Source organism: Dasypus novemcinctus, chromosome 10 (genome assembly GCF_030445035.2).
Source record: "Dasypus novemcinctus isolate mDasNov1 chromosome 10, mDasNov1.1.hap2, whole genome shotgun sequence".
In the NCBI taxonomy this organism is placed as follows: Eukaryota; Metazoa; Chordata; class Mammalia; order Cingulata; family Dasypodidae; genus Dasypus; species Dasypus novemcinctus.
This window is the reverse complement of record NC_080682.1, coordinates 61,778,740-61,850,828: the sequence shown is the minus strand read 5'-3', so window position 1 is coordinate 61,850,828 and position 72,089 is coordinate 61,778,740. Positions and strand designations below refer to the sequence as shown.

The 72,089-nt window shown below is 37.3% G+C and overlaps 1 protein-coding gene across 1 annotated transcript; it reads left to right on the top strand.

Moving 5' to 3' along the window:
* The first annotated feature begins 35,154 nt into the window (after positions 1 to 35,154).
* On the top strand, positions 35,155 to 53,538 carry ARL14EP (ARF like GTPase 14 effector protein). Its single transcript, XM_004446901.4, has 4 exons — positions 35,155 to 35,327; positions 46,734 to 47,228; positions 48,773 to 48,900; positions 50,013 to 53,538. The coding sequence occupies exons 2-4, from the start codon at positions 46,746 to 46,748 to the stop codon at positions 50,239 to 50,241; spliced, it is 840 nt and encodes a 279-aa protein (XP_004446958.1). The 5' UTR covers positions 35,155 to 35,327; positions 46,734 to 46,745; the 3' UTR covers positions 50,242 to 53,538.
* The last annotated feature ends 18,551 nt before the right edge of the window (positions 53,539 to 72,089 follow it).

Genomic DNA, 72,089 nt, shown 5'->3' with positions numbered 1-72,089 from the left:
CCTTCACTTCATTAAGTTGATTCATATTTGTTTGGACATCCTTGATTAGTTGTTCCACATTCTGCATTTCCTCATTTTTTAGTTTGTTCATTAGACTGAGCCGTGTCTTCCTGTTTCTTAGTATGGCTTGTAAATTTTTGTTGGTGTTTGGGTATCTGTTTATCTTGATGGGCTTATTTGGTTGGTTAGCTTCTCTTTCTACTCTAGGGTTTTATTTTGTTGTTTCTTTGTGTGTGGTAAGGTTAATTTTTTTTTTTTTTTTTAAAGACAGTTACACAAATGTCACATGAAAAGTATAGGGGATTCCCATATGCCCCACTCCCCATACCTCCCATATTTTCCCACATTAACAACATCCTTCATTTGTGAGGTACATTCATTGCAATTGATGAACACATTTTGGAGCACTGCCACTATGTGGATTCAAGTTTACATTGCAGTTTACACACTCCCACCTAATTCCGTAGGTTACAGCAAGATTTATAATGTCCTGTATCTGTTGCTGTAATGTCATTCAGGACAATTCCCAAGTCCTAATAAGGTTAATTTTTCATACTTGGTTCCCTTATTCTAAATCCTTACAGTTGTCTGTGTTCCGGTTTTCCCTTTATCTTTTTGTCCAGCTCCCTTAAGATAGATGCCTTAAAGCCTCCAGCTCTGTGGATTCCCAAAACAGCTCACTTGTGTAATATCTTGCCCCTTCTCAGTCATTTTTTGCTAAGGACCTGGGTAGTGCCTACCTACAATGATGCCACTTTCCTGGAGCCCCACTGATGACTTCTTAAGCCTCATCTTCTTTCCTTTGCTCATTTCAGTTATATTATTCTCCATTTCATTCCTCAAACACGCCAAGGTCTTTCCTACAACAGTACTTGGCAAATGCTGTCATCCTTCCCCATTTTGTCTCCATAGCTGGCTTCTTCTTTATCATTTGTTACTTGGCTCAAATGTCATCTTCTTAGAGAGGTTTGTCTGACCACTATCTAATTAGTGCATGCACACCCACACTGCCCATATTATCTATAACTGCATCTTCTACCTGTTCTTTATTGCACTTATCACAATTTATCAAGTTGTTTATTTTTAACATGTATGCAGTCTGTCTTCCCAACTAGACTTCATATTAGCCAAGGCAGGAGACATGTCTTTTTAATTTTCCATACTTGTACCTATTCACGCTTAACCTACTTCCTGTTGCAGAGTGCATGATTAATAAACATTTCTTGAATAGGTACACAAATGTGTTGAATCCCTATAGTTGTACAGATATTTATGTATTTTTTAATATAAAAAAAGAGAAATACTCCTTAAAGTCTTCACCATTAGTCCTACCAGTCTATTCTCTTAGTAATTTTGGAATGTAAGGTGTTCTGTCTTCTTCATCTCATTACTATCCACTCTCATTTCTCATACACAGAGGAACTTCTCCCACAAAAATGGAACTATGTTAATTCTCTAAGACTGCTTTATGATCTAAAAGAAATATTTGTCTTACACTTGTTCCATTTTAGAAAACAAGGATTAAGCATTCCTATCAAAGGATATAGCCTAGAATAGATTTCAGGGGAAACAGGATAGACTAGAATCCCAGAAAAGCATGATGAGAGGGAGGAAAGAGAGGCAATAAAAGGAAAAAGGGGACAGGACCAATAGGGAAGGTATTTCTTAGTGGCCACCTTGTGATTACTCTATTTGGACTGAAAGGTAACCCAATGGCAACAGGAAATAAATGTTTTGAATCATCCTCTGAACTTTGAATATATTTGCAACAATCTGTTATTAAGATTAGATTGTTTCTTGTCATAGGCTATATCTGAACTCACATATTGCCAAATGTTCCTAGACAGAGATACAGTCTAAAACAAATCCTCTGTTTCTCAGTGAATCATAATCATCCATTATCTCTCTTAGGAAATGACAGAGTATCCATAGTTATAGCTTAATTTCCAATGATTCTCCTATTTAAGATTAGAATAAAACATCACAAAGACTAGGATAAATGCACAGGGCACTGCAAAAGGGGAAAACGGCATAAGAAGTCACAAAGGATGGGTCTTCAGAATCTACATTTAAGCAAAGCGTTGAGGAGAGCAGTTTTCAGGAATTGTTTGCTTTTCTGTCCTGGGGTCCTGGAACTTTCTGATAAGGCATCAAAGGAAAAAAATAGATTCTTCCCAGTGTCTTCTTCATTTTCCAACTTCGCTCTGTGTGGTAGGCTATGCTTAAAATAGCTACTATTGATAAAGAAAGTCATTAAATTACTAATTTATTTTAATCAAAAGAGGTGTAATCTGTGATTTTTCCTATCTATTTTTAATTAGCTAAACTTTGCCTGAAGCAAGGAACATTCTGGTGGTCACTAGACTATAACCAACAGTAGTTTGGGCTCATTAAAATAATTCTGAAGACTCTCAGTATAAAAAGCATGGCTTCTGATCAATACTTGTATTTTTGTTCTTTTGGGATTACACCTGGAAAGGTTGGATTGGATTATAGCAAGTGATTCTGGAGCTAAGTATATGGGGATGTAAAGAATAGAATCTTTGAAAAATTTTACTACATTCTCAAGAATAGGTAGGAAATGACTCTGAGAATTTTTAATGCAGTTTTGCATTTGCCAAGGGCAAACTGTTTAAACATTCTGAGCCCTAGCTTTCTTATCAGTAAGCTGGAACAATAATATATGTTGCAGAATTATTAATAATTAGATGAAAAATATATTTGATAGGTGGTTGAAAAATGATACCAGTTATTAAGCTCTCAGAAGTTTGCCCAAAAAGTTCATCATTAAATCATTCAAGTTTTTCCAACACATCGCCAATATTTCACTAGGGACTTACAAATACATTGATAGTCATAGTGACAACCACAAAAGTCATAATTATCCAAAAATAATGGTAATAAAGTAATTCTACTGTGAATATTAATATTGATAGAGTTTGGACTAGAATTAACCATGACTAAAAGTGAAGTGAAAGGGATTCCATTTCTAGTTATAATGCCAAAATTGTAGTATACCAATAAATATGCCCATCAAGAAACACTAGGGGAAAAAAAAGATTTTTTTAAAATCTCTGAAAGCAAAAATCTCTGAGAGCTGTTAAGGCAGCTAGGACTTAAAGAGTCAAAATCCTAAAGAGAAGTGAAGGACAGAGAGGTGAGGCAAGAAGTTTCCCCTTAGAACGTTTCCTAATTCTTGGCGCTGGGTAAGAGGTCAAGAACCTAGACAGAATGCAGTTATTAAGAGGAAAAGTAGCTGAAAGTGTTTCTGCCAATCTCACAGGACAGAAAAGACAAAAAGTGGAATCCTGAACTTCAAAAACAGCCAGGATAGAGGCAAAGGCAAGGCTGACACAGCACCTAAATTTTTAAGATACCCAAAGCAAAAGGCTAGGAGAATCTAAGTATCATGGCACTTAAGGGCAGAGTAGAAATTTCAATAGTCTGACAGTATTAGGAAGACAAGAGTTAGAGTACATGATCCAGCAAAAAGAAGGGACCATATTAAACACCCAGCCTCTCAGATGAGACTGCTGAAGGGCTACATACCCAAAGTGGGGGTAAACCAGATATTTATTAGTCTTAATAAAAACTGCAATATAGATGATTCATTTTAACTCAGTTATTGATTAAATTAGGGTGATCTAAGCTCAACTTAGCTTCCTGACAGAAATCAGGGTATACCTTTTTTGGGAAAGATAAAAGAATCTGGAACTTATGCAATTTTTTTCACACACAATATCCACCATTTAATGAAAAATGACAAGTCACACCAAGAAACAAGACAAAAAGAAAACCCAGGTAATATAAAGAGAACCTCAGATTATATAGATCAAAGCTGTCTAAAAGAACAAGGATGGATATAAGACATGTTAAATTACACCAAAAATACATAGGGGCTGATAGGTTAAAATGTAAATCATAATGTAAAACATAACTAAAATTTTAGAAAATTGTATAGTCTAAAATAGAAACCACAATGTAAACCCAAATGTTACCTTGTTTGAAAGCTATTGTCTCAATATCTGTACATCAGTTTCAGTAAATATAATATGAATATGTAAAAAGATTATTGCTGTGGAAGGGAAAAGGGCTTTATGCTGGATATGTGGGAGTACTGCATATTGTATATATGAATTACTGTAATCTAAAACTTTTGTGAAGATAAGCTTAATAATTGGGAAAAAGATTAAAAAAAGATAGGACATAGACACTGAGGAAAAGATGGAAGTAGTTGCCTTGCCAGTTTGCATACAGGGCAACACTTACTGCAGTGATGGAAGGCAAAATATCAAAAACAAAGCTTTTGCATTTTTAAATTTTTTGATACCCCAATTTATTTCTACCTTAATTTTTCTAAATTAATATGTATTCTATATCTAACCTTTAAACTCATCACTATATTCCATTTTACTATTAATGGAACCTGGCAATATATTGGGCTTCACTTTTGAAGAAGTTTTGGATCACAGAGAGGTTCAAGAATGGCAGGGGAGGAATACTGGTGTGGGATGTTATTGACAGGGGACACATGGTTGGCAGGGAGTTCTACAGGGCATATATCCAGGGTACATAAAAATGTTTGGGTATTTTCATAGTGGTTACAATTAAAAACAACAACTGAGGGAGTGCTGAGTTCCTAGCCAGGGGAGCTCTATCACAGTCCCTAAAGGAACAGCAACAATCCCCCAAGTGCAACGGCAATGACCAAAAAAGAATGAAGGTCCAACAATGAGCCCTTGATACTAATGACTATGCTTGTGAGACTGTGCACTTGAAATAAAAACAAGGCCTAGAGCTGCAGGGTGCCTAAGAGTTACCTCCTGAGAGCCTCCATGTTGCTAAAATGTGGCCAGTCTCGAAGCCAAACTCAGCATGTAAATCTGTTGCCTTCCCCCCAGCATGGGACATTACTTCCGGGAATGAGCCTCCCTGGCGCCAAGGGATTACTACCAAGTATCAGCTGATGATGTAAGTAGAAAATGACCTTGAATAAAAGGGTCAACTCAGACTAGCAGAATATCTCAGTCTACATATAATACCAAGAGTTAAAAATGCTTTTTGACCAAATAAAAGGGAGAATGGAAAGGACAAATGAGTTTATATGGCTATGAGTCTCCAAAAAGAGCCGGGAGGTTATCAGAGGGGCTGCCCTTATGCACACCTAAGCAGAGTCCCAGAGACAGATAAAGGAGATACAACCCCAGGTATTGGTTCTTCTGAGGGCTACAGAGACTCACAGGTTCTGTGGTTGTGGCAGATAGAGTTCAGTGCCATCTCAGTTGGCCCTACTTTGGAGTTTGTGTTTCTGTGTGATGGAGCTAGATTCAGATGTGCTCTTTGACCACAAGCCTCTCCTGTCACTTTTATCAGATCTGTAGTTGGCGCTGGGGTTTAGTTTATACCCAGGGGACCTAAATCTCTGGACCGACCATGTGATAGCCAGGCCCTGAGCCTCAACAGACTTGCAACTCCTACACTCTGGTTTATTGGACTTAACTCACTCACCTAACATGCAGGTGAAGAAGGTCAACCACCACACCAGGGAGCCAAGAGTGCCTACAACTGAAAGCAGGAGAATTGCATCCAGCATCCATGTGGAATCTAAGTCCGCTCTTGATATAGATGTGGAGTGGACACAATCATTCTCCACAGGATGGAGGAATAGAGTATGGATTAGAGTGGACTTACTGATATTCTGTTCATGAACTATTGTGATTAGTAATTGAAGAAAATGTGGCATGTGTGTGGATAAAGTGGTCATAGTGGCTGCTGGGGGTAGGGAGTGGGAGGAAGAGATGTGATGTGGGGGCGTTTTCGGGACTTGGAGTTGTCCTGGGTGGTGCTGCAGGGACAGTTACCGGGCATTGTATGTCCTCCCATGGCCCACTGGGTAGAATGTGGGAGAGTGTGGGCTATGATGTGGACCATTGACCATGAGGTGCAGCGGTGCTCAGAGACGTATTCACCAAATGCAATGAATGTCTCATGATGATTGAGGTGGTTGTTGTTATGGGGGGAGGAGTGGGGTGAGGAGGGTGGGGGGTATATGGGGACCTCATATTTTTTTTAATATAACATTTAAAAAATAAAGAAAAAAGTTTTTTAAAGTAAGGTACAAAAAAAAATACATTCTGTACTGATGGCAATGTTCTATGTGTGCTGTTCAATACATTAGCCACTGGATACATGTGACTATTAAATGTTTGACATGTTTTCAAAGTGAGTAATTGAATTTTTTATTTTAATTAATTTAAATTCAAATTTAAATTTAAATGGCCACATATGCCTAGTGGCTACTGTATTGGACAGCATAACTCTAACCACTAATAGAATGTATAGTTCTCATTAATAAAAAAATATTCAATTAATCTAACAAAGGAGGGAAAAAGGAACTTAGAACTGATGAGACAAAAAGAAAACAATACAATGATAAATATATACTCAAATGTTAATCACCAAAAGAATATGCATTCCAATAAAAAAACAGGTTTTCAGACTGGAAAAAAAAAAGGAAAGAAAACAACTATATGCTGCTTAAAATCATCACGCATTCAATTATGGAAATCTAATTATTGCCTCTCCTCTACTTTTTTCTTATCCTCTAGAATTCTCATTACATTAGACATATGCTCAACCTATTCAGTCTGTCCTCTACGTCTCAATCTCTTTTTACTATTTTCCATTTCTTTATTTATTTTTCCTTCATTTTAGGTAATTTTTCCCAACTCTGCCTTCTAACTCAGTAATTCCTCTTCACTATGTCTAATTATTCTCCTTCATGGTGATTATTTTCTTCTATGCTTTATACATCTTAATCACAAACTCTTCTTGGGAGTCCCTTATGCCCTGGATTATTAGAAATGTTTCAAAAAGGAGTTTTGCTTCTACTGGATATGCTTGGATTTCTCTGGTGAAAAAGATTTTTATTCTTGTTAAAAATATAGTTTGGGTATTCTGCTCCCTAGTAAGAACGTCAATTGAGACTTCACATCTGCAAATAGAGTTTGGAGCTTTGATTTCTCAGGGGATTTTTTTTTTCTTTCAAATCAAGCGTTTCTAATTCCCCTTCTGCTGAGGTCAGCACTTCTAAGGTGCTGGCTGTATGCAGGGAACTCAGTTCCAACTTCTGGCTTGTACAAATCAAAGCCTTGTCTTCTGTCCCAGGTGGCTTTAAAACTATAGCTCCTACCTCCTAGGGGCTATATCCAGTCAGCAGCTTCCCCTAGGCTACCACAGCATCAGGTGATGAATTTATTGCCCAGGCTTTAACTTTCCTTTCTCTCTTACCCATTGACAATTCTTTCTTATAGTAAACAAATTTTTATTATTTTTTTATCTGTAATTTCTGTGCGGTTGTAGGGAGATTAGTAGCCCATTTGTACTCGGCCAGCAGGCTGCTGGGATTACCCCCTGATTTCTACAGCATGCTTTCTCCTCTTTCTGCCTCAACTGTTGAATTTGTTCAGATCTGCTTGTTCCTGTTCCACCTCAGATCTAGAAACCTCATTACTTACACAAAATTTTCAATCACACCAATTACATCTATATTTTTATTGATTTTCTGAAGTTCTATGGCACCATAGAAGAGAATCTCATTGTGTGTGAACTGCCATGTTTCCTCCAACATCTTTCATCTTCCTTCCTCTCTGCCTTATGCTCTGACTTTTCCCAGAAGCTCATGCTCCTCACATGCCTACTTACATACCATGCACGGGGAGACTGATTCTCCTAGTTGAAAGCAGACCTTACCTCCCCAAAGTTGATCTGTGTTCTCTGATCCCATGGAAATTCTGGGTGGATAAGATTTTCTTTATGTCTTAAAACTTTCATAAATCCTACAGAGGAGGAAAGAGGCTAGAGTAATTCTTGCCAGAGACTTTTTTATTGAGAAACTGCAGGTAATCCATAAACAACAAAGAGAATAAGTATTGCCAGCTTTAAAGATTATTTTGACATTCTGTTTCTACATACACAAACTATAAAATGGGTTTATTCACTGAACAAATACTTAGTAAGCACTTCATAAGCAATGTGCATGCTTCTGGGGATATAATTAAAATTAACTATTTAAATGTCTCCATTCCCTGATAAACTACAAATCTTGGGAGGACAGTGACTGTTCTACTTGTTCAGTTATGGAACCCAAATCTTAGTCATGTTCTAGCACTTAATATTTATTGAATGAATAAATGACTGATTATATGAAAAAATGAGGCATGTTGCAAAGGTAAAAACCTGAAGGGAAATACAAAATTATCCCTTAATCCAGAATCTATAAACATTAATAAAATATGGGCAACTTCTCCTATTTACACACTCTTAATAATTTCTCTTCATTTATTTTCTCTTCTTTCTCCCACTCTGTCCTTTCTTGGCTTTGTTTCATTTCCTGCCCATCCTGAGCCTGTTGGCTACCTTTCTGAAAAACTCTTTCACAAATATATATTTTGGACAAGCATGATTCATTGGCAGTGATCAAAATCCAACATATTTTTGCCTCCTGTAGCCCCTTTAAAATTATTCAGGGGAGGAAGATCTTTCTCCGCCACTGAAAAGAAAACTTAACAGGCCATGTAACTATTTCTCCATTTAGGTAACACACAATCCTATGGTAATTTCAAATCACAAACCATAGCCTCAATTCAGAAAGTAAAACTGTGCAGTCCCAGCTATTAAACATCACTTCAAAACTTCATTTAAAAGTAAGGTTTCACCTCCCTTCTTGTGCTTACGCAATATGTAATGTAGGCCATGTGCGCTTGTGAAATAGGGTGAGTTAGCTTCTATTCTCTTTCCTCTTGTTTTCACACTCCATCTAGCTACTGGTGGTTTTGTGTTTTGTTCTGGGTTTTTCTGGTTTTTTTTTTTAAGTGTAATTTACATACATATAGAACATTTTCATCATGCCAAAATATTCCTCATTCTCCTTTGTAGTGAATCCTTCTGTCCCACCAATCACTGATCTATTTTCTGTCCCTACACTTTTGCCTTTTGTAGAATTTCATACACATGGAATCAAACAGTATTTGGTCTGCTCTATCTGTCTTCTTTCAGGTAGTATAATGTTTTGAGGCTCATATATGTTGTTGAGTGTCATAGTTTTCCAGATGATAAATATCACACAATGGTTTAGCTTAAACAAGGAATTTTATTGTCTTCCAGTTTCGAGGTGAGAAGGCTTGCTTCCTCCCATAACTGGTAGCATTCTGGTGCTGACTTGCTGCAATCCTTGTCTTTCAGTGGCTTGAATCTTTTCCCTCTGTAATACGGCAATAATCTCTCCTTTCTCTTCCAGTTTCCCTTGACTTCAGGCTTCCAGCTCCTCCCTGTGGCTTTCCATGACACTAGCTTCCAGGTTCTTTTTCTTTATAAAGCCTCCAGTAATCTCTAAACCACTATCCATGTGGTGCAGCAGTGCTCCAAAATGTATTCACCAAATGCAATGAATGGGCCATGATGATGAAAGAGGTTGTTGATATGGGAAGAGTGGGGTGAGAAGGGTGGGGGCTATATGGGGACCTCATTTTTTATAATGTAACATTAAAAAAAATAAAAACAAAAGACCCAACTTCATTCAATTAAGCCACACCCTAACTAAACATCTTTAAGAGATCCTATTTAAGATGGGTAGCAGTTTAATATTATTGATGAATTCCAAAAAAGAAATATTGGATTATGTTTGTGATCTGATCTGCACCTGGGCCTGATTGAGTTATGATTAGGACTTTAATTGGGCCACGTCATTAGGGCATTGAGTCCCCACCCCTTGGTGGGTGGGGATTCACTGATAAAAGATATGGCAAAGGACAGAGTTGCGGGTTTCTGATGTTGGAGTTTTAATGTTGGAGTTTGATACTGAAGTCTTAAGTTGAAGCCCTGGGGAAAGAGACAGAGCCGTTCACCTGGTAGTCTACAGCTGACCTTGTGGAGATAGGCAAAGCCTAGAGAGCCTCATAGTCTACAGCTGACCTTCTGGAGAAAACAGAGGAACTGAGCCCAGAGGAACCCAGAAAGCCTGAACCCTCACAGATGTTCAGCAGCCATCTTGCTCCAACATGGTAGAAATAGACTTTGGTAAGGGAAGTAACTTATGCTTTATGGCCTGGTAACTGTAAGCTCCTACCCCAAATAAATACCCTTTATATCACCCAGCAGATTTCTAGTATTTTGCATCAGCACCCCTTTGGCTGACTAATACAGATGGGTTCACTAAACCCACAGAAATGTAGGTTAAGAACATGTTTTATTTGGGGGTTCATGATTCACTCTACCACACTGGGTATATTAATAATTCAGTCCTTCTAGTTGCTGAGTACTATTCCATTATATGGCTTTAATAGCTTATCCATTCATCATTCAATGGACATTGGGTTCTTTCCAGTTTTAAGCTAGCATGAATAAAGCTGCTACAAGCATTCAAATATAAATTATTGTGTGGCTGTCTATTTTAACTTTTCCTAAATACCTGGTAATGTAACTGCTGCATCAGGTATTCAATTTGTAATTATTATAATAATTGTACAATAATTGGTAGTTATTTTACCAATTACAATGGTAATAACTGGTATTGCCAGGGGCTATAGCAATTGGCTTTTCCATGAGATGTAGGGAGTTCCATTTGTTCCACATCCTCTCAAATATTTGGTGTTGCCAGTCTTTTTATTTTTTAGCCATATAGTGGGAGTTCAGTAGTATTTCATTGTGATATTAATTGCATTTTGCTAAATAATAATAATATCGAACATCTTTATACATCACTGACATTGGTGTATTTTCTTTGACGAAGTGTCTCTTCAAATCTTTTCTAATTTTGTTTTAAATTGGGTTATCTGTGTTCTTATTGAATTGTAAGAGTTCTTGATATATTCTGGAAACAAGTTCTCTCTCAGATAGTTGTCTACAAATATTTCACTTAGTGTGTGTTGCTTATCGTCTCATTTTCCTTGGTACCTTTTGAAGGGCAAAAGTTTTAAATTTTGATAAAGCTCAATTTATCACTTTTATCTCTTATGATTTTTCTGTTCTACCTAAAAAATCTTTGTCAAACCCACGATCATAAAGAAAATTGCATGTATTTTCCTCTAGAAGTTCTATAATTTAGGGGGTATATTTAGATGTGATCTACTTTGAATTTATTTTTGTATGTAGTATAACCTAAGGGTCAAGGTTTACTCTTTTGCATCCGGATATTCAACAAATTCAGTACAACTTGTTGAAATATTACCCTTTCTCCATTAACTTGCCACCTTTCATAAAAATCATTTGGCTATTAGTGTGGGTCTATTTCCCAACTTTCTCTTCTGTTTCAGCAAGCTATATACCTATCCTTAAGCCAATAAGCAGATGGTCTTAATTACTGTAGACCTACAGTAAGTCTGGAAATCAGGTAGTGCACATCCTCCAATTTTGGTCATTTTTACAAATTTGTTTGGCTATTAAAAGTAATTTGTATGTCCCTGTAGATTTGATTCAGATTGTCAGTTTTTACAAAAATGAAAATCTGCTGACCTTTTAATTAGGATTGCAATGAATCTCTAGATTAATTTGGAGAAAACTGACATATTGACAATAACAATATTCTAATTCATAAACTCAGTATCTCTCCCCATTTATTTAGCACTTTTTTTTTATGAGAGTTTTATACTTTTCAGTACACAGATCTTACACATATTTTCTTTATCTTTTAGTATTAAATGTTTATGCTCTTGTAAATACTATCAGGGTTTTTTTTTAACTTTTTATTTTTAAATAATTCAAACCTACAGGAGAGTTGCAAAAATAATAACAAAGTCCAAACAGAACTCTAACAATCCTCCACCTCCCCACAGATACCACATCCACCAACTTTAATATTATGCCACCCCTCTACATCATTCATCTATCATCTGTGGTGGTTTGAAGCTGTACATACCCCAGAAAAAAACATGTAATTAAATTTGATCCATTCCTATGGATGTAAACCCATTGTAAGCAGGACCTTTTAATGAGGCTACTTCAGTTACGGTGTGTCCCACTACAATCAGGAATGGAGTCCCTTATAAATGGAATGAATTCAGACATGAGAGAGAGAAAGCCATGGAAGGAAGAAGCTGAAATCAATGAAACCTGGAAGAGAAGGTAGAGATCAGCAGATGCCACCACGTGCCTTGCCATTTGACAGAGGAGCCAAGGATTACTGACAACCAGTCTTCAGAAAGAAAGCATCACCTTGATGATGCCTTGATTTGGATGTTTTTCCTGTCTCAAAATCATGAGTAAATAAATACCCATTGTTTAAATCCAACCCATTTCATGGTACTGACTTTGAGAATCCTAGGAAACCATTATCTATCCATCTATCATCCATCCATCTATGCACCTGCTACACTCTGTAGAGCAGGCTGGATACATCATACTCCTCCATGCACATTTCCTATGAACGGATACCCACCCATGCAATCACCATAAATGTCGTTATCAGGGTCAAGAAATTATTCCTATAAAGCTCACATTTTTTCTAAAAAGCTTTCATTTTTTCTTATAGCCCAGTAATGTCCCTTTGATTCTTTTCTACTCCATTCTTAGATCCCATCCAGTATCGTGTATTACATCTAATTGTCATTATCTTTTTAGTTTATCTTTATTTATTGTGAAAACATACATAACAGAAATCTTCCCATCCCAACCCCTTCCAAGTATATCATTCAGTGGGATTCTCATATTCACAATGTCACAGTGCTCTCACCACCATCCATTATTATACTTTTCCTTTAACCCCAAACAGAAATCATACACTCATTTGACATTAATGCCCTATTGTCCCTTCCCCTCACCCCTGGTAACTTGTAATCTACCTTCTGTGTCTATGAGTTTGCATATATTCTGATATTTTCTTTGTGGTCCCATGGGGCTTAAATTTAACAACCTAAATCTGTAACAATCTTGTTTTCTTTGATACTAATGTAACTTTGATAGCATACATAAAAACTGTGTTCCTATACCCTCCACCCACTCACTTTTATGAATTTCTTGCCTAAAATTATGTATTTATACACAACTCCAAAAACACTGATTTATCCTTACATTTTGTGCATTTTCCTTTTTGAGCCTATAGAAAGTAAAAAGTAGAGTTGTAAATCAAAAATATAATTGTACTAGTATTTACATATATCCATGTTATTATCTTACTGGAGATCTTTATTTCTTCATATGGGGTTTCAGTCAATTGACTCACATCCTTTCTTTCAATCTACAGATAACATTTCTTGTAGGAGTGGTCTAGTGGAGACAAAGTCCCTCAGCTTTTGTTTATCAGGGAATGTCTTAATCTTACCTTCATTTTTGAAAGACAGTTTTGCCATAAACAGAATTCTTGATTGGCAATTTTTTGCTTTCAGCACTTTAAGTATGTCTTCCTTAATGCCTTCTTGCCTCCATGGTTTCTGGTGAGAAATAGGCACTTAATCTTACTGAGGGCCCCATGTTGCTTCTCTCTTGTGGTTTTCAGAACTATCTCTATCTTTGGCATTCGACAGTTTGATTATATTGTGGTACGGGTCTATTTGGTTCATTTTGTTCATTGAGTATTTTGGATGTGTATATTCCTGTCTTTCATTAAATTGTTTTTAATCTTTTTTTTTAATTTTTAAAAAATTTCTCTCCCCTTACACCATCCCCCCTGCCCCCCTCATTGTCTGCTCTCTGTGCCCATTTGCTGTGTGTTCTTCTGTGTCCACCTGCATTCTTGTCAGTGGCACTGGGAATCTGTCTCTTTTTGTTGCATCATCTTGATACATCAGCTCTCCGTGTGCGCGGCGCCACTCCTGGGCAGTCTGAGCTTTTCTCACATGGGGAGGCTCTCCTTGCAGGGCACATTCCTTGTGCATGGGGCTCCCCTATGCAGTGGACACCCCTGCATGACATGGCACTCCTTGCACGTATCAGCACTGTGTGTGGGCCAGCTCACCACATGGGTTAGGAGTCCAGAGTTTGAACCCTGAACCTCCCATACGGTAGGGGGATGCTCTATCAGTTGAGCCAAATCCACTTCCCATCTTTCATCCAATCTGGAAAGTTTTCAGCCATTAATTCTTTGACTATTCTGTCTGTTTCTCTTTCCTCTCCTGGGATTTCTACAATACATATATTGGTATACTTGATGGTGTCCCACAAGTGCCTGAAGTTCTGTTAACTCTTCTTTATTCTTTCCACTTTCTGTTCCTCAGACTGGATGATTTCACCTGTCTTATCTTCATGTGAACTGATTTTCTCCAATCTGCTATTGAACACCTCTAGGGAATTTTTAATTTCTCTTACTATGGTCTTTAGCTCTTTTTGGTTCCTTTTCCTAATTTCCATTTCTCTTTTGATATTTCCTTTGTGTTCATCCATTTTCCTGATTTCCTTTAGCTTTTTACCCATGTTTTCCTTCAGCTGTTTGAGCATATTTAGGACCATATTTTAAAAGTCTTTATCTGGTATGTCCCAGATCTTATCCTCCTAACTAATGGTTTCTAATGCTTTAATATTCTTAGCCTAGGCCATATCCTCCTGTTTCTTTGTATGTTTTGTATCATTTGTTGAAACCTGGATATTTTGATATTTAATATGCTATCACTGGAATTTAGACTCTGAGGTATCTGTTCCTTAAGCTTGTATCCAGCTAGTGTTATGACAAAGCTTTCCTTGAATACCAGGAACTAACAAAAAAAGGAGGAGGAAGAAGAAGAAGGGAAAGGGGAGGAGGGGAGAAGGTGGAAGGGAAAGGCCAGAGCAAGAGCAAGGGCAACAGAATAGATAAAAAGAAAGCGCTTTTCCCAGTTTTTGTATATTGGCCTGTACAAGTGCTCTCCTTCAGAGTTTAACCATACAATGAATTTGAAGAATGCTTAGTCATGGACGAAAATTTTGTGGCTCAAGAACAGTGTGTTAGCATACTGAATGGTACTCTTACCATATCCTTTGGGTGGGGGAAAGGCAACTCCGAAAAGCAATGGAAGGGGGACAGGGCAGATTAAAAGAATGCATCCAGTATATTCCTATTTTTCCTTTATGACTTTGCTCATGTGACTCTCCTCTAGAAGGCATTCCAGATCCCCCAGTTGCCTGTCTGCTATGCCCCTGTGTAGCTGCACACAAAGGTCTCACACTGAAGCTAAAATATTGAGGGATCTGTTTCTGTGTCAGCCTCTTATGAATTCTAAAGGCAAGTGTGGATAATATACATTGTAAACAAACAAATCAATAAGGAATGGGTAAATTTACCTAAGATTTAAAAAACATGAAGGTGATTCCTTTAAAAACTTGACACTGGAACTTTATTTCTAAAACTATAGCTAAAAATTTATCATTTCAAACTCTCTTTGGAGGCAGTATACTTACCCTAATATATAAGAAATTCATAGTGTCTAATGACATAATTCCAATCCTTTTTACAAAGCTAGTTTCTCTTAGAAGTAATTAGAGGTGAGAGGATCTATATAATTGATCTGATTGTTTGTAATATTTAACATCACTTAATTGACCCTATGTTATGAAGAAAAGCATGTGAAAGCAATATAAACAAACTCCTATTGTTTAAGAATTGTCTAAATCCAGCCTGTTTGATAGTATATTTACCAAGAAGTTAAATAAAATTCTAATTCAATGATAAAGGCATTGTCTGAGCGCCACAAAATATAGGAAAAGGTTTTACTTTTCCTACCCCTATCAAGGAATATATAAAATAGTGTGAAAAAATGAACAAAAGTTAAAATAGAATGAAGAGAAATTTGGTAAAATTGGTGAAACAATGCCCTGTTCTCCCTCTGCTGGCTCCTAGGGAGTATAGCTTTTCGAAGATCTGCCCAAAGTCTCAAATAATTGTTTTTACATGGAATTTCAAAAATATTTACAATTGTGACTCTAAATAAGCCCCCAAAGCTATCAATACATTCTCTCCCTATCATTAATAATGACTAATATAGACAAGACCAAACCGTAAACTCTAATGACTTGGTTGCAAATTTTCCTAGAGAACATTCAAAAGAAAAATTATATATATATATTTTTTCTTGTTTCCTGAGAATTTTATCCTTACTTATATATTGAGATGATGCCTGACATAATAGGTGTAACACTAAATTTTGGGTTGCAAAACCGGAGTCTTAGATTTCCCAATTACCTCTGGTTGTGTAATCTTTACCAATTGTGACTTACATATTGCTTGTGTAGCATTCCCCTTTCTAGAAATGAGTTTCATCAACCTCTAAATGAAGAAGCAATGCAAAAGAATTGTTGAATCCTTTTCTAGTTCTAATATTTTATGATTCCAAGTGTTGCTGAATTACAAAATTTTAATTATTTATTTCTGCTTTGTCTTTATGCCATTTGGGTCAGTCTCAGACATAAGCAAAATGGGTGAAACCACTTCTGTAAATCATCAGCTTCTTTTATTGATGCAGTGCCAAACAAGCTGTGGACACTCAAATGAATCTTAATTGATACAATAATGATTACAATGGCAATGAAGAGTCCTAGGATTTTCACTGAGCCCAATTCTCTTCTCACTATATGGCCATTATTTTATGCAACAGCTATGAACAGATCTGAACCTCCTTCCCAAGCACCTGACAGCAGTCTGAAATCTTTGCTTCGAATGAGAAAAACCAGAAAAGACTAAAAAATACAGTTGTCCTTCTGTCCAATCATGAGTTAAAAATCCCCAAATCAATTTCTTTAAGTGAATTGACCCTTAAATATTGTTGCAAGAAAGGAGGATATAAAGTGGGTGAGAGGAAAATCAGGAGATAAAAATTTAAATAGTAAATCCACTTTCCAGTTTAATACCATTTTTCAAGATTCAAGTACAGCATATCATGAATAAGAAAACATGTGTTATATATTATATTTATATAATTACATTAAATATTAGCAAGAACAATTAGAGCTACCAGTTATTGAGAGCTTACTATGTGTAGAGCATATGCTAAGCAACAGATAGATTAGAAAGATGATAGACAATCTCATGTATTCACCATAACAATCTTATAAAGTATGTATTATTATCTCTATCTTACAGAAGATAAGAGAAATAAAGTAACTTTATCCCACTAACTAGTGACAAAGTCAGTATTTGAATCCAGGCAGTCTGATCCCAGGGCCCACTTAATTAGCATTTTGTTTTATATCCCAAATGGGGCACTGAGGCAGGTTAACCTTTGAAACAATTACTTACATACCCACAGAAAACTAAAATGAAAACATACAAGGAAAACCTAATACCAAGTGTTAGCAAGCATGAGTATAAATCGCTGCTGGAAGGAGTATAGTTTGATAAAGCTATACTGGAAAAGTCTTTGGCAGTATCTACTCAAACTGAACATAAACATAGACTATGATCCAACAATTTCACCCACTGCTACATACCCAAACAAAAGTATGAATATATAATTACTGAAAAACAGAATATTCATAGCAACAATATGTGTAAAAGTTTCAAATGAAAACAACCAATGTCCATCAACAACGGAATGGACAAATAAAATTTTGTCACCGTCATAAAACAGAGATACAATTCAGCAACAACAAAGAACTACTGCTATGTACAACATGGGTGAACTTCACAGACAAAATGTTGAGCACAAGAAGCCAGACACAAAAAACATTTTAAGTTCAAAACAGGCAAAACTAATCTATTGCAAAAGAAGTGAGAGTGGTGGTCACCTTTGATGACAGATGCTAATAACTAGGAGGGATCACAAAGGAATCTCCTGGGACAAAAATTTCTTATCTGGGTGGTTATTATACAGAAGTAAAATTACATCAAGATACATACTTTGGACTCGTGTGCTTCTCAGTAACATGTTAAAATTCAGTATGAAAGCTCACAGAAAGAAAAAGAACAACTACTAAGAATCCTAAGAATCCATCCTCCTTCAGTTCCTAAATCCCTTTTCAGAGTGCTATGCCATTTCACCCCAAACTTTGGACCTGCTGTATGGTAATATTACCTCTTTTTCCTAATTCTCTGTTCCTTTTCACATCATCAAGTGTCTCTGATGAGGAGCCAACCCTTGTCCTCACAGGGAACTGCTCCACCAGCTGGCATCTTAAACTCCAGCTCTATGCTCTGACTACAACTCATTATTCTTTCAATTCTTTCAACCTCCTTAAAGGTAAAGTAAAAGTATTCTGATTTTGCGAGTTTCAGTTCTCTTCTAATTCTCACAGTCCATCAGTGTTCCCTGTTTCATTTGTTTATTTGAAGAGATTTATCACTTCAACCATTCCACTCACTCAACCATTAGTCCTAGGCTCTAGAAATATTATAGTATGCTAAACCAATATTGTATCTCCTCTCATGATTCTTACCATCCAGTGACATCCTTGACAAAACCCCACATTCCCTTGGCTGTTGCTTGTCTTTCTGATGCATCTGACTGACATTTCCTCTCTTGGATTAATCCAGTTGTCGTCTTTACTGCTCCTACCCAGAGACAGCTAAATATTAGCAGAGAATTTAAATCTTCACTTGTCACGGATTGCTGTCTCTACATATTCATGGTCTCTTCCTTCATCTAGATCCTAAATGCTGCTCTTATACTATGTCCCTAGTTAGCTCTCTGTTTTCCCTAACCTCTAATTGAAACAGTATTTCATTTACTTTAAAAGGCAGGCAACCAATTACAGTAGCATTAGCAAAGCTTATTAGTACCATTGCAGTTCTAAGACTAATAACTTGGTCATCAACAGAAATCACAAATATTTTTTGTCATATTACAGTTGTTATAGATATCTCAAAATATCATTTATATTCATTACTACTTTGAAATTATGGTAATTATTAAACCTGATACCAGACCATGCTATTTTATGCATTAATATAAGCACTGTAGTGTTTCAAAACATGTCCACAAATTTTTTCACATTCTTACCATCAAGAGGGGCAGCTATTTTCTCTCCCCTTGAATCTGGAATAAGCTTAGTGGCTCACTCATAACCAACAGAATGCAGCAGAAGTGATGCTATCTGACTTCATGGGCTAATAAAAGGCAAAGCAGCTTTCACTTTACATGCTGGAACAAAAACACTGGTAGCCCCAGTCACCATGTAAGAAATCCAAATACCCTGGGCTACCATGTTATGAGGAAGACCAAACTAGCCCAAGCAGAGAGACAACATGGAGAGGCCTGAGACAACAGGAAGGGAGAGAGAGATGCCTGGCCTGGCCATAGCTGTTCTTATGTCGATTGGTGGAGACTAACAAGTGCTCATTTCAAGGTCTCTGTACTCTGGCTGATGGGAACATGAACTATTCCCAGCTGTGTTTAAGTGACAGAAATTTTTAAGCCTACTACATTTTGAAGGTTTTTCCCCACCCTCCTGAGTTTCACCCTTCTTTACATAATAAGTACTCGGCCAAAAGTACAAGAGAACACTTCCGCAGATTTTCAAGACTGTCACTCTGTGCAGTTTCCTCCTTTCTGACACCCATGACCCCATCCGCCTTCCTGAATTCCCATTTCTGACTCCCATTTCTGACTCCAGTGAAACCACTGGTCTCTGTTTGGGCTCTCCCTCTTGGCTCTGTGCCTTGAACATTGCCTCTAAATAGTAAGCTTGGGTAATTGTAGAGTTTCCCTCGTTTGCTTACCTTCTCTCAAGGATCACAATCAGGCATTGCCTATTGTCCAACATCTCAAACCAGTTGTTTCACATACTATGCCCAATTTTTAGATGTTTTCAATGGGAGGACAATTCTGCAGAAGCACAAGTTCAAGTGTAATTGCTAAAAAACAAGATTAAAAACTGAATTGTGTTGTCTGATCTAAAAATTCATTCTCAAAAGTACAAAAAGAATTCCCTCATACTAAACAGATAAAGCTTCTTGAAAATGTTCTCTGTAGTGCTGTTTTGATCCCTGACATCCCACTCCTTAACTAAGTATATTCTAGCTTCTGTCCTCATCACGTCTCTGAAAGAGCTCTTATCTCACCATCTGTGACCACCTTATTACTATAGCAAATGAACACATTTTAGTTCTTTTCTTACATAAACTTCTGCAGCTGTGCTATCCAATATGGTAACCACTAGCCACATTTATCTACTGAACACCTGAAATGAGTGTAGTCCAAAATGAAAGGTGCTGGAGATACAAAATATACACAAGATTTTAAAGTTTCAGTATGAAAATAAGGATATAACCTATATCATTATTAATTTTTATATTAATTACAGGTTGCAATTATGTTTTAAATATATTGGGTTAAATAAAATATTTCTAAAGTTAATTTCTTTACTTTTTAATGACTACTAGAAATTTGACAATTATATATGTGATTTACATTGTAATTCTATTGGACAGTGCTGCTCTACAATATCTTCTGCTGAGAGAGCCCTGCTTTAAAATCTCTCACTTCTTGGTTTGTAGAAATCAGCTCTTCCCTAATTTTCCTGCTACCTCACTGCCTGTTCTTTTTCCGACTTCTCTTCCGTTGGAGACCTAAATCATCTGTTCCCAAATTTTAGTGTGCTGTAAAATCACCTGTGTTTTCTGAAAATGCAGAATCCTGGGTCTTCCCTCAGAGATTCTGATTTAGTTCCAATCTGAGGGAGCAGATTCTGATCCATTAAACTGGAATGAAGGCCCAGAAATGTGGGTTTGTCTTAAACCCTCTTTCATTTTATTCTTTATATTCCCTGGGTAACTTATCCCCTCACAAGGATAGAACTACCACTCACTAACATTTCCCTACACTCCTATCTTTCTTTTTTTTTTTTTTTTTTAAAGATTTATTTATTTATTTAATTTCCCCCCTCCCCTGGTTGTCTGTTCTTGGTGTCTGTTTGCTGCGTCTTGTTTCTTTGTCTGCTTCTGTTGTCGTCAGCAGCATGGGAAGTGTGGGCGGCGCCATTCCTGGGCAGGCTGCTCTTTCTTTTCACGCTGGGCGGCTTTCCTCACGGGCGCACTCCTTGCGCGTGGGGCTCCCCCACGCGGGGGACACCCTTGCATGGCACGGCACTCCTTGCGCGCATCAGCACTGCGCATGGGCCAGCTCCACACGGGTGAAGGAGGCCCGGGGTTTGAACCGCGGACCTCCCATATGGTAGACGGACGCCCTAACCACTGGGCCAAAGTCCGTTTCCCTACACTCCTATCTTTCACCTCACATTCCCCTCATCTCCTAACCCTTCCCTCCAACTGCCTATTTTGTATCTTCACTTGGACTTCCCAAACTTCATCTATCCAATATTTAATTCCTTGTCTCTATTCTCCCTAACCCATTTCTCCTTCTATTCTCCCACTTACTCAAGATAGAACCCCAGAAGTCATTTTTTCCTTTTTCCTCACATCTATAGAGGATCAATTACAAAGTCCAACTTATTCTCCTTGCTTAACTTCTACCCTATCTATGCCTTCTCAATGCCCTTAGTTCAAGGTTTCTCAACCTTGGCATTATTAGAATTTTGAGTCAGATAATCCTCTGCTCTGGGGGGGCTGTCCTGAGCATTTCATGGTTAGCAGTTTCCCTGCTCTCCACCCTCTAGATACCAGTAGCAGCCCCATAGTTACAGAAACCAAAGATGTTTACAGACATTGTCAAAAGTCCCCTACAAAGCATAATCACTCTTCACTCCATTCACAGCCATTGCCTTGGTATTTTGTGGCCCTCATCCTCACTCTCCATTAGGAGAACAGATTCAATCTGGCCATCCTACTAGGACTCTACCTCTCCCCCACTTTCATTACAGTTTTCTTCAGAATCCAATTCATATTTCTAATACAGTACTAAAAGGGCTATATCTGGCCTCTATTTGCCTCTTCAGCTTCCCAACTCCAGCCATAGTGAATTTCTTGCAGTTTCCTTCAGAACTGATGAAAGCCATAAGAAATGTTAATGAAATAGAGTAAATAAGCTAGTAGCTTATGAGATTAATGCAAAACTCCTAGGATGTTTTAAATATAGAAAATGAGTAATCATGTACTTTGTGAAACATGGGCAGAATTGTGCTAAATATGCATAGTAAGTTAGTAAACTATAAGACATGCCAAATTTAAAATAAATAGAAAATTTGATGGAACAGAAGGTCACTTATAGACAGAAAAGGATGGAAAAACTAAGTTACGAATGATCATGCCAAACCTGGGTTGACAGTTATATACCCCTAAATCAGTTACCCACTGGGGATATCCAGTATAGTCCCACAAGTGCTCTATTTCAGAAATGCCAGTAAAATTCCTGGCTGTTTAACAGACTAATTGTGAGCTAGAGCTGTGGCCAATCATACTTGCCCTGTACCCATCTAATAGAAGAAGTGACTGCCATCAGCCCATAACACCTTCTACCTCTGGGCCTCCTTCCCAAAATTTCAACTCTGATCCACAGAAGAATATCATCAGTGGGAAAGACTGATGTGGCAGATAGTACATATGAACATTGCTGAACTCATGATTTAGGCGGTGTTTTAGTCTCTCAGCTGCTAAAACAAATACCATACAATGGGTTGTTTTAACAACAGGAATTTATTGGCTCTTGGTTTGAGTCTAGAAGGCTTACTTCCTCCTGGGTATCTTCTGGTTGACCATCAGTCTTTAGGTTCCTAGGCTTTTCCATCACATGGCAATGTATCTGATGGACTTCTCCTTTCTCTTCCAAGTTCCATTGACTTATAGCTTTGGGGTTCTCACTATGGCTTCTCCTTCTTTGTCCAATTTCCTTTTCATACATGAACTTCAACCATATTGGATTAAGGTCCACCCTCATTTAGTTTGGGCACACCTTAACAACTTCTTTAAAGATACTATTTACAGAAGGGGAGGGGCAAAATGGTGACACGGTAAGGAGCTCCAAGAGTCAGCTCTTCCTACAATACAGTTAGTAATCACCCAGAGATATCTAAAGCACCTATTTGGGGGCCCCAGGAGACAAGAAGAACATCCTGCAACATCTTGAAAGAATGGAAGAGGAGAGACAGTCCACCCTCAGTGAAGATTTGTGAAGAGCACTCCATGCAGCGAAGGCCAGGGCCCATCCTCCTCAGGCAGTGCAAGCCACCTGGGAAGCTATTCCATAGCTGGAATTGGAAATGCCATTCCCCAAAAATAGAGAAGGAAGAGCTGGACATTGACTTCAGCTACTGATTAGTAAATTTGGCTAGCTAAAGTATAATTCTAAGAACAGCTAACATTTGAACCTAAGTCATAAAGAGGCTTGTAAGCACCATTTTAACTCTGCCCCAGGCATGAGGGGAAGTGGGGCTGATTGAAAATCACAGTGACAGTAGGGACTGGCTTCTTTCCACCCAGATCTGACTGCAGCCCTAGCCTAGCCCCAGCCCCACCTCTGGCAGGGAGGTAGCTGGTAGGAACTGTACCAGCCTCTCCAGACTACAGCAGATGCTTTCAGCTGGCAGAGCCTGGATAATCAGTCCCTTGGGGCTTCATCCCTTCACTCCCATAGGATAGGAGGGAAGCTGTGTTTCCTCAGCCTCTCTGGGCAATGGAAGGCACTTTCAGCCTGCACAGATTGTACACCTGTGCTCCACCCACACCCCCCAATAGCAAAGGAGAGGAACTGTGCTTCCTCTACCTCTCTGGACAACTGCGGATGCTTTCAGCCCACACAGACTGGTCTGTTGGCCACCTGTGTTTCCTTACCCACCCCTTAAAGAGCAGAAGGGACAAAAATGAGGATGCGCTAGAATATTCAGAGGTGAACAGAAAGAGTTTTTTAACTAAGAAACCAGTTTTGAAAGAAATACTAAAGAAAGTGCTAAAGCCTGAAAAGAAAAGACAGGAGAGAAAGGCTTGGAAGAGACTCTAAAAATGAAGATTGTGTCAGTAAAAGTAACTAAAAGTGTCAAGAGTGGTGAAAATAAAATATGACAGATAAAATGCAAAGGTCAAAATGGATAAAGTAAGAACTGCCTTTACAGTAATAACCCAAGGATACCAATAGAATGAAATTGAAAGCCTGGAAAAATATAGTCCATGTATGCAGTAACCACAAAAAGCTGGAGTAGTTATACTTATTTTGGATAAAATAAACTTTAAAAGCAAACCTGTTATTAGAAGGAAAGACATTATATATTAATAAAAGGGGCAAGTCACCAGAAAGAAATAACAATTATAAATGTAATGCACCTAACCAGGATGCCCCAAATTACATGATCAAACACTGGTGAAACTGGAGACAGAAATAGATGTCTCTACACTAATAGTTGGAGACTTCAACACACCACTCTCAGGTTTGGATAGAACATGTGGGCAGAGGATCAATAAAGAAACAGTGGGCTTGAATAATATGATAAATGGACTAAACCTAATAGGCGCATACAGAACACTGTACCCCAAAAGAGCAGGATACACATTTTCTCCAATGCTCATGGATCTTTCTCCAGGCTAGACTATATGCTGGGTCGCAAAGCAGATTTCAATAAATTCAGCAAGATATCAATTATACAAAGCACCTTCTCTGATTATAATGGAATAAAGCTGGAAATCAACAATAGGTGGAAAAAGGGAAAATTAACAAATATGGAGATTAAACAACATTCTCTTAAGTAATCAGTGGATGAAAAAAGAAATTTCAAGAAAAACCAAATCCCTCAAGACAAATGAAAATGAGAACATAACATATCAGAATCTGTGGGATGCAGCAAAGGCAGTGCTGAGAGGGAAATTTATAGCCCTCAATGTTCACATTAAAAAAGAATAAAGAGTTAAAATCAAGAACCTATTACACAAGAGGAGGAACTAGGACAAAAACAGCACACTAATCCCAAAGCAAGAAGGAATGAAATAACAAAGATCAGAGTACAAATAAATGAAATTGAGAACAAAAAAACAATAGAGAGGGAAGCAGATGTGGCTCAAGCAATTTGGCTCCCATCTATCATATAGGAGGTCCAGGATTCGATGCCCAGGGCCTCCTGGTGAAAGCAAGCTGTCCCGTGTGGCGAGCTGGCCCACACGGAGTGCTGGCCTGCATGGAGTGCTGGCCTGCACATGAGTGCCACCCTACGCAGGAGTGCTGGCCTATGTGGACAGCTGGCACAGCAGAATGATGCAACAAGTGGAGACACATAGGAGAGATAATAAGAGACACAGCAGAGCAGGGACTGAGGTGGTGCAAGATAATGATTGCCTCTCTCCCAGTTCAGAGGGTCCCAGGATCAGTTCCCGGAGCCACCTAAGGAGAATACAGGCAGACACAGAAGCACACACAGCAAATGGACACAGAGAGCAGACAACGGAAGGAAGGGGGAGAAATAAATAAATAAATCTTTAAAAGAAAAAAAACAATAGAAAGAATAAGCAAAACCAAAAGTTTGTTCTTCAAGATTAACAAAACCAACAAAGTTGAAATCTGTTGCTTTTATAAAGGATTTTTATTTGGGGTAGAAGCTTACAGTCACAAGGCCATAAACTGTAAATGTAAGTTATTTCTTTCACCAAAGTCTGTTGCCACATGTTGGAGCAAGATGGCTGCTGCTCTCTGTACGGGTTCACACTTCCTCCTACTCCTAAGGTCCCAGCTCCTTCTGATCTCAATATAAAGCTTTCTCTCTCTCCCTAGGGTTCAGTTCTTTCTGGGTTCAGCTGCCCCATTCTCTGCACAAGGTCAGCTGTAGACTATCAGATTCTTTCTCTTCCCAGGGCCTTTGCCGTGTCTATGGAGCTGTCTCTCTTCCTCTGTGTTCTTCTTCTCCTCAGTGTTTACTTCCAGGAGCTCCAGCATGAAAACTCCAACTTCCTCCTCTGCCCTGTAATTTTCTCTGTGAGTCAATGCCCAAGGACTCAAAATTCCACTGACGTGGCCAAATCAAAGCTTTAATCATAATTTAATCAAGCAAAAGTGAAACCTCTGAATCTAATACAATCTAATATGCCGAGAGGAAGAGACCAGTCTACAAACAATACCAAACTGCCACACTTAGCTAGACTAATAAAGAAAAAAAAAGAGAGAAAATGGAAATACAGTAAAAAGTAAAAACAGGAACATTACTACTGACACCACAGAAATTAAAGAGATCATAAGAGGATACTATGAACAACTGTACACCAAGAAACCAGACAATGTAGATGAAATGGAAAAATTCCTAGGAATGTACAAACAAGCTGCACTGTGAATTCACACCCATAAGACCAGGGTTTGGGACCTGGACATGCATTTTGTTTGGGACATGATTCAGTCCCCAACAGGTGGTAGTGTCCTTTCACATGATATCCCAAGTATGTTAAGTTACTCCAACTCTTTCCCCTTGTTTCCCACTAAGTACTTAAATTGTTCCAATATGTCAAGTTACATCCTAATTTAGTCTGTGAGTTTCATTACCTCTGGGATAGATTGTCTAGTAGTTTTCTTGGAGTTCACCACTGCATCAAGTTAGTTTTCCATATGACAGCTCAATGTAAGTGTTAATCTTCTCCCAGAAGCCCTGTTCCTAACATGCCCTTGCATTGGTACTTATCATTCCATCTTATTCATATTTGTATATTTTTATTATGATATTTATCACATCATACTGATTGCTTATTCCTCTGTCTCCGTAAGCAACATGAAAGCAGGGATAAATTTTATTCTTTTGTCTCATTATCACCTAGCCAAGTGCCAGCTACAAGGTAGGGATTCACTTAAAGAACTATTTAATGCAATTGTTTGCAGGCACAACTGCAGGAATTACCCTTTATGTTTTTGTCTTATTTCCATTACCCAGTTCTAAGATTAGTGAGCAGAAAAATTCTGCCTGGTGGTGATGCAGCATGAAGGTGGTTGGGAAGATCTAAGCTCACTCTAGGAAAAAACTATTACTATTACTAGCAAACTTAGACCTGTGTGGACCTTGTCGTATTTGCCTGTCCCACATTTTTCACTTGCTGATGACAGCAGCAGCAATAGTTCATTTTTTTATTCCCCCTTCCCCCATTTCAAATGGTTAAAGGCTGAGAACCACTGACCCTCAGTCTAAGAAAGCTCTAACTCTCAGTGATTCTAGATGAATAAAATCAATTTTAAAAATTAATGCATGAGGGAAGCAGCTGTAGCTCAATCAGTTGGGCTTCCATCTACCATATGGGAGGCCCTGGGTTCAAGTGTCAGGGCCTCCTTGTGAAGGCAGGCTGGCTCACATGCTGCAGAGAGGAGCCGGCCTGGGCACCGCGGAGTGTCACTGTTCCACAAGCGCTGTGGAGTGCCGCCCAGCCTGCAAGCGCTGGCCCGCAAGCATCGCAGAGAGCCAACTCAGCAAGGTGACACAAGAAAAGGGGAGAAAAGCAAAAAACGCAAAAGAGCGTGCAACAAATGGACACAGAGAGCAGAGAGCAAGCAAGCCACAAGAAGGGAAATAAATAAAAATAAATACAGACAGAAGAACGCACAGCAAATGGACACAGAGAGTAGAGAGCACGCAAAAAGCCACAAGGAGGAGGGGATTAAAAAAATTAATGCACGAGTTCATCATCAACACGGCGGCGTAAGACATCCCCTGGAAAAGTCTTCCCTCAGGATCAAAAAATAAAAGGACAAATCCCACTTGATTTAAACTCTGGAGGACAACAAAGATTAGTGAAGATCTCCACAGATGCTGAATTGAAGAAAAAGAAAAAGAATCTCCAAGGTCAGGTATAAATTTCCATCCTGGATGTACCAGTCTGGACCCCACCCCCTCACTCTGTCCCTTGTAGCTTGGGAATCAGGCAGAGGCAGCACAGTTTGGGTCCTTCCTGACACGGATGTAGTCTATAAGGTCACTCACAGCAGCAAGTTAGAACCCCATGCACATCCAAACACAGGGACTCAAGTCCACAGAGACCCAGGGTTGAACACAAACCACTGAGGCATGCTGCAAACAAAAGGATACTGAGGCAGAGAGGGGAGAGGGGAGAGGGGAGAGGGGAAAGGGAGATACTATGACAGAACTTTTGGCAAGAGCTGTACACACTCAATCCAGTTTCTGTTGGATAGACCACCTAAATGCAAAATGGACTTTTCTGGATTGACCCATCCTTTTGGGGTTGACCCAACCTGGGTGCCCAGGGCAGGATACTGTAATGGGGAAAAAAACAGAGGCAGACAAGCCTCAGAGAAAAAAACAAAGGGGGGGGGGGCGGCATTGAACTGTTAAACAAGAGGTACCAGAACTGAAAAAGTGTAAAGAAGAGAGAGGACTGAATGTGGGAGAGAATTTAAACAAATTTAAAGATGTTTAAAGAGATGGTGGGCATTGCTACTAAACCCTCAGAAATTAAAAAGGATCATAAAAGGAAACTATGAACAACTGTATGCCAACTTAGACAACCTAGATGAGACGCAAAAATTCCTAGAAACACAGGAACAATCTACGCTGTTTCTAGAAGAACTAGAAGATCTCTACAAATCCTTACAGGTAAGGAGATTGAATCAGTCATTTAAAACCTCCCAACAAAGAAAAGCCCAGCACCAGATGGTTTCACAGGTGAATTCTACCAATCATACCAAAATGAATTATACTAATCCTGCTCAAACTCTTCCAAAAAATTGATGAGAAGGGAATACTACCTAATTCGTTCTATAAGGCCATCACCCTAATACCAAAGCCAGATAAAGATACTACCAGGAATTAATATTACAGACCAATTTTTCTTATGAATATAGATTTTTTAAATCCTCAACAAAATACTTGCAAATCAAATCCAAGAGCATATTTAAGGAATTATAAAGTATGATCAAGTGGATATTATCCCACAGATGCAAGGGTGGTTCAACATAAGAAAATCAATGTAATACACCATATTAACAAAATGAAAGGAAAAGCCACATGATCATCTCAATTGATGCAGAAAATGTACTTGACAAATTATAGCATCCTTTCTTAATAAAAACACTTAGAAAAATAAGAACAGAAGGAAACTTCCTCAATATGATAAAGAATATATATGAAAAACCTACAGCTAACATCATATTCAATTCCACTAAGATCTGGAATAAGACAAGGATGCCCACTGTCACCACCATTTTTCAACTTTTTACTGGAAGAAAAGAATTAGTTTCTAGTAATAAATTTAACTAAGGGTGTAAAGGACTTTGTAGTTAATTGAATTGTGTGAATCCTAGAAAAGATTATGTTCTTGAATTAATCCATTCCTGTGGGTATACAGCCCTTTTATTGCATTAGATTCAAATAAAGGTCGCTTTGAATAGATTACTTTCAATTATATCATGTTAGGGCTTTTGATTGGACTTTGTCAGTGAGGTGTGACCCAGGTTGGGTCTCCACCCTCTTGCTGGGTCTTATATAAAACTGAGAATACACAGCAAGAAAGAACAGACACAAAAAAGGGAGCTTTGACATTTTGACCCCATCATGTGAGAGAGAGGACTCCAAGTTTGCCCACAACTGCAGAAAGACAGAAGCCCTGAGAGACTGAAGGAGAACAAGCCCAGAGAGAGATGCCTGATTACCCACAGCTGAGCTCAAGGAGAAAGCAGAGTGAGACTGGCAGACCCACCATATTGCCTCGCTATGTGGCAGGATTCCAGGATCTGCTAGCAGCTGACCTTTGGTGAGAAAACATCTCTGATGATGTCTTGAACAGGACATTTTCACAAGCCCAGAACTGTAATCTTTTATACAAAAGCCAACCTATTTCTGGTATATTGCTTTGGCAGCATTGGCAAACTAAAACATACTCGTACACAGAAAGCTATAAAACATTGCTAAAAGAAATCAAAGAAGACCTAAATAAATGGAAGGACATTCTGTGTTCATGTATTAGAAGTCTAAATATCATTAAGATGTCAATACTACCCAAAATGATTTATAGTTCAATGCTATCCCAATCAAAATTACAACATCCTACTTTGCAGAAATGGAAAAGCCAATTATCAAATTTATTTGGAAATGCAAGTTGCCCCAACTAGCAAAAACATCTTGAAAAAGAAGAACAAAGTTGGAGGATACACACTTCCTGACTTTTAAGCTTATTACAAAGCTACAGTGGTCAAAACAGCATGGTGCTGGTAAAAAGGATAGTTGTATAGACCAATGGAATTAAACTGTGAAATAGACCCTCATATCTATAGTCAACTGATTTTTTTTTAATTTTTCTTTTCTTTTTCTTGTTTTATTAGTTGTTGGGTCCTTAGTACCTAGTATATCAGTACCTAGTACATGAATTATTTGAATAAAAACTTGAACACAGAAATAAACAACTGGCAGTATATCTCCACTACACTATATAGTTTCAGTTTTCCAGCAAGATTTTCATCTTTTGAGAATTGGATGTTTCAAAATATTTTAGTTAAGACTTGAAAAAAGCCAATACAAGCAATAATTGTAGACCACTTTGGGAGTTTTTAAAAATAATGCAATTTACTAATATTGTAATTTCACCATTGTAATATGCAGGTGAAAATAACAGCCCTGGACTATCCCATGACTAGTTTTAACTTAGTGTGAGTTATTCTTAATATGTTATCTTTTGTCCAAGTTCAATATGTTTTATATTTTGTTTCGGTCAAAGCATAAAAATTGAGATCTGGTTTAAATAGTCCAGATATCTTTTATATTTGTTATTTAGCAAAAGGTTCATTTTTAAGTTTTTAATTTAAAAATGCAGAGAAGAGGTATAAATAGAATTATGTTGATATGTATTGTTACATGACTATTATGTTAAAGACCTCTGATGTTTTATAACCTACCAATATACTTGGTAAGAAAGTAAGCTTTGAACCAAAAGCTAGAAGAAAGAAACTTAGTAAGCAGTGTTCATATCATTTTTCCCCGGGAGCCACCAGGTCTCACTTCTAAACTGCCTTAAGCAATTTTTTACTTCCCGTATTATAAAATGCCAACTTTGAAGTGTCTGTCAGCTGAGGATTAACCTCTTACAAACTGACTTCAGAGTAATGCTTAAAATTACAACTAGAGCACTAGATCTTAAGGATCAAAACAAGTTGTATCATTGTCAGGTTATGATGTAAATGCTGTCTCTGGAAACACTCAACTGACAGTCTTTAAAATCTTATTTTTAGAGTCCAACCTCTTTCCAGGAAGTAGTAAAGTGAAGGGGCCTTCTTAGTAATCATCTGAAAAACTATCCATTTTTCTTGACATTAAAAGTTGAATGCAATGATTTAAAATAATAACAATACTTTAACATTCACTTAGTTAGAATCATGTGGTTTCCAGAGATCAGCAATTGGTCAGGCCTAATTTCAAAAGACCAACCACAAATGGCTTGACTTTCCAGAAGGATGCTAAACGACTTTCTAAACAAATCATAGTATCATTCTTCTAATCACTTCCCACCAATGGTACAAATAGCTATTACATAGCTTTTGATTTTTCCTTGGTGGCTGGTGTTTCAGGTTTGGAGAAAAGTCATTTTTGTACTCAGTACTCAAAACTGACTGCCCCACAGTGGCATTTTTGGAGTAGATAGTGAATCTCCACAAGAAAAGTCACAAAGAAGCTTTCACTTCTGGTTCAAAGCAGGTTAACAGTCCTGCCTTAAATCCAGGAAAGTATTGAGTAAACTGAGACCAAACTAACTGCTCCAGGGCCTTGATTAGTTCAAGCACATTCAGCTGACCTATCCTTAGCAATCTGTACTTTTCATATTCTGTTCTCTGAAAGCCACGTCCTCTCTGAAGGTCTCATTTTTCTCCTTCCTAAAGTTCCCTCAAGATTTGATAGCCTATGACTATGGCAATGGGGATTTTCACAAATTCCTATGTGAAATCCTTGCCTTATACTGGCCAGGAGCTTGGGAGTCTACAAAATGCTCCCATTCCACGTAATTTTCTCTGAAACATTCTCAGGAGAGCTTGGCTATTCCTAGCAGAACCTGGGCTACTGGAGAGACATGGCCCTGGAAGCAGCTGAAAAAGGGGGAAATTAAACCAACAAGAACCAAGCTTTAGCAGGCTGCAGAGGCCAGAGCTATAGCCAACTGATTATTGACAAGGCTGCTAAGTGCACTAAATTCTGAAAAAAATAATCTCTTCAACAGACGGTACTGGAAGAACTGGATATTCATATACAGAATAATGAAGGAAGATCCCTATCTCACCATGTGGCAGTTTGATATTATTTATGAATTCTAAAAAGAGATATAGATTATGTATGTTTGTAAACTGGTCTGTTCCTCTGGGCATGATACACTTTGATTTAAATCCAAAGTCTTTACATTTACTTGATTAAATCAAGATTAGGACTTTGATTCGACCATGTGGCTAGGGTGTGCAGGGTTAACTCACTGTCCCCTTGGTGGGCTATATAAATGGACACTTGGACTGAAACAGATACATGAGAAAAACAGAGAGCTCCATAGACACAGAAGAGGATCACACCGCCCCAGGAAGAGAGATGAGTCGTTCACTTGATTGTTTACAGCTGACCTTGTGACGCAACCATAGCAGCTGAGCCTGGAAAGAAATGAGCCCCAGAGAAAGAGAGATGAGTCCCGTGCTAACCTAAAGCTGAGATCAGAAAAAGCTGGGACCACAGAGCCTTAAGAGGAAAGAGAAATGCTGACCCTCCCAGACACTGCCTGCCATCTTGCTTCAACACGTGGCAACAGACTTTGGATGAGGAAGTACCTTTTATGGTACCTTGAGTTGGACTCTTTAGGGCCTTATAACTGTAAGATTTTACCCCCAAATAAATGCCCTTTAAAAAAGCCAACAGATTTCTGGTGCTTTGCATCAGCATCCCTTTGCCTGACTAATATACACCATACACAAAAATCAACTTTAAATTGTTCAAAGACCTAACTATAAGAACCAGGACTTAGGGAAGCGGACTTGGCCCAGTGGTTAGGGTGTCCGACTACCACATGGGAGGTCCGCGGTTCAAACCCTAGGCTTCCTTGACCCGTGTGGAGCTGGCCCACGTGCAGTGCTGATGTACACAAGAATTGCCCTGCCACGCAGGGGAGCCCCACGTGCAAGGAGTGAGCCCCATAAGGAGAGCCACCCAGTGCTAAAGAAAGCGCAGACTGCCCAGGAATGGCGCCGCACATGCGGAGAGCTGACACAACAAGATGATGCAAGAAAAAGAAACACAAATTCCTGTGTCGCTGACAACAACAGAAGCGGACAAAGAAGAACACGCAACAGACAGACACAGAGAACAGACAACTGGGGCAGGCGGGAAGATGAGAGAAATTAAATAAATAAATAAAATGCTCTTTAAAAAAAAGAAAAAGAAAATCCTAAAAACATAGAATGTTTAAAAAAAAAAAAAAGAACCAGGACTTATAAAACTCCTAGAAGAAAATATAAAGATGTGTCTTGAGGATCTTGTGGTAGGTAATGGTTTTAGACTTTGCACCCAAAGCACAAGCAACAAAAGAAAAAACTGATAAATGGAACATCATCAAAATTTAAAACTTTTGTGCATCACAGGACTTTAACATAAACATGAAAAAACCTACTCAATGCAAGAAAATATTTGGAAACCACATATCTCATAAGGGTTTAATATCCAAAATATATAAAGAAATCCTACAACAAAAAAGACAAAAAACCCAATTTAGAAATTGGCAAAAGACTTGAATAGACATTTCTCCAGAGGATATACAATTGATTTCAAAAGCACATGAAAAGATGCTCAACATCATTAGCTATTAGGGAAATGCAAACCAAAACCACAATGAGATACCACTTCACACCCACTAAAATGCTTACTATTTTAAAAATGAAAAATTACAAGCGTTGGAAAGATTGTGGAAAAATAGGAACACTCATTCATTGCTAGCAGGAATGTGAAATAGTACATCTGCTGTGGAAGACAATTTAGCAGCTCCTCAGAAAATTAAGTATAGAATTACCACATGATCCCACAATCCCACCTCTGTGTATATACCCAAAAGAAATGAAAGCAGGAACTCAAACAGATATTTGCACATTAATGTTCATAGTGGCCTTATTCACAATTGCCAAAAGATGGAAGCAACTCAAGAGTCCATCAATTGATGAATGGATAAACAAAATGTGGTGTATACATGTAATGGAAAATTATTCCGCCATAAAAAGGAAGTCTTGATGTATACAATAACACAGATGAACCTTGAAGACATTATGCTGAATGAAATAAGCCAGACACAAAATGACAAATATTGCATGATCTCACTGATAAGGTGTAATTAGAATAAAAAACGGTTAGAGTTAGAATCTAGACTATAGGTTGGGGGTAGGGAATGGGGAGTAAAGTCTTAAACGGAATTTCTATTTAGGTTGATTGTTTTTGGAAATGGATGGTAGTGATGGTAGCACAATATTGTAAGTGTAATTAACAGTACTGAATTATATAGGTGAGTGTGGTTAAAAGAGAGAAGTTTTAGGTTGTATATATGTTACTAGAACAAAAATTAAAGGATAAAACATAGGACTGTACAACACAGTGAACCCTCTTGTAAACAATGGACCATAGTTAATAGGACGATTATAAAAATGTTCTGTCTTGAAATAACCCAAATTTACCACACTAATGCAAGGTCTTAATATCAGGGTGATACATGAGGGAAAAATACACCCTGATGCAAACTATGGACTATACTTAATAATAATACAATTTTAATAGTCTTTCAAAATAGTCTAACAAAGGTACCACACTAATGCAGTGTTAACTATTGCGGGGTATATGGGAATCCTGTATTTTTTTTTTTTAACTTACAATTTCACTAATTTAAAAAAAGAAAAAGGAAAAGAAAAAATTAATGTGCCCCTACACTGTACCAGACAATAGGGTTACACGAAAGTTACTGCTTCTTCCCTCAGAAAATTTACAAGCATCTTCCTGGAGTCTACGTTTTACTCGAAACAAAAAACATAGCGTGTTTACGGTTTAAAACAAAAGAGATGCAATTTGGAATATATTTCTTAAATGAAAGAAAATAAAACGTGAAGACCTTAAAGGGTCCATTCTTGAGGTAGGATTTCTAACTCATTCACCGTCCTTCAGGCGTCAGGAGTTTGGGGGTGCAAAAGTTGGGTATCGGGCGCACGTTTAGAAATGTTCAAATACAATCCAAGTTAGCGGAACCTGTATTTATAAATGATGGCCCCCAGAGACCACCCAAATCCTTTACCTCTTAGAAATACCGGTAAAACCGAGTCAATATCTGAAGCAACTATTACCTCAGGTTGAATCATTTGCCGTTTCACCCCACCCCGCCCTCCTCCTCCCCAGGGACGCCCAGGCTCCGTTCCACTCTAGGCTTTCCGCAGGCTTCTCTTTATGGTAGCGTAGAGCCTCTCTAGCTCTTCCTTGCCATCCTCTCAGTGGTAGCGAAGGGACGCTGAGAAGCCGCTTGAGAAGTCTGGACTTCGTGGACGTGGGACCCGCCTGATCTGGGGCAAAGGAGAGCTTAAGCTAAGGTGGAAGGGGTCTGGGGAGGTTGGGGACATGAGGGTATAAAGGAAGGAAAGGAGGCATGGAAACTGGCCCCAGAGTGGGGAGGGAGCCGGGGCGGCGTCCTGGGGGACCCCGAAGGAGGGTGGGAGAGGAGGCCCGGACACTTGAGGGAGATTTTCGGTGTCGGCGACGGACTCTTACCACCTTTTTTACCTGTGCCTGTCCCATAGTCTCACTGCACAGTCCATGTACGGCCCCTTGTATCAAGGCCCACGCCGCCTCTGTCACCTCCGCGGTTTGTCGCTTGTCTTCGGGAGGCCCGAATTCCGCAAAGCTATGGCTTAGGTTTGTACCACTTTGTGAGAGCAGTTGTGGCCTAGAACCCTGTGTATACATCGTATCTCTCTCATGTTTTTTTTTTTTTTTTTCGTCAGAATCCTCTCAGTCCCAGCTTTGTTTGGCTGAGGCCGGAGGTCGGATAGTGTGCATTTTCCATTCCGGTGCCATGAATACAGTAGGTGTTCATTGGACGTATCTGCTGACTCATTTTTATTTACCTGGTGAACTAGGGGTGTAATGCCTGCGACCACTGAAGGGTTGAGACCAGAATAAAGGGGAATGCTGATTTAGGAAGACGGCTTCCCCGGTGTGCGATTCTGTCAGTCAGTTTCTGAACATGGAGTATAGTCATTCAGAAAACGCTGGAGAAGCTACAGCTGTGAACGGGGCAGGACACGAGTGATTACTTTCCTTGCTCTCACAGAACTTAATCTGTAGAGAGAAACTAACAAGTAACAAGGATATGATTAGTGCAATGAAAAGGGAAGTCACTGGAGAAGAATAACTAGTAACAAGGATGTGACGAGTGCCATGGAAAGGGAAATCCCAGGAGTTATTTTCATTGAGTGATACAAAAAATGCCACGTAGCTCTTGTATTCCAAAGCTGAGAGGTAATAAAGTTTCAACACACTGAAAGTTGTGCAAAAACTATAGGAGCGCCTAATAGCAATAGTTTTTGTGTAAGGCTTCACCAAATGAGTGAAAAAATTGGCTGTCATTGAAAAATAAATTAGTATTGCCTGGCACATGAGGAACCAAGGACACTGCAAGGAGAGAAAAGAATATAAAGCATAAGGTATAAAAGGACTTTGCAGGTATACTTTAATCCTGAAGTATGTGGCTTTTGGAATAGGTTATGCCATGCTGAAGAGTACAGACTTTATTTTGTAGGAAAAGGTGAAAGTTTTAAACACAATGGTTATAGTTTTAACAATCACTTATTCAGCATACATAGTGTTATATTATTGTTTGGAAATTTTGTCCCCACCCAGAATAAGGGTGTTTCCCCTTGGTCTGGAATCAACCTCTCAGTTGTTGAAGTCTCTCTTCTGCTTTCTTTGGCCTTTTAAGTTTAAGGACCAGAGGAATAGAGACAAATTAAAAATGGAGTTTGGAAGCTTGATGAGTTTGCTAAATTGTTCCAAAACTGACCTGAAAGTACAATGCATTGTTCTCTGAGGGAAGTGCATTGGGTGACTCTAGAGTAAACCCTCAAGGCCTAATCAAGAGAGAGATGATCCTTTTACTCACTATTTTGCAGTTCATGTAAAGTAAAATTAGGTGGATTCTTAAATATTATCATTATACTTAAGTGTCTGTATTATGCCAGGTACTGGATTACAGTAACTGCAGCTCTGAATTTCAGTTTCTTCATCTGTAAATGGAGATGATAGCACTTACCTCAAGGTGATTGTGAAGATTGAGATAATGTTTGTGCTTAATGCTTTGTCTGGTACTTAGAAATGCACACATTCTAACAAAATCTTTTAAATGGTACTGTGGACTGTTATTTTTTGTTTTAAATTCTCTTTATCTTTCTTACTGAGCCAGGGTCTTCTTGAGGATGAGATGTATCATCATGGCCTTTCATTGCTTCTGTAGTGGGCATTCACATGCAGTGTAGATAGTATTTGAAGATGATGAGAACAAAAAATTAACAGTTGCAAGAAGCATGACTTTCATACTTTTGGATTTATACCATAACTAATGCTACTGATTTAGGTAGTAACAGCAGATGAAGTTGTCTTATTTTTATTAAATCAGAGGTAATGTGAATTTAAGGCTCAACCAGCATATGAACCATCCAAAGGCTTAAATCTCTGAGATATAATTAATGGGTATATTGAGAATTATAGGTTCAAATAAAAGAAGTAGAAGCATCATGAATAGACTAATTATAAATGAGTATTGCTATGTTATATGGAGAAAATAAATTATCATATATTCCCAAATAAGGACCCCCAAGGGGGTGTTGATTTCATGAGGCTATGTGCCTTGCCTCTGATGTCCGGATGTCCCTAGAGCCTTTTGTTTGAGGCTTTGTTTACCGTGGCAGTTATGAAATCTGCCTGAGACCTGCGTAAGCGTAATCTCCAGAATGATCTCCCAACTCACTTTGAAATCTTTTAGCCATAAAAACTCTTTTATTTAATGTTTCCCCCTTTTGATCTAGGTCTTTTTTCCAAATGCATTGCTGGTTAGTACTTGTTAGTAATCCCCGAGTGTTATGTCCCACATCAGGTGGAAGGGAGTGAGTTTATTTGTTAAGTTTGGCTTAGACAGATGCCACATTTGAGTAACAATGAGGTTTTCTGGCATTGATTATACTTAGGCTAAGTTTCATTTTTACGGGAATAAGGTTCTTCAGTACAAGCATTAACATCAAAGACTCGGCATATTGGCCTGTTTTCTTTTAATAGACACAGCTTTTGCCATTTTATTTGAGAAGGTAGCAGGACTTCCCAGGATGGAGATTTAATATTTTGTTAGATACTGTGTGGGCCTTTACCAGTTCTTTGAGCTTGCCCTGGAAAACCAACAAAACTCTGATGATGTTCAAGTCCCATCCCAAAAAAGAAGGATAATCTACAAATGCAAGCAAAACAATTCCTTCCATCTGCCCGATAACATCTAAGTGCCCTCTCAGCCTGAATCAGTCAGAGCAGACATCATCCCAAGATTGAGAAATGAACGAGCATAAATGAGGAACCTAACTACAGACCAGAGTAGATTTATTGATATTGTAGTTATTATCTTGTGTTTACAAAAGAACCTATAAGATTGATATAAAATTAATGATTACCAGGGGTTCAGAAGGGTTGGGAGGAATAAAAGGTGGAACACAGGGCATTTTTAGGGCGTGAATTTTGTTTGATATTGATGTGGGCTATGGGTGGAAGGCTCTTTGTCTCTTCAGAGATAACTAAGTTGTTTGACTTGTGGGTATGAAACGGTAAGAGGCTGCAGTCCTGCTCTTAGGGACCAGCAGGCTCCAGTCCCAGGAAATGTTTAACAAAGCAAGGGCTATAAACTTTAAGTATTTAGGGGAAATGCAAAAACCAAGGCTTATCTAAAATGTCTGGAGTCCTTGCTAAAAGCTTACCTAAGATGTGGAAGAGATATATGCTAATTAAAGCCTATTGAGAACTGAAACAAAGGGACGATTTAGCCTTTCCTCTCTGTATAAAAGACGTTTGAAAATCTTGTTCGGGGCTCGGGATTCAAACAGAAAGCTCCCGAGTCCGGCCGGCCGTCAATAAACCATTTTTTTCCTTCTCAAAATCATTCCTGAGTCCTGGCCTCTCTATACTCAAATAATTGAACTTCTCTTAAATTCCACAACAATATGAGTCTGCAATGATGGACACATGACATTATACATTTATCAAAGCCTATAAAACTGTACAGCACAAAGTGTAAATCACAGCGTAAACTATAGACTTTGGTTAATAGCAATGCTCCATTGTTGGTTCATCAATTGTAATAAATGTACTATACTAAGATGTTGATAGGGGAAACTGTATGGGAGTTTTATGGGAATTCCCTGTACTTTGGGTGCAACTTTTCTGTAAATCTAAAACTTCTCTAAAAATAAAATTTATTATAACCAAAAAAAGAGAGATAATGGGGAGAAATAGAAATGTTTTATAAATTATAAGGTCCTATAAAGAAAAAGGATCATGAAAGGGAAAGAATCTTATGAATTGACCTAAATATCAGTAAATTTCTTTCTTGTTTGGTTTAAGTACCTTTAATGCTACTTTTCCTACTAATTAAAGTAAAAAGATGTGTTAAGGGAAATCATCATACTGCAATGTAACTTGCTACATCTTTACAAATTATGGGAAGAAAAAAATGATTTGCCTCATCAGTCCCTACCTTCCTCTGCTATTGTTGGTGGTATGTTGCTTTAACAGTGTATGGATCTTTGGTTGTAAGGACCTGCTAGTGCCCTACACTTTGAGTTATTAGAAAGACTTACTAGCTTCATGGACTTGTATAAGTTCTTCAGCTTACTCTGCCTATCTAGCCTACCTACCTTTTAGACTGATAATGGGTAGCAAGAGATAATTCTTAAAAACCTACTTTACCTATATTCTAGCTTTTACTCTAAACTTGCATATTGTAAGTATTTCATATAAGTAAGAATGCTCAGTATGATCTCTTCTAGGCTTATCCATGTTGTAGTATATATCAGAACTTCATTCCTTTTTATAGTTGAATAATATTCCATTGTATGTATATACCATTCTTTTAGCCATTCTTCCATGGTTTATCCATTCTTGCATTGATGGATATTGGTGTTGCTTCCACATTTTTGCAATTATAAATAGTGATGCTATTAGAAAATGAAAATTTGTAAAGAAATTAGAACACGGATTACTAGGGGCCAGGGTGAGAGTGGGGAATGGGGAGTTAATGCTTATTTGGTTCAGAGTCTTTGTTTAGGCTGATGGAAAAGTTTGGTGATGGTTAGTGGTGATGGTAGCACAATATTGTAAATGTATTTGACACCACTGAATTTTATACTTTAAAGTGACTAAAATGATTAATCTCAAGTTGTATTTATGTTACTGGAATAGAACTGTACAACACAGAGAGAACCCTAATGTAAACTGTGGACTATAGTTAATAATACAGTTATAACTAATGATTCATAAATTGTAACAAAGGTAACATACTAAAGCAAAATGTAAATAATAGGGAACACTGGGGGGAAGGAGGAGGTTGGTTTCCATATATGGAAACTATACTTTCTGCATGATTTTTCTATAAACTCACAGCTAATAAAAAAAAAAAAATTTAACCATTTGAAACTAAAGATATAAAATATGACTGAAAGATTCCCTGAATTAACAGTGTTCAAATTATATGGTAACAAAATATTTGTGCTTACTATCAAAAGTAGTAGAACAGAGATCTAATAAATCCTTTCTATATTTATTTCATTCTTCTGGTAGTGCTATGAAAATGTTAAATGTTAATCTTGGCATCACAGAACATAATATATTTAGGTGCTACAGTATGTTGCCAGTTCAGACTTACACAGGAAAATGTCTCAACTGAAGAATTTTTTTTTTTTAAAAAAAGGTATCTTTGCTATTTGAAGTTGAAAAGAATTAAGAATACAAATAAAATTCATCCAAGCATCCATACTAGGAGGCCTTTGGAGACCCATTCAGTAACTAAATAAGTATTGTAATTTGTAAGTCCTATATCACTAGGTGTACTTTTGAAAGTACTTGATAACTGAACTGTCCTATTCTTAGTATTTTGAAATAATCGTATTTTTGTATGTTTTGGGTGTGTATGTAATAGCATAAGTTTTCACTGCCTCAGTGTTCACAATAAAAAAGAAAAAAGTTTTTAAAAACCTGCACCATTGTTATCAAGGTGAAATCTTTCTTGCTAAGGGCAGGAAAAAAATCCAAATTAATAAGGTCTAAATGAACAAATTTAGTGGTGCTTGTTTGCTTATAAGACACAGAATTCTTTTTCCTTCCACAAATAATACTACATATTTTATACTGGTCCAAATGATTGCTTGAAGTAAATTAATCTTTCCCTGTGTTAAAAGATAATTTTTCCACAAATACAACTGTAAAATCATGACTCATACAGAAATAAAATGAACATGTGTTAAAGATTTTTATTTAACTTGTAAGGACTGGTAAGAAGTTAAAACCAGTTCAAATGGCAATCAAAAAAGAAACATTTAAGATATCAGGAATATTGAAACAAATATGCAAAACTGGCTTCTTCCATAGTTGTAAGGGAAGTCACATAAACCTCCACTGCACAGAATTTACATGTCTATAGACAGGAATTATTATGCATTGCTCCCAGCTATCTATACCCATACAGAGTTGTAAAATAACTCAAAGGCAGAGCCTCCATTTAATCAGAATATGGTAACTCAGAAGGGTATACTCTTAACAATGCGATTTTCCATTGAAGCAGATATTTTTCTCTGTACCTGTTTTGTCAAATTGTGTCAAATTGTGTCAAATATGTGTATGTGTGTGTTTCTTATTCTCATTGGATGTGCTCTATAGAATATGGAAGATGCTTGGTAAATGTTTGATTGAATTGACTGATGCTATATATCTCAAATTGTAATTTGCTTATGAATCATCTGGGGAGTTTTTTGGTTTTTTAATTGCAGATTTTGATTCAGTGGGTCTTGGTGTGGCCCTGACATTCTATATTTTCAATAAGTTTGCATGCCAGTGCTGGTCCATGGACTGTAAATAGAAATGCATTTCTGACTGTAAAATTAAGAAAGAGTTAGATAATCATTATGGAAGAACATAACACTATACTGCAGGTAAAGGAAAAAATATGGAGCTGCTGTGCTATCACTTGAAGAAAGTGACTAGGCACAACCAGGAAGTGTAATTCTTAGAAGGCAGACAGTGACCACTTAAGATCACTGCCTGAAATTTTGTGTTCCTTGAGCTATCTGGACTTTTCTTTGGAAGTATATGAGCAGACTGCCTAACAGTAAATCAGGAAGCAAACCTATCTAAGCATAAATTGTCTTCACAAAGGTTGTAAAGTTAAGGAAACAGTCCACAACTCCATCTTCACTTCTGACACCAACTTCAGAATTTGGGAGTATATTAACTCTTGACAACAATATGTGATAATATGCAAAGTATTGCCAACCAGGGAAGCCTACCTGAGCCTTGGTATCCAGAGTTTTTTGTTTGACCCAAGGCCCCCAGTAAACAAAGATGCTCTTTATCAGGCAGGATATTTCAAGGATTTAGAGATTACTTCCCAAGAGCTGAGAGCAAATGCCAGACCTCTCAGGCAGCGCAAGGTTAAATTCTAAATTTTTCACTACTCATAGACATACACACTTTTACCATGATAATTTACTCAAATCAGTGGTACAGATATGCCCACTGAGTTTTAATCAATGTGTAAGATTTTTTTTTTTAACTGCAACTGACAATTACTTGTCTTCTATCAGGACATTTAAAAATTTTAAACTGAGCAGGGTCCTGTAATTTATTGTTAGAGAGTTAAACTTTCTGTTAGCAACAAGTAAAAGTTGAAACATAATATGAAACTGGCACCAAAGTAAGATGCAGAATATGCATAGTAAAAGTAGGGTTACTAGATTTAGCAAATACAATATAAAATACCCAGTTAAATATGAATTTCAGGTAAATAATAAGTTATTTTTAGCAATATTTGGGACTTCATTAAAATAAAAGCTATTAATTCAGACTTTTATATGGCAAATCTAATAATAAATAGTCTACCTGAACAGTAACACCTGAATAATGAGTACTTAGAAAATATTACAATAATTGTGCAGGCAGTTTAATCCCAGCAATTGTTTCACCAAACATCCTTTACTCAAAAGCATGCTGAGAGCTCAAAATGGCTAAAAACAACTGTTTCACAGAAGGGGATGTTTTCAAAGACTGAGTCATTACTGACTTTAAAAAAAAGTACTAATTCTTTATGCTCCTGTTAAGAATTCAGGTTCATTATTGATTTAAGGGTAGTAAAAGAATTTATGCTATTAGGGAAGATGTCCAAGCAAATACTTAAAAAAAAATATATATATATATATATATACACACACAAACACATATATATATACACACACACACACATTAATAGGAGTTAACTTCATTTCCAAATTTCTGGGAGAATTTAAGCTCACTTAGAAATAAGTATTCAGCTTCACTGGCACATGTTAAAGAGTATATTGATAAACTCTTGTGAATTATGTAGGAATTTAACCAAGATTGAGGAAAAATACATCCTAAGAACAGGCCCTCATGAACCTAGAAAAATGATTTTCTAAAGGTAAAAATGAATTATTACTATGGACACATAGAGTTTCTAAAATTAATGTTCTAAGTCACAAGATTTTTCTCCTATCAAATATAGTCAGTGTAGCCCTAGTTCTTTGGGTAGTATAGATTTGTGATTACAAATTGGTAGTTGTTACTTGCAAATATAAAGAATCTGTGGTGTTAACAAGATATTAAGCACTAGCAGTTTCCATAATTTGCTCCTGGATAGTTGATCGAGTTTCCTTCTTTGTCTTGACTGTTAAGAAAAGTCAGAGCCAGATTTGTCCCCCATATCTGCTAAATACATTACAACATAATTATTGGGTTTGTTTTTGTTTTGTTTTGTTTTACCTTATTTCTGGCTTCCTCTTATTTTGCACTCCTTAATTTAGCATAACCCAATTTTCTGTTTGTTTGTTTTTTTAATCTAATTAATAAATGATAGGAACCTTCTTATCTGATGAGATTGGGACCTATACTTGGTAGAGAAACTTTTAAAGTTAGTTAAAATAGGGAATAAAAGAAGATAAAAAATACTCTATTTTAACTAGCTTTAAAATTTTTGAAGTTAAAATGTTCATTAACATTTTAAGACTTTAAATTGTATTCATTTTATTTTTTAAACTTCAAATTTAACATTTGAGCGTATGTATAGTGTGACATATATTTGCTATAATTGATGAAATAACATCTTCATAATATTACTGCCTTCTATAGTTCATAGCTTGTATTTGATGTATTATTCCCACAAACCATCCTATTATTAACAGCATGTATTAGTATTATATATTTATTATCATTCATGAGAGAACATTTACATACTTGTCCTGTTAACTATACACCTTCATTCACCACGGGGTTCACTATGTTATAAGGTCCCCTGCATTGTATAATCCCTACAAAGTGTACCTTCATTGGCTGTCAGTTTCATCACAGAGGTGTGCTATCATCATCTTAGTCCATTTCAGAACATTTCTATTATTCCAAAAGGAGAATCCCATACTCTTTTAACACCCACATTATTGACCTTTGGCATTGATATAGTACCTTCTTTGGCGTTTTTGTAAAAATATTACAATATTACTGTTAACTGTAGTCTGTATGTAACATTAATTGTATTTCATATTCTTAACACCTTGTAATAAGGAAACATTCTTGTTTTTGTACTGTTAACTACAATCATCATCCACCACTGAAATCTGTTATTCATTCCCTAGATTAGCCTCTAACTTTCTTTCAATTGACATTAATCTTCCTACACTACCCCATAATGCTCAATGTAATGTGTTACCATCAACTCTATCCATTTCCCCACATTAAAAATCCACCTTATGAAATATTCACCCCACAGTCTATCCCATAGTAAACTATAGAGTTTGACACTGTGAGTTTACTCATCATATTTAGTTAATATTAGTGAGATCACACAATACTTTTGAGTCTGGCATATTTCACTAAACATAATGTCCTCAAGGTTAATCCATGTTGTTATAAGCATCCCAACTTCATTTCTTCTTACAGCTAAATAGTACTCCATTGTATGTATATATACCATATTTTTGTTTATCCATTCACCTAATGGGATTTTGATTGACATATTTACCATAGTAAAGGTTCTCATGCTATATCTCTACATCATTGGTTCCTAACTGGGGGTCTGTGGAAAGATTTCAGGGGTTTCTTCAGCTTGAATTTAAAAAATTAACTATTTTTTCTGACCTCTAACTGAAATCTGGCATTTCCTTTACTTATGAATGTATGCAATAAATAAATTACAGTAATATTCATTTCACCTGACTGGCAGAGGGCTCTGTGGAACAAAAAAGGTTAAGAGGGAAGTGGACGTGGCTCAACTAATAGAGCATTGCCTACCATATGAAGGGTCCAGGGTACAATACCCAGGGCCTCCTGACACCTGTGGTAAGCTGGCCCGTGCGCAGTGCTGCTGCGCTCAAGGAGTGCCGTGCCGCACAGGGGTGCCCCACGCACAAGGAGTGTGCCCTGCAAGGAGAGCTGCCCTGCATGAAAAAAGCGCAGCCTGCCCAGGAGTGGCACTGCACGCACTGAGAGCTGACACAACAAAAGAGATGCAGTTTCCCAGTGCCACCTACTAATGCAAATGGACACAGAAGAACACACAGCGAATGGACACAGAGCAGACACTGGCGGGAAGGGGAGAGAAATAAATAAAATAAATCTTTTAAAAAAGGTTAAGAACCCCTGCCCAACATGTATTTAGGGAATATTTTTTGTGTTTCAATTTGATCATTTTCTCCATAAAGGTCTTGCATATCTTTTGTAAGATTCATTCCTAGATATCTTATAACAGACAAACAATAGTGTGTCTGTTAAACTTCTTATAATTCCCATATAGATAGTCTCCTTTGAGAAATATTTCTTCTCAAATATAAACAATAATAGCAGATACCCAGAGTTAGACAAACTACAGAGATAGAGGACACAGTCTGCAAGACTACTTTCATTTCTGACACCACCTTCAAGTTTGAGGTGTTCCCAAAACCACCCTCAGTTTCAGTAATTTTCAGAAAGGACTCACTGAAAGCTATTACATTCAAATTACTTTTTTTTTTTTTAAAACAGGCAGAGGATACAGATTAAAATTGGCCAAAGGTAAAAGCACATAGGGCAGAGTCTGGGAGGGGTCCAAATACAAAGCTTCCATTGTCATCTGCAGATGTGTTACCCCCAGAATCTATGTGTTACCCCCAGAATCTATGTGTTACTATACACAGAGTATTGCCAACCAGAGAAGCTCACCCTGCCTTCAGTATCCAAAGTTTTTATTGGGGTTTCATTACATAGACATGATTAATTGACTGACCACATGGTTAAATTCAATATCCAGGTTGACTGATTCCATGTGACTCAAAGCTCCGACACTGTCACATGGTTGGTCTTTCTGATATGGCTGGCCACTACACTATGTCATTGTGTGTGGCCAGCACTTATTACGCATAATATAGATTACAAATAGAAGCCAAGGGCAAAGGCCAGATCTCTGTTTGGACAAGACCAAATTCTTTACTACCGCACAGGTATTATTGTATAGTTTAGACTTTACAGGTAATGGAGCTGATGTTTTATGATTAAATATAATGTTTACTTTAGGCTTTTGATAAATTCCTTTCTATTCTTCACTTGCTAAGAGCTTTCTTTTAAGTGGGTCTTGAATTTTATAAAATGCCTTTTTACTTTCCCAGGTAAAATTTTTGCAGCACAAATCTGACACTCTTTAATGTTTTCTCTAGGGTGATTGTCACATGACCTACTTAGAGATCTCTAAGCAAAATACAACAGGAAATTTGCTAGAATCAAGAATAATGGATCCCTGTTCAGTTGGAGTCCAGCTTCGTACCACGAATGAGTGCCATAAAACATACTACACTCGTCACACAGGTTTCAAGACTTTGCAAGAATTGTCATCAAATGATATGCTTTTACTTCAACTCAGAACTGGAATGACACTTTCTGGGAATAATACAATCTGCTTCCATCATGCAAAAATTTATATCGACCGATACGAAGATTTACAGAAGTCATGTTGTGACCCATTTAACATACACAAAAAACTAGCCAAAAAAAATTTGCATGTAATTGATTTAGATGATGCCACTTTCCTGAGTGCAAAATTTGGAAGGCAGCTTGTACCTGGTTGGAAGCTTTGTCCAAAATGTACACAGATAATCAATGGAAGTGTGGATATTGATTCTGAAGACCGTCAGAGAAGAAAACCTGATTCAGATGTATGTATATAAGTCTTTTTATTTCTGTCATAGGATTTCTACAATGTGACATTTTTTTAAACTATAAGGAAATCATTTACCATTATATTTATTATATTCATTAATATAAAATGAATATGAAGTTGGGGAACTGAAAGTAAGTGGTGTTTTTTCATTTTTCTATATACCTGAGTTCAAGATTGCATGAGAAAGAAAACAGGCTTGGGAAAGGAATAAATACCAAAGACTCCTAAACTATAACTCCTAGAACTGAGATATTAGGAGTGGCTTTTAGAATGTTCTGGCAAAGCAAGGGCTTACATAGCTTAGTATCTTCTGATACCAAAGTAACTCAGTGGGACATGCCCACTAGCAAGAGACCATATAGCAAGATATATTTCCCTTTTTCTGAAGGACTTGAAAATTACTATTTTAAAGGAAGCACCTGGGAGGTGACTTGCAATGATTGTTTCTTATTTCAACCTTTCTTTCTCCTGGCTACTATCCTGTTTTTATTTGGGTTTTGAAAATGCTGGTGAGTTTCCTTTTATTCTAGCTCTGAATTCTTATTTGGTATTGTCAAGGCTAATTTTAAGCCTCTGTATGATCAAAATGTATATTTTGACATTGAAATATACTAAATATTTTGTAGCTCTCTTCCTTAGAAATTGTATAATCTTCCACTGAAAGGGTAATCATTCACATGCCTACCATGCAGATTATTAGTTTAGGATTTTTTGATATATAGAACACGGACATGGGCATCAAAATGAGCACTTTTTAAAATTTCTAATTATAAAGTCATTTTATCATTCTTACAACTGAAATATATATCTTTTAATTTTCTCCTTTGGAATTATATTGGTAAACCTAAATTTAAAATAATTAAAACTTTATATATAGTCTTTTCTTTTGCCCCTCATAGGCACATTTCTAGGACCCAGTGTTACCTTAGCAGTTCATACTAGGTACTTGCTGTTACTGTCACTTTAGATGTACTCTTTATCTTACCTATTCTGCTCTTAAGAAATGTATCACGTGAAGTTTTTTCCTCCGAAAATAACAAACTTTATCCCTTAAGCACCAGAATTTTGTTTTACCAAAGCTTTTCTAAGATATTATTGCTTCAGAAGTTGAAACCATATTTTCTGCTCTTAAAATTATATGAAATATAAAAATGGAACCTTTTCTTAAAAACTCGGGAGCTTTACTAGGAACCTTAGTAACATGTCTTTAGGTTATGCAGCAGTTTTTCTGCCTGCCTTGCTTTCTCGGCAGCAGCCATTGTAGTCATCACCATGCCTGTCCTTCTTTGCTTTTAATAGGCCAGAACTAAAATAATGAAATGTTATTAATATTAAAAATTAACCAATAAACTTTGAATATAGTCCAGAGACTTTTTAAGTTTTGTTGCATTTGGGCTTTAAAACCATTTTTCTTTCTTGTGGGTTCCAATCGGTGTTCCAGGGTAAGCTTTGATCTGGGATTAATGTAGGTGAATTATTAGTCTTATTTATGGCCTGAGGTCCAGATTTCAGTTAATAAATTTGTTTATCTTTGTTCAGGGTAGAACTGCTAAAGCTTTGAGATCCTTACAGTTTACAAACCCAGGAAAGCAAACCGAATTTGCTCCAGAAACTGGTAAAAGAGAAAAAAGAAGGCTTACAAAAAATGCATCAGCAGGTTCAGACAGGTAGGCTATGTGTTACTTAAGACCTATGTTAACTTGCTGCTTCCATGTATATTGTTTTCCTTGTAAGCTTTCAATTTTCTGGGTAGGTATTTTAAATTGGATGATGTAGGATAATTAATAAGAACCTTGAAGGATCTGGGTTTTTTCCATAAAATTAAGGCTTCCGTTTTCAGCTCTAAAAAGTTTCTAAGAAGGTAGCAATGAAATGAACGGTATCTAAAGATACTATTTTTGGTGTGAGAATAAAAATAATCGAAAAATACATCTTAAAATTGAAATAATTCAACTTTATAAAAAGCATGATATTACATAATTGGTACATAACTGTTTTATGGGTGGCAGTTAAAAAGCATTTAAACTTTATGAAAATGTAAGGTTGCTTTTATTTTTTACATATCTGAACTAGAAAGGCAGTTATAGTATCATCAACAGAGTGTATGGCAGAAAAATTGTTCAGACTTAAATTGACTTAAATTGAACATTTCTAAAGTATAGATTGAAAAATGTTGGTATAATTATTCAGAATTATTTTTAAGTACAATAAACATTTCTACATATGCCATTTATTCCATTTGTAAAGGTTTTCCACTGAGTCATTTGAGTATTTTCAAACTAAGTTTACTAGAGCTGAGTAAAGAATAAGAAACAGATTAATGAATGTCAGTTTAAAAACCAATAGTATATTGTATTAAAATAAAAATAAAACTGCCCACAAAGCAGTAGACTGGTAACCAATAAAATGTACTATTAACTAACCATTCTTTTTAATTAACCATATATTAAAGAAATATGCTTGTTGTGGATAAAGTTCTTGTCCATTCCTTTATTGAATTGACTTTTAAATGGATTTCAAGAGGCATATTCAGGCTTTTTTTATTTGTCTCAACACTCTAGATGATGTCTCTTCTTTGACTTGCTTTATGGCTACTGACTGTAGAGTAGCCTTGAGCTTAGTAAGTTATGAACACTTAGGCAGGACCTCACTCCTAATTCAGAGTATTTTTTTTTCTCCTTAAAATTTTTACATTCCCTTATTTTCAACTAAATGTTCAAAAATACAATATTTGTGAGGTATAATTCACTTATTTTGTTGTTTTGTTTTGTTTTTACAGGCAAGTGATACCAGCAAAAAGTAAGGTCTATGATAGCCAGGGTCTCCTGATTTTCAGTGGGATGGATCTCTGTGACTGCCTTGATGAAGACTGTTTAGGGTGTTTCTATGCTTGTCCTGCTTGTGGTTCTACCAAATGTGGGGCTGAATGTCGCTGTGACCGCAAGTGGCTGTATGAGCAAATTGAAATAGAAGGAGGAGAAATAATTCATAATAAACATGCTGGATAATTTGTGGTATCAAACCATGGGTCTTTTAAAGGTCTTTTCTCTGTTACTAAAATTCTGTTATTCTAAGATATACTCAAATTTTAAGCTTGGTTGCCAAATGGCAGAGATTTGAAAACCACCTTGACATGTGCTTTTGGGGTGCTTTAAGATTCATTATTTGCTATAAACTTAAGTAGGTTTTGACTCAGCTGTCAGCTTTTAGTCCATCTGGGTCAATGTAGACAAGTAAAGGCAGTCCTTGATTTGCATGGCTCCAATAAGCACAATTTCAGTTACTACAGTTTAGTTAAATAACACCAGTCCCCTGACAATACAGTTAAATTTCAGTTACCAGAGTATATTAACTGTAAGTAATTTTACACAAAGTACAGAATTCCCTACCAGCTCTTTAGTCCTCACATCACTACATAAATAACAGATGTATATTATGATCAGTGACCAATCACATCATTTCTTTGAAATTCTGCCCGTGATAAGTCACCTTGCATCTGTTATTCAGTTCATGCACGGATAGCAAAGTGTGCAGTTTGGTTGTCTCTTTGTCATCTGTCATTTTATAAAAGTAGACAATTGACAGAGCATATTGGCCAACAAAGGTGAAAGTGCAGCAAAGAAATGGAAAGTAAAAACACTGGAAGTAAGGTTGAATCAAAAAATGGAGTTAGAAAAGAAATAGCTGATCATGGAAATGTTGGCACTGCTACCATTGGAGAGATTCTAAATATGCAGCCAGAGTAACTTACTTAGTCAAGGCAGACTTACCAACATAAACTAGGAAAGTAGTTGTGATGAAAGGATGAATGTGTCCCAGAAGAAGTGGTGCTGGCAAAAAACTTCACATTAAAGGAACTCTCAGAGAGATTTCACAACATAGAAAGTGCAAAGGATAAACTTGGAAACTGATCCAAACTTAAAAGGAGTGAGTATAGCAGTTCTCCAAGGCATAGGAAAGAAGCTCATTCAATACCATAAGTTATTTGATAAAAGGAAGAATGCAAGTACTGTTCAAACTATTTTTTATTAATTTTTTGCAATGAAATAAAACACTTTAATTTAGAGTTCTAGTGTTTTAAATTACAGCATACTAAATATGTTTTACTACCTTTTTTCATTTTCTTTTTACATTTATAACAGTTTTTTATTATTTTGACAAAAATTTTTAAAGGTCACAGTACAATCAGAATTCTTCCTATTGACTATTAAGATTGCTTTGCTTGGCCATTTTTATGGCCCCATACTACCATGCAAAACAAGAACTGCCTGTAGCTGAGAACAGTGTCTGACTTCAGGGAAAATTAATTTTGATACAACTAAGTGGTTAGGTTTTAAAAACTGTTTTGGAAATAATCTGCATATCTAAGCACTAATACATATTTTTTCTTCTCCCCACTTCTAAAATAAAATAATTAAAATATTTTAGTATTGTAAACTTTTCATTGTTTCAACCACACATTCTTGATGAAAATTTGTTCTTGAGGGTGAGAAAAATCTTACTCTTTTTATGTATAAAGCACGGATATACATATAGTATATAAGTAGATATATATTATGTCTGTGGTATTAACATTTATTGGTACTAACATTTGTTTACAATTGAAAGGTCTAAAAAGACTCTTTAAGGGGGTGACGAAGAAAAAAGAAATGGGCAGAAATGCTGGTTAAAACAAAGTATAGGGAAGCGGACTTGGCCCAATGGATGGGGCGTCTGCCTACCACATGGGAGGTCTGCAGTTCAAATCCTGGGCCGCCTCGACCTGTATGAAGCTGGCCCATGAACAGTGCTGATGCGCGCAAGGAAGGCCTTGCCACGCAGGGGTGTCCCCCATGTAGGGAAGCCCCATGTGCAAGAAATGCGCCCCGTAAGAAGAGCTGCCCAGCACAAAAGAAAGTGCAGCCTGCCCAGGAATGGCGCCGTACACACGGAGCTGACACAACAAGATGATGCAACAAAAAGAAACACAGATTCCCGGTGCCATTGATAAGGATAGAGGCAGTCACAGAAGAACATACAGCGAATGGACACAGAGCAGACAACTTGTGGGGAGGGGAAGGGGAGAGATATAAATAAATATTTTTTTAAAAACTATACATTCTTTAGAAATTGAATCTTGATGTTGCAATTTGGATGTGTATTGCTTAGAGGCTTGGGGCTTGTGGTGTCTTCCATCTGTCCCTCTTTTTAAGACACCTACCTTTCATTCTACAAAAACTCATCACTTTGGACATTGCCACTAAATGAGGTTTTTGTTTTGTTTTGTTTTTCCCTAAATACAGAACTGCAAAATCAAATGAGCTTTTACCAACTTGAAATATTTTATAGCCACTGAAAAGCTTAAATTTATATAACCAGTTGGATTGAATTAACCATTCGAAATTTCTTATTGTCCCATAGTACATTTTTGCTCTCTGTTTAAAATGACTGGTATTATTTTGATGCATTGCCATTTTCAACCATGGAATTAAATGTCATTTTTAAGTTGTAATTGTTTACAGACCTGGTTATCTGAAGTACAGTTAGCGTATCAATTCTCAGAAATACATTCCAGCTGAGTACTGGCAAAAGAATATTTTAGTTTTATACATTTAAATTAGATGCTCGATTGTTTATTCCAAATTAAGGAAATATGGAGGATACAAACATACACCAGTTTAATCAGAACTTCCAAGATCACTGAGCTTTCTTAGTTGTGTTATAACCTACTTCACTTTTGTTGCTTCTAAGCATGATATATTGCTCGGGCTCTTCAGATAGACAAATTAAAATCTGACTTTTATTCAGAACAGCATTATATTTTTGATGGAATGAATGACTTTAAAATTCAAAATGCACTAAGCATTCTCTAAGAAATTTCTGTCTTTAGAGGTAATAATTTTTTCAAAGGAAAACTTCACTTGAAAAATAGTTTTACTAATGTTTGTTCATCATGCCCATTTAGTAGACCAAACTTTTAATGAGCATGCAAAACTTTCACAAAGAAAGGCATATCTAATTTAACATATAACTGTAATAAAAACTGTGTCTTTGTTAAAGTTATATCCAAAAATCCATTTACTGCTTTTTAGTATAAAATTATAGAAATATAGAATACAATGAACTATTTTTTTGTTTGTTTAAACATGATTCAGGGTAGTTAAATTATTTTAGAATGCAATTGATCTAAAAAAGCAACTAAAATAAACACTTCTGCTCTATCCAGAGCCTAGTGAAGAAGTTAATATAAGGTCCCAAATATTGGTTTTAAAGTAGACTTGCATGTTTGTAATTGAATAAAATAAATGGCATTGTGTTCTTTTTCATATTTGTTTTTTGCAAATATAAGAAAATAACATTTAACTTTGGAATATTATACATACAATATTCTTAAAGTATAATGTCTAGTTCTTTGTAACAACCAGTGTATTCTGAAAACGGCTTTCCTGGAATGGATTCAATCAAGTAATTTTTAGCAGATGTATTTTCAAGTATACATATTTATAGTGATTTAGTAATGAATGATTTGGGTAAGTTATAACATGGTTCTTAAATTTTGGGAGATCAAGAACCCCCGTGAGAAGTTGATAAAAGCTATGAACTCCACAGAAAAATACATGCATTCATGTACTCACAAAAACCCCCAAGTTCAGTATCCCTGAGCATGTACTGGAGTGCCTGAGTACCATGAAATATTCTGTAAAACTTTTTTTTTTTTTTAATGTGAAGTGGATGGCTAAAGGTTGGTTGTTTGGGTTTGTTATATAGTGTTGTCAGTGGTTTTTGTGGGGAGTAGGGGCAGGGAGAGTCAAAGCAGTTCAGTTCTTTGAAAGAGCTATTCCTGCCCTGAAAAATCAGATCTTACTGTCATCTCTTATTCTCACCCCTCCCACCTCAAAAAGTAATTAAAAGTCACTCACACTGTAGAAAACTGAGATGTCTTATCTGGTCTGAACTTTGATAATTAGAAATTTTCTACTTACCTTAAGGTTGCCTTGCTAGAAATTGCTTAACATCCTTGGGTAAAATTCATGTGTCACTGCCTTAGGATTTGCTGACATCTGCTGGTATCGTCAAGAAAATACCCTCTTGCTACTTAATATCTTTAAAGTAAACTATGATCACTGGTAATTACATAATAACTTACTGAAATGGGATATTAAAAAATATCTTTTTCGCATTATTAGGTCTTGTCCAGGATCAGTCAACCATTCCAGGTTTTTGTGGTTTTTTTTTTTTTAAAGAATATGTGCAAGTTATGGAAAGAGACATAGGAACTTAGGGATTTTTCATTTATTTTTATAAAGTAGAGGGGCTTGGAGAAATAATGCCTTTCTCTATTTTTTTAAATCATAACTAGTTTGAAAGGTTTAATAGACTTCTGTATCCAATGAATATATGCCCAGGGGAGGGGATGTGATTCAAGCAGTTGAGCACTCAAGTGCACACCCTGGTGCCTAAAAAAAAGTACAGGACAACCAGCAAGATGGTGGCAGAGTAAGGAGCTCCTAGAGTCAGCTCCTGCTACAAGGCTGTTAGTAAACACCCAGAGCTCTGGAGCTAGCTGAAGCACCTGATAGGGGGCTCCAGGAGACCAGAAGAGCATCCTGCAATGTACTTGAAGGAATGGAAGGAGGAGACTGCCCATCTGCAGAGAAGATTCACAAGTAGAGCACTCCACACCACGGAGGCCAGTGCCCATCCTTCGCTGGGATGGAGGCACAAGCTGCCCTCCTTCCCAAAAAGGGAGGAGGAAGAGACAGTTGGGCGTCAACTTCAGCTACCGATGAGTAAATTCAGCGGGCTAAAGTATCCTAAGAACAGCTAAAGTTTGAGCCTGCCCAAGTCTGAAGGAGGCCGCTAGCCACCATCTTATCTTCTGTGCCTAGCACGAGGGGATGCGGGCGGACTGAAAATCACAGTGCTGGTAGGGACCGGCTTCTTTCCATCCAGGTCAGACTGTAGCTCCAGTCTAGGCCCCAGCCCCACCTCAGGCAGGGAGGAAGCCAGGGACCTGCTCCAGCCTCTGCAGAAAATTACCAGCCAAGGCACAGAGGCCAGTGATTAGCCTACTATGACAGCACAGGCTGTACCAGGAGCTATTCTGTTACTGAAATTGGAAGCTCCATTTCCCAGAAATGGAAAGAAGAGATGGTTGGCCACCGATTTCAGCTACTGATTAGCAGACTCCACTGGCTAAGGTATAACCCTAGGAATAGCTAGGGTGTGAATCTGTCCAAGTCGGAAAGAGACCATGGCCACCACTTTGACTCCACCCCCAGCATGAGGGAAAGCTGGGCTGACTGAAAATCATAGCCACGGTAGGAACCCATTTCTTTCACCCAGATTGCCCTGCAGCCCTAGGCTAGACTTCAGTCCCACCTCTGGAGCAAGATAATTATCACCTCTCTCCCACTCCAGAAGGTCCCAGTATGGGTTCCCATAGCTGCCTAATGAGAATACAATCAGACACAGAACACACAGTGAATGAACACAGCAGACAATGGAGGGAGAGGGTAAAAATAAATTTTTAAAAAATCAAACAGCATGGTACTGGCATAAAGACAGACATAAACCAATGGAACCAAATCGATGGTTCAAAAACAGACCCTACATGTATGTTCCAGTGATTTTTGACTAGCCTGTCAAACCCACACAGCTCAGGAAAAACAGTCCATTCAACAAATTGTGCTGAAAGAACTGTGTCTCCACACCCAAAAGAAGGAATGAGGACCCCTATCTCACACCTTATCCAAAAGTTAACTCAAAATGGATCGAAAACCTAAAAATTAAGAACCACAAGCTTCTAGAAGAAATTGTAGGAAAATATCTTTAAGACCTGGTGGTAGGTGGTAGATTCTTAAAGGAGAGGAGGACTGAGATGGACTACTGATGTTTAATGTATGTAGAAGTTTTAATTAGCTTTACTGAAAAAAATGTGGAAATATATAGAGTAGATGGTAACAAATAGTGAATACAGCTATTTTATAAATGGGGATGTGGCTGAAAATGGTGGTCTAGGTATGTAAATGCCAAATGACAGAATGCTAGAGAATAATCTAGGAACTGAATAGTACAGTAAACTAAGAGGTAGATGAGAATTATGGTTGTTGGTACAGATGCAAGAGTGTCCTTTGTGAGCTAGAGCAAATGTACATCACTACTGCAGGGTGTTAGGAATGTGGAAAAGCATGGGAAAAATACAGCTGTAGTGACTTATGGACTGTGGTTAGCAGTAATAATATAATATTCTTGCATCTATGCAAAAGATGTACTGTGTTGATAATGAGGCAGTATGGAAAATGTGAGTTCAATGTACACTATGGCCATGGTAACAATCAGATGATATTATCTTATCTGTAACAAACGTTCCACCACAGTGTGGTGTGTTGATGGAGGAGTGATATATGGAAATTTTGCACATGTGCATGATTTTTTTATAGGTTTACAATTTCTGTCATAAAAAATATATTTAAAAAATAATAATTGGGTTGGGGGAAAAACCAAATATAAGATAGGGACTATAATTAGTAGTAATATTTTGACAATATTCTCTCATCATTTCTAACAAATGTCTTACTACAGTGCAAGATGCTGGTGGAGAGTTGATGTATGGGACCCCTATATGATGTTATGCATGTTTGCTTTGTAAGCTCATACACTTATTGTTTACATATGTTCATCTATATATGATATAAAGATAATAATAGGGTGGGTTGGGGGAAAATACTTTGGTTAGTAGTAATATTTTGACAATGCTCTTTAATCATTAGTCAAGGTTTAACAGCAAAGCAAGGTATTGGTGGTAGGGTGAGTTATGAGAGTCCTGTATGACATTATTTATGTTTGTTTTGTACGTTCACAACTGTTACTATACACTTATTGTTTATGTATGTTTATGTATGAATGATATACTTCATAAATTAAAATTTATGAAGAATATATACCCAACCTTTTGATTATTTGTAATCGTGTAGTTGTGGGGATTGACTAATTTTATCAAGTTAATTAGATGTTTTCTAGAAAATACAGGAAACAGACCAGGCAAAGCAAATATAAGAGATAAGAGGAGTTTTGGGCTTGTGGTCTTCATTGTAAACTTGGATTGATGGATGATACTTTTTTTTTTTTTCCTCAGTTCTTTTTAAAGGCATACTTTGAGGTTAAAGTACATTTTATTATAATGAAATAAAGTGAAAAACAGATATTGACTCAGGGTTGCAGAATCTTTATCTGAGCAAGAGAAGTCTTACCTAAAACCAAGATTGTGGAGTAAATACTTTAATATGGCACCTGAAATCATTCTAAATGCAAATACCTAACTCTGTAAGTTTCCTTTTGTTACCCACACTGAATCAATTACATTGAATAATTTGATCAATTAAATATAAAATGTAAATAGATTTACAGTTTGGACTTCAGGGTATAGTATTTGCTTATAGTTACTTGAAAAAATTAAACTGGTCATCAGATGGCATAAGATAAAGTAACTGATAATGACAGTACAAGTACTCTGTAAATGGGCTTTACAAGATTCTGGGTAAAGCTGAAATTTCATTTTGGCATTAAAAGAAAAAATGATCCAGAAATGTTCTGGGAATTGTGGCATCATTAGAGTTTTAAAAATAACATCTCATCTCTTCCCAAAGGTTAGTTACCTTTTAATTTCAATTTGACTTTTCCTGTCTTTCAAACTTAGTCAAGTGAGGTCAGGTCAAGTATTAAGAGAATTCATTGTGCCAGTCTGAAGTGATCTGGAAAAAACTATCAATTGCGCTTTATTTTTGGCAGATGATGAGACTAGTAATTCTCAAAACTTGATGAGGTTTAAAAAAATATCAACAAACTTCTAGTCATTTATGGCTTAGTGAATCTTACAATGCAGAGAAAATTTATGTATAAAATACATAATTTGGTGCATGCAATAGATTATTCATGCTTTGCCAAAATAATTTGCCTTGTGGCATTCCTAAATTGGTCTTCAAAAATTGAGTATAGAAATTATTTGAAAGGGAAACATTTCCAAAGTTTTTAGTGTTTTGTTAACTGTTTGAGATACCCACAACCCAAGTTAGGAGGCTTCTCAAAACCTTTTGAGGGAAATGGCTTTAGGGTTTCTTAAACAATGAATTTTGTTTTCCCCAAATCCCAATTGATTAGAGAATGAGGGAGACCTGACCCAAGAAAGCCCATCTTTACCTTGGCCAGAAGCTTATGAGTTGCTAGGTATTAAGGAAACACTGCCCAAATGATGACAATATGATAAACTGAGCCAATCAAATTCAGGAATTTGAAGATAAAGGGGAAAGAATTTAGTTTGTGTAAGGAGAGATGAAAAGACGGAATAGCTCAGGCACTATAATAGGACACCTGGTTTCTATATCTAAACCCTTGAGAGGCATCAACTACTAGGGTTGCCACTGAGTCAGGAGAGCTGCGGTCAGATGAATTTATCTGTTGTATCTTGAAAATAATTCATTGAAGCCTGGCCACAAAGTCAAGATCCTTCTTGTTTTCATATGTAACCTTGCAAATAATATCCCTTAACTTGAGGACACCTTAAAGAGGAATTAATTATTTCATCCAAAGAGCCTTATTAATGGAACTACTCTTGTAGTTAAGAGAAAAGAGACTGAAGGAGTCAAGTTATGCTTCTTCATGTGTTTGTATTATATCCTTAGATAACTCTAGACTAGTGGTTCTCAAGATTTGAGCGTACATTAGAATCACCTGGAGGGCTTGTTAAAATGCAGATTCTTGGGCCCTACCCCTAGAATTTCTGATTTAGTAGGTCTGGAGTGGAGCCAGAGAATTTGCATTTCTAACAAGTTTCCAGGTAAAGCCTTGTTGCACTTTAAGAACCACTGTCCTAGCATAAGCAACAAAAGAGGAAATAGCCAAATTTCATTTCATCAAAATTTAAAACCGACTCTAAACACCTAGAAGAAAACAAAAGGAAAAAGGAAGCATTTTCAGGATCCTGTGTTGGGCAATGATTTCTTAGACTTTATACCAAAAAAGACAGGCAACAAAAGAAAAATAGACAAATGGACTTAATCAAAACTAAAAACATGTGTTCACCAAACGACCTCATCATGAAAGTAAAAAGACAACCTACAAAAAGATATTTTAAAAAAACAAAAAACGACAACCTACAGAATGGGTGAGAATATTTGGAAACCACATCTCTGGTAAGGGTTTAATGTCCAGAATATATAAAGAAATCCTTAAACTCAACAACAAAAAACTCAATTTAAAAATGGGCAAAATATTTGCATAGGCATTTTTCCAAAGAAGATATACAAAAGAACAATAAGCACATGAAAAGAGGTCCAACCTCATTAGCCATTGGGGAAATGCAAATCAAAACCACAATGAAATGCCACTCACACCCACTAGGATGGCTAATATTTAAGAAAATAAAGTCTTGTCCAGGTTGTGGAGCATAGAAATAGGAACCCTTGTACACTGATGGGAATCTAAAATGGTGCAGCTTCTGTGAAAATAGTTTGGCAGTTCCTCAGAAAGTTAAACATAGAACTACCATAATGACCCAGCAATTATACTTCTAGATATGTGCCCCCAAAGAATTGAAAACATACTCAGGCTGATACTTAGACGCCAATGTTCAGCAGCATTATTTACAATAGCGTTATGATAGAAGCAACACAAATGTCTTATCAATGGGTGAATGGGTAAAAAATATCTATTATTCAGCTGTAAAAAGGAATGGAGTTCTGATACATGCCATAACTTGGATGAACCTTGAAGATACCATGTGTGAAATAAGTCAGACAAAAAAGTGTGACTTCACTTATATGAAATACCAAAAATAAACAAATTCATAGCAGCTTGGAGTTTACTAGGGAATGGGGATTAGAGAGCAAAAAAGAAGAGTTAATACTTAATGGGTACAGAGTTTCTTTACCAGTGGTTCTCAAACTTGGGTGCAGATTAGAATCACCTATGGAAAATCAAACAATACTTTTACTTGGACCTCACCCTCAGATGTTTGATTTAATTTGTCTGGGATTTGGTCTGAGTCAGATGGGTAACCTAACTAGTCTCTATTCCAAACTGGCTCCCAAATAGCTCCTGGCTCTAAATTGAAGGGAAAATAAACCCTTCACTAGATTTTTTGCTGTATCTGGCTTTAGGTGAGCTAATGAATATATAGCTCAGTCATTTTTGGCTCCTTTCTCTTGTTCATATTATCACTTTGGGGTTTTTTGTTTTTGTTTTCATCACCCCAGTTAAAGCTCAGTAATGTTTTGCATGCCCAATAGTGCCACAATTTGCCATTGCACATCCACCCTTATATGATCTGCCCATGTAGTTTAAGTGGGGTTAACCTCACTTTCTGGTTCCAGGGGTGTGCACATCACCAAAGCCTTCCTTCAAAAGTGCACCATCCCCCCCAGCCTTAGCAGTTTAAGTTTGCACACATAACTAGCCAGGCCAATCAAAGCCAGTAAGCATCAGCCTTGCAGGAAGGCAGGCTCTTTTTCCACAAGGGTTGCTGAATTTATAGAGTTCAGACCGGACCTATTGGTGGCTAATGTCATCACACTTAAGGAGTGTTTGCTCTAGAATGAGAACAACATAGATGAAAGCAGAACCAAAGACTAAGAGAGGCAGGTTATGAATAAGATTTGAGTACCTAGATCCATCTATATCTGAAGTCATCCCTGGACCTTTCTGTTCCCTGAGGCAATCGATTTCTCTTTTTTACACATGATTAGCCTTAAAGGTGAATACAAGATGGTTGCCAAATAGATTATTAGTTCTACTCACCTGAGGATAAAAACTACCGGAGCTCAAGGGTAGAATGGCCTGGTTAAAACTCATGTCTTTAAGAAGACATATTTTTAAGGAAGGATAGAAAACAGCTATGACCTACAACCAACTTTTCATCTTCTTTCAATTCCTTACAAAAGTTTCTCACTATATAAATCTCATGGACCGTAGCTTTAACATCCTTTAAAGGACAAATGTAACATAGTCTGTGCTAATTTGCCATAAGGATCTGAATTTCCATAATAAAAATAAGAAACTTGTAATTAAGATACCAATTTTTGGAATTTTTACTTGATTTTAAAGTACTTATAGTGTTAAAAATTGTTTGATCGATTACCTGAAACATCCTGTAATCCTGTTTCTTAACCAGAACTCAGTCCTAGGTCAAATGATTGGAAAATTTTAACAGCTGAGTAGGAATGAACTAATATGTCAGGCATTTAAAGTTGCCTCAAGTTTGGTGATTTGTAACACATTGCTAGAAAGGTTATATTTGAAAATCAACAGCTCCTGTTTTTTCCTCTTGCCCTTTCCCTGTTGCCCATCGAAGACTACAATATTAATGGGTAAAATGTGAGTCCTTGGTTATCATCACAGTAAAGAGCGCTCAGTCTAGCTCAACATTTTCTAAATGCAATTTCCAATCATCATTGTGCCCCCAAAACTCAAAAGCATAAAGACATTCTGATAGTTAATAGTAGTTTAGAAAGCTGGATATTATTAAGTATTATTAAGTATTAAGTATTTAGGATAGGGATATTTAGATTTTCATCATTTTTGATGTTCTAGTATATTGATGCTTTTATTTAATTTTTTAGAAGGTATCAGGAACTGAACCAAGGACCTCATCCATGCAAAGCAGGCACTCAACAACTGAGCTTCAAGTACCCATTCCCCATACTGATACCTTTTCAACCCTTTTTTTTCAGTTTTGGAATCAGGTAAAACAATGTACAGATTATGTTCAGCGTGAATTTCATAGGTTACATATTTCTGAGGTTTCTGTTCCAAAACCTCCTCTTAGGGTTATCACTGATTTTCTGTAAACAGCTCTAAACTTTAGATAAATTCTGAGAAATATTTCATTTGAGAAACCTTTTCTGTTAGGCAAAAGTTTCGTAAAAATAAAGGAGAACTAAGAAAAACAAACTGTTTTTATCCGTTTTTATTTCTTTGCTGTTAACTTTTGTGCTTCAGAACATAAAATAATTGATTCTATACTGTTAACTAATAATTGAGACCAACCTAATAACAAAAATACCACTTCACACTTATTGAGCCTAACTCTTAGCAATAGAGATAATAAAACTTTGCTAGGTATTATCTCATTTCATCTCACACCTGCCCTACTAAACTATGACTTTTGTAATTGTCATTTTACAGATGTTGAAACTGAGGCTCAAAGAGTTTAGAAAACTTGCCTAAGGTCACACAGCTAATAAATGAAAAAGAACTGAGTAAAAATGCTGACAATTACACTAATATTCTTTTCTCCATTCCTTATACATATATAATTCTTACTATTCAGAATTGAAGTATTGTATTCTGATAATTTGGGTGTTGTTACAGTTTGGATATTTGAGGTATGTCCTCTAATTAAACTTTTTAATCTACATCCATCCCCACCACTCAGCGACCTCCAAAAAAATAGACAGAAAATTGTTGCCAAGCAGATTTTCAAACTTCCTTCTACTTCCTTTCTGAGGAGAAATGTTGAAGAATGATGTGGACACCTGATAAGTGGCATAGACCCCTTTTAATTGTGTAATTAGCACATGACTGAATCATACTTTTGTGCGAACTTTCAAAAATTCATCTCTTTGGTATGATGCCCATCTTGCCAGAAGAGGGCGATATTTTACTACAAACTTTCAGTGAAATGCTCACACTACTTTGGAGAAGATAAAGATTTAGAACAGGAGTTTCCTAAGATAAAGTAAATTATTACATGGGAAAGAGCAAAATTTCCTCTTTCTTAAATACCTCATTTTTATATGAGTTGTCCTTTCAGCTAGAAATCAAATATTCTATTAGAGTACAGATTGTGTGGGCTTTTCCATAGACAGTCCATATTTCAGTTTTAAGTTTTGTAATAAAGAGGAAACATGGGCTTTGGAGTGAGACGAACAGGAATTTAATTCCTTTCTCTACTACCTTCTAACTTTGTGACTTCAGACAAGTTCCTTGACTTCTGGAGGTCTCAGTTTCTTTGGGTATAAAATCTTGGTAGTGATGGCTTCACTTTAAAGATATTGTGAGAATTAAATGCATCAGGTTAAGAGCCTAATATAGGCACTCAGGAACTGGCAACTTCTTATTCAATAGCTATAGAGTTGCCAGGTAAAATATACAACACCCAGTTAAATTGGAATTTCAGATAAACAAGGTAATTTGTGTGTGTGTGTGTCATGCAATATCTGTATATAAGCATGTCCCAAATGTTGTTTGAGACATATAGATTCTAAAAACTGGTTTGGCTTTTGCCTAAAATTCACATTTAAATGGGATGGCCTATATTTTCATTTGCTAAATTTGTCAATCCTAAACAGAAAACTTGCGGACAAAGGAGAAAAAAATAATACAAAACGGCTAGACTTTGGTTCAAGAATTTTAGAATTCTCTTAGTAAAGGGCTTATCATTTCTAGTGTCTAGGAAAATTAATTTGACAAACGCTAAAATTTTGAGTAAATAGCCAATCTGAGTAAAGTTATGGGAACTTTTCCTAGTAGAGTCTTGGACATTTCCATTCCCCATTGCATTAAACACCATGCTCAGCACATTCAAGGAATTCGGTGAATAAATAAAAGATCTTTTAAAAAAGAAGAAGAAGGAATAGTTAAGGAAGTGGAAACCCAGTGATAAATCTAGTATTACCAACTAATCTATGCGTTTCTGTCTTCTCTTTTCTTTCATCTCCCGGTTCCCAACAAAATAAGGCAGTCTCTTTCTTTCTTCTTTGAGTAAAGAAAGTGAGTTTGACCAAGTTCAGAATAGGGTTTGGGGACTGAAGGAAAGGAAAAGAAATAATAGGACATGTTTTGTCTGTTTTCTCTTCAGTGGGTATTAAGTCTGCCACAGAATGGATGATAAGGGCCTCAGGGCCTCAGGAAGTACAGGACGGATAGCCTGGGCCCCACACAGATGGTGTTCATAGGTGCCAAAGCAGGTGCAGAGTTGAGCTTGTTCTGGTAGCCAATAGTGAACTCTCAGAGACAAGGACAGTAGCCACACAGAAGCTTTCACTGTCCTCTCCACTCCCTGACCAGCTTCACTTCCTTAGGGAAATCCTCACCACGTTAAACCCTCCCTCCTTCCCTCCCTTCCTTCCTTAGAAAGGCACTCTGGGTTTTCTGTAATGCAAAATGGACAAATTAGAAGCTACTTTACCTAAAATCTCTAGATATAGGCATCAGTATTTCTAGTATCATTTAGCAATTGCTGGAGGGCTTTGAAAATCTCTTGAAGACAAGCAGTTGAGGAATTTTCCACTAAGAATTTATCAAGATTAGGGCTTGAAAAGTTAAATGTAATTTCTCTACCTTTTAGGCACTATCTATTGGAAGGTGAACAGATTTAGACTGCATTTCTCTGTGTGATTAACATCAAGTGCCCTGTGTTGGTTGAAAAGGTTCATTAGCTAAAGGAGAACTTAAAAGGCAGATGGACAACTTCAATTTAGATAATTGTTGGATGTGATGGATGCTCTTCAAATGGGTCTGCATGGGGCGGGGCAGGGAGGAACACTGTCTTCTAAGCCTCAGAAAGGCTCTCAGAATGCACAGGCAGCAAATATGTGAGTGGAGGAAGCCAGAACTATGAGATCAGAAATACATCCCGAGTTTCTCCTGTGGCTCCATCCCTTTCTAGCTGGATGACTTTAGGCAAAATCACTCAGCTACTTTGAGGTCAGTTTCATTATCTGTAAAAGTGACAACGACCACACCTAACTTTCATGTTGTTTTAAGGGCCCACTGAGATATCTGAGTGTGCCTCGTAAATGCTCTGTACAAAGGTTGGGATGACCATTATTATTAGAGTGATCATTACTAATAAACAAGGTTTAAGAGGATTGAAAATGAACAAGACAGTCTAGTTTTGTAAGTCCTAAATACAATTTTGAGGGCCTCTTTAAGGAAAAGAATACAAAATTATAAATAGAAAATGAAGTACCTTGCCTTGGAAAAGTCACTGTTGGCTTCATGGTTTCCATGAGAAACAAAATAATATGGTGGTCAAGAGCAGAGACTCAGGGCTCACACTACCAGGGTTCAAATACTTGCTTAGCTGTACAACCTTAGGCAAGTTACTAAACCAATCTGGGTCTCAGTTTTTCATCTGTAAAAAGAGTTTTTGTGAAAACTAAAGGACTTGAAATATGTACCAGTGCTGACAAATAGTAAGAAATGTATGTTTTTAGCACCTTCCAAGGATCTTTTCACCTGGAAGAATAAAACATAGTGCAAACATTACTTAAGACAAAGTGTAGTGAGTGCTATAAGACAGTACAAACAGTGAGTATTGGGGATCAAAGGAAAGAGAAATCATATCTACTTGGGAAAGTCAGGAAAAGCTTCACAAAGGAAGAACAATGGAAGTTTCAAAAGGCAGTGCATTCCAGACAGAGGAAATAGCCCAAGCAGAGCCTTGAAGATGAGACTCAGTTAGGCATAATTGGGGCCACCCATATTTGAAGACTAGAAGGGAAGGGTGAGATAAACCTGGAATGGTAGTTTGGGGCCATGGTCTTAGCTGCCTTGGATGCTCTGGTGAGGAGTTTGCAGGCAGTAGGGGAGGGCATGGAAGAATTTTAAGCAGGACAGAATCAGGATTAGCGCATGTGGGCTTTAACGATATTAACATGACAGCATTAGGGAGAAAGGATGGAGTGGACCCAAAGCCATCTAATTATCCTGGCAGGAAGTCATGAAGATGACAGGGGTCCCTCTACATTAGGGGTTCTTAACCTTTTTTGTTCCACAGACCCTTTTTCTAGTCAGGTATAAAATATGGACCCCTTACTAAGTCCACATTATACTGTGTATTATTTAATAAATATATCACACTGGCACCAACACGTCCCCACAAAAATAGTCTTTTTGAATTTTCCGTTGAAGCTCACAGACCACCTAAAATCGTTCTGTGGACCCCTGGTTAAGACCCCCTGTTCTTAACCAGTCAATTTAACCCAGTCAAATTGGAATATGCCACCAAAACACTGGAAAGGGCAGTCATTTATTTTAAGTCCAGAGCAGGAGCAGTCGTTTTGTCATTCCCTCATTTGCTGAGATTTCCCCATACATATTGGTTGCTGAGTTGAGTTTCCTACCCCATTCCATCAATATGAAAGGGGAGGGGGTTTAGCCTATGAGAAAATGGAATTCTCACCTATCATAGTGTAGTGCCTTGCAAAGAGCCAAGAGGGGCTTCTCCAGTGTGGAATTTTTCCCCATTCCCTCTCATTAGGATGATATTTTGCAAAACTCCTTTTGCTGCCACATTTTGATTATATTTCATTTGAGGAGTAATATGCTTTGGTACAGCACCTTGGCATTTTTAGGTTCCTCCTCGCCTGGCAGGGCTGCTGAGTACAGCATACTATATGTGATGACCCTGCCAGCTGGACAGTGTCTCATTGCAGAAGATAACATTTGGGGGGCTGCTCACAAGCATTTCTTCTCTTCTGGGAACAGTTGTTCCAGTGGCATCAAACTCACTCCATCCCTTCTTCTTAATGCAGCCATGTTCATTTCCTTCAAACCCACATGCTCTAATCCTGACTCTGCCCTCCTCAGTTATTCTATGTCTTGCCTCCCTGGCCTCAGTTGGTCCAAGAGTGGGCATCTGACTTCAGCCAAGCCCGTCATCATCCTTCCCTAGGATGTTTAAAACTGAAACTAAGAAAGAGAATCAGCCTCCCGTGGGTGGTAGGAATGACAGGATTTGAAGATTGTGAGCTCACGTCAGCCAGGCTCCCACCACCTGGTGGAAGACGGTCTGCATTGGAGCGAAAGAGAAGTGGAGTTCTGGTGGAGTTTAAATCCCTTTTCCGATTTCCCCCAAAGACCAGCTCCATCCACATTCTTCTCCAGGTTAAGTGTCCTTTCAGTAATTTCCCTTATCTTTCCCCTGAGCTATTTCACGTTAGATTTCCATCACTTTTGCCCAAAGGGTCCTGATTATTATTCCCATGCTCCCTGCCTGCATTCATCAATCAAAGCTTACTCGACCTGTTTCCCTTCCTTTCATTGTCCTAGAGATTGATCAAATAACCTCATCATTGCTACTGTATATTTATACTCCTTCCAAAGAACAATTCTTTAATCCTTAATAAACACAACAAGCATTTATATACCTCTTTTCAAATTTCAAAATGGTTTTCCAATCAGTATTTCACTTGATACATAAAAATGCAGAAGACAGGGCAGATATACTCTTCCTCATTTAACCAAATAGAATAGTTAGGGCCAGATAAACTAATTGACTTGCCCAAGTTCCCCCAGTTATTTTTTACCAGAATCTGAATTTTAACCCATATCTTTTGATTCCAAATCCTGTGTACTTTTTTCCAACATCTTCTTGCCTTAAGGAATGATCTAATGCTTAGACTTCTGGATATTGATGAAGCCGTGAGAAAGATGGTTGTGATCAAGGGTCCTTAGAACTGCCTGGGCAGGCTCTGTCTATTCAGGAAAGTCCTGTTGCATATATTTGCCTGATGGGACCAAGAGAAATGACATAGGGACAGGTGTAGGATGAGGAAGCAAGGTGCTTAGGGTGAAAAATTTAAGGAGGCACTTATTTTCAGGGCCGTGCCATGCTTGTACAGACCCTGAAACATTATTGATGTTATAGATGCAAAATTCACTCTCCAGTGTATGTGAGATGCCACCTAAAATAAGACACTACTTTCAGTGCTGAGACGTATGCTGGGTAGAAGAAGCTGGTGACCAGGAACAGACCCTGGTAGTCAACTCTTTCATGACTAGCATCCTCACATCATTGCCCTAACATTTTTGCTCAGTACCTGCCTACATAATTGATTCATTTAGCTAACCATGATCGCAAGAAACATACTTTCTTACTCACCCTGACACTCAAATATCCTAAAAAGCAGACTCTTATGTGAAGGAAAATTACAATCATGTTCTGCTAGAAACCTAGTAGAAGCTGAACAAATACTTAAAACTAATGTTTTTAAACCTACAGTAGATCCTAGATAATTTATTTCAAGTTGGATTTCTGTCACTTTTGAACAGAGTCCCAATTACTATACCTATGTACCTAGCATGCTTTCATCAATCAAAACTTACTTGTCCTACTTCCCTTCCTTTCAGTGCCCTAAAGGTTTATCACATCAGGAAATTGAAACTGATAGAGCTTGAGTGACTTTCTTAAGGTCATACAGCTGTTAGTGACAAAACCTAGATTGGAATCCAGGTTTACTGATGCATAGACTAGTGCTCATTCCACTATACCATGAGGCCTACATTGAGTATTGGATTGACAGAGTTATTGTCTAAGCTATGAGAAACTTTACATACTAATCATCTCATATATGCACAGTACTTTTAACTTTTATGAGTGCTTTTGCCTCCTTTACTTCATTTCCAACTCATGAAAATTTTGTGAGTAATTAAACCTAAAATAAAGAAAAGAAAACCGAGGCTGAGGAAGTGACTTAACAGAGGAAACAAACTGACATAATGGCATAGTTGTTACTTTCCTCCATCAATGTTTACACTTTTCCCCACAAAACCATGTGATAAAGCATACCTAGAATTATTTTTGTTTAATAATCTCCTGCCCTGTATTATTTATTGCTGCATAACAAGTTGCCCCAAAACTTAGAAGCTTAAAACAACAAATGCTTATTACCTCATGGTTTCTGAGAGTCAGGAATCCAGGTGCCACGTAGCTAGGTGCCTTTGGCTGAAGATCTCTCATGAGTTTGCTGTCAAGGTGCCAGCTAGAGCTGTGGTCTCATCTGAAGTCTCAGCTGAGAAAAGACCACTTCCAAGCACACTCACGTGGGTGATGACAGGATTCAGTTCCTTGCTGACTGTAGGCCGAAGACCTTCCCAGATGGCCTTTCCACAAGATAGCTCACAACATGGCAGCTGACATCCCTCAGCTTGAGAGAACAAGACAGGGAAGCCTAAGGCAGAAACCACGGTGTTTTCTGTAAACTATTCTTGGAAGCGATGTCCCATTATTTTTACCATGTTGTATCGTTAGAAGTAAGGCAATAGGTCAGCCCACACTCAAAGGGAGATTACACAAGAGTGTGACTATCAGGAGCCTGAGATCATTAGAGGCACTTTAGGGCTTCCTATCACATGCTCCAAATTAAAATTATACCTTCAGGATGCCCGAGGTGAAATAATTCCAGAATTAAATTGATTATCCTTCAGTCTTTAAAGAAAAAAAAAATTTTGTAAGCAGAAAGGATTATTCATCCAAAAAGCACAGCTGGCAGCTTGTTTGATATTTTGAAGCCATCGTGCAAGTGGACATGCATCCCAAAGGGATAGATCTGTAATTCTGCCATCCATCTCACCCTCTCCTCAGAGCATGCTAATTTCATAGTTTGAGGATTTTTTCCATCTGAACTGAAAGTCTTGCCTTCCAGACAGCACAAGTGAATGACACTGCCTGCATGTCAGAAATTGCTACTGACATTTCAATTTTGCTTATTTTTTTTTCTTTCTTTGATAGTATTATGGAGAAAATTTACATTTGAATAAAAAGCAAATAGTGCATGTCAGAGTAAGCATCAGGGAATGTCAAATTGTTTTTTTCCAATTACAACTCTATTTCAAATAGGGTAATGCAATTAAAGGATAATTACTAGAAGCACAAAGCCAAGGTTACGATCAGAAATGGTTACCCTTTCACTTTAAGTCCTGTCTTGCTAAATAAAATATTCCTGAGGGGCAAGTTACTGTTTGAAAATAGAATACACTCATCCAGGAACAACCAAACACTTGGCAGTGTTGACCAAAACACATATTTGTGCATAAAGGCAAGTGTTTATAGAGATGAAAAGACACTAAAGGTGAGCTGCTTTTTCCTAGGCTTTATCACTCTGATTAATAATGTGATAAATTAGCTGTAGGATGTGATATTAATTAACAGTATATTAGTTGCATTTTATTGCCAATAACATAACAAGCTCTGAAATAGTAGTCCGAATAAATGCTGACTTGGGTTTCCTGCAAACTGAGCTGTAGTTTGATTTCTCATTTGTCCAAGTGAAGAATCAGCAACTGGGTAAAACCAATTACCTCAAAACAACCAAGCCCTCGGCAGCAACTTAGTTCATCTGAGCTTTGCCCAAATGTTATTACTTTCAAATTAGAACCTGGTTGGAGATGGGGTACGAAGAATTTCTACTGCTGAAAATAATTCAATATGGCAGTCCAGTTGTGTAACAGTTTGCACGGCCAAATAGAAAGCAAAATCCACTCCCACCTCCAAGACATCACAAATTCATGGCTGTCCACTTTTAGAAGGCAAGTCTAGAGGTTCAGAAGTCAGTTACAGCCTCCCTGACACCTCAAGTAAAAATGCTATAGGACATTTTCCAGGTCATAGTGTTCATTTTTGAAGCAAAGTCCTGGGTTTGAGGGTGGGAAGTTTTAGGGTAAAGGAGGCAAGGCCAAGGATAGAAAAGAATAAGGAGGCATAGATAATGGGAGTTATCTTACCTTACTATGTAGCAAGAAACTCTACAGCACAAGAGTTCATGGAATAAAGACTGAGATTTTATTTTAAATAGTTTAATTCATTTGTTTTTTTTTATTACCTGTATCCCCCCTCTAAAATGTAAGCTCCAGGAGTTCACAGAGGATATATCTTGTTTTATACACTGCAGACCTATTCCTAGCACATAGTAGGCACAGAAACAGTTGAACCAAGGAATTAATTCATTCACTGAACTTACTTTTACCAAATGCCTATTGTCTACATACAAAGGATCCTAAGGTGATGGTAATCACCACAGTTACTGTCAAAGGGGTTTGACTATGTACCCTAAATGAACTAAATTCTTTAATTAAATCTCACAACAACCCTGAGAAGCATGTGTTTCTATTATCCTTCTCTCACAAATGAGGACATAGAGGCTCAGAGAGGCTGACTTGAATCATATGGCATAGCTAGAAAGAGTAAGGCCATGAATTCAGAGGAATTTGTCTACCTCTAATTTCCAGCATTGTTCAATTCAAAGATGAGGAAGACAAAACCAGCCTCCTTGAGAACCTCATAGTCTCATGGTTTGGCTTTGAAGCTCACTGTCTTAGAGATTCCTCTTGGACATGTGAGGCCAGTGGAAGAATTTAGCAATGGATCCTGAAGGACTGGAGGAAGAACATTTGCCATTTCTGGGAACTTCAGAAATGTCCTCCCTCAAGGCAGGACCTGATGTTCCCTGCTGTTTTTGCCTTTGGGTAGGGTCAGGTTCTGCTGGAAGGGTTTGCCACAAAGACCTGTATTTTCATTCCTCTGGTCCCAGGTCTCATATACAAGCCCAGCAGCTATCAGGGACCCTATTTACTTTCGATAAATCTAACAAATGAACAATAAATAAGTGATGAGTCTTTTGCCTCAGAGAATCCAGCAAGGGCAGGCCCCAGCCAGGTGCATGGGAAGTCAGACTACTTTCCAGTATCAGAACTGAATCCCTAGCAGCCACCAGCCCACTCCACAGTCAGTCCAGCCCACAGAGTTTCTGTGTCTCTTCCTGGTCACAAAACAATTCCTCTATCTGGTCCTCTGGAAGAAAAGAAAGTTCCTCATCCTATTAATTCCATGAATTAAAAAAAAAAAAAAAAAAAAGATTATAAAAGGTCTCCCTCAGTTACAATGCTGTACATGTCCTTTGACCAGAAAGAGTTAGAGAAAAACTCCAGGATTGATCTGAGGGACGCAGAGCCCAGGTTCCATTAAAGTATATTAATGCCAAGGTCTGTGCAATTAGTAAAGAGTCAATTCCCATTACTAGTTAACACTATTGAATATCTGCTTTCTTTAATAAAAAGCCATGTCCAGTACAAAGAGAATAAATCAATAGGTTGGCTG

Excerpts from the sequence above, each read along its gene's own strand:
- ARL14EP (XM_004446901.4), top strand. The coding sequence starts at position 46,746 with ATGACCTACTTAGAGATCTCTAAGCAAAATACAACAGGAAATTTGCTA. Across the intron at positions 47,229-48,772 it reads GAAGAAAACCTGATTCAGAT|GGTAGAACTGCTAAAGCTTT; the intron begins GTATGTATATAA and ends ATCTTTGTTCAG. Across the intron at positions 48,901-50,012 it reads GCATCAGCAGGTTCAGACAG|GCAAGTGATACCAGCAAAAA; the intron begins GTAGGCTATGTG and ends TTGTTTTTACAG.